Below are 72,089 nucleotides of genomic sequence, written 5' to 3' on the forward strand. Positions count from 1 at the left end.
ACTTTAACATCATTGAATTTGGCTCCCTGAAATGTATCTAAATTATGTAATAAGTCAGTATAAACACATTTATTGACATTATAATGGCAGTCATCCCAGCAAGTTGGTGGAGATACATAGTAGGTGGAGATCAGATGTTGTGTGTTGTTACGGTTCACAGGGTCACCTTTCTGTCAGGCCCATTTGATGTTTCAAGCTCTGGTGTGATAGTCATTACTGGGTGACTGGCTGTCAACAAAAGGAGAGAAGAGAGCCATTCAAGACCCTGAAATTAACTCCAGTCAGGACGAGGCTGCCGTTCTCTGGGACTCTGATATTCGGACTACTTTGCACAGCTATATGAAGGGCGTGTTTCTTTGTTTTTGGAAATAGGAGCTGCTTTTAAAATGTTCTCTTGATTAGCCAATGCTTCATGCAAGTATGAGTTGAGGTTTCTGGAAATAGGACAGTGAAATTTTCTGGAAAGAAAAAAATTATTGCTCAGAATTTAGTCTTTTTTTTAGTCCTCTAAAAATACCAATGCTTGGTTTATTTTACAACCACACTGAGAAGGTTAGCATGCCCTCATGCAACACATTTTGGAAAATCACTCCACACCTGTCAATACTAATAATTCAATATATATCCTCATGGAACTCGAAGGCAAATTTGAAGTTTGCACACTTGGTACAGAACATCTCCCACATCTGTGAGTCGCATCTCTCTTTGATTATCGCTAAAGATGAATGTCGCAATCTTTTCTCTTTAAAAAGCAACAGTCCATGTTATCACTTTCAGATCTCTGTCAACTTTCCAGAGAGGACGAAGACTCTCAGGAGCTGTTGATCAGATAGACTGCTAACTTATCACTGATTTTGGCTACAATGGACAATGGTCACGAAGCAGGAAATTCAAATAGGCTTGTTGTAGATTGATCTTCAGTTGTGGCGGCAGTGGACAGATTCCAAATTAGAAACGGATGTTTATGCAAGCGACCGCACAGTGTGGCACTCTGGTTATCTTGACCACCTGCGTCGGAGGAATCTAGCAGGAAGTCGCTGGTTGACATGACACGAGACATAGTAAATTGCATAACTGCAGTGCAATTCACCATAATCGCATTAATATTGATAAAAATACAAAATAAACAAATAGTTTGGGAGTGACAAAATTTGGCAATACAAGTTGTCCACAGAATATGTGTTACAAAAAGTGAAATAAAAAATACTAAAAACTAGTGTATAAAATGTTGGTTTTCGTGCTGATGCCATTTATCATTGGTTAAATGTCAGTTGAAGTAGTTTGAAGCAGGGAGACTGAGTTCGCATTGAGGGTGGAGGTGGATGATGGAGGGGGATTGGAAGAGAGTCTGTATGTTAGCAGGAGAGAGAAAACAATTAATAATGGGAGCTATTAGGGGGAGATCGTCATCGCAAAGAGCGAGGTCGGATTTCAGGCCCTTTTGGGGGACTTTGATGGTACAAAACAGGCCTCATTACGGAGATATTATCTCCATTCATACACTTCCAGAGTTGATGGGAGCCCTGCTGGGAAAGATTAGGTTCCTTTCGCAAGTGAACATCCCACAAGGCCGCACAGATTTTCTCAGCTCAGGGCGCAGCCGACATAGCATGGCATCATGGGAGTTAAGCACAGGCCTATTGATGGCCAACGATGTGTGGAATTAGAGACAGTTACATTTTCTGCAAGGTCATGTCAAACAAGATTAAGTCACATATGTTTTTCATTTGTTTGTTTGTTTTCTGGTACTTTGAATATGCGGTTTTTCATAATCTGTGTCGGGTGGGGTGGGGGGTGGGGATTGGTGACATGATGTTGGGAAATTGAGCGGATGTGGAAAGCTGAGCATTTGTGCTGCTGGCTCCTGAGTGAAATAACTGCGTTGTGGACATGCATTTAGCAGAGGTCATCCATACCTTAGCCTGAGCAAGTTTATCATCACATCTCATATTCAGATGTAGACAGAATTTTGTTCAGAACTTCTAAGTGCAACATCTTACATTTTCCCCTAAAAGAATGTAATTACCATCAATTTCCAAGGAAGCGGTGGCTGATGTTATGGACTTCCGGGGTCTTTGAGTGTGCTTGATGGGCACAAGATTGCTCATACCGTATCTTCATGGAAGGGTACATCTGTAAATTAGACAGCAAGCAAGTCAAAAAGGAAGGACAATGCACTTATTTAGGTTAAGTGCATCATTTTTAGCTACAAAATTTTGGCTATATTGTGTGTGTCAACATTGCCTTGGAATGCAGAAAAGTAATACTACCTCTCCTGAATAAGCCATGATTTGAAGTATTATTCTTGTCTGTAGCATTATTCAGAGCAGGATAAGCTCAAAGTTTTTGTTTTTTGTTCAAATCCCTAACTTTAGGTATGAGTAATAGTGATATAGTACCTTAGAAAGCTTCGCTAATTAAAACTGCATCCACTTTTACAGCTTTTTCTCAGACTGTAGCCAGCTGTTGAAGTGCACAGCATGACAGTGATGGGTACTTTTCTGTGCCATCCATTTTTGTGAGGAGCATAAAGGTTGACGGGGAGGAGAGAAATTAAAGGTAGGGGTCCACTTCAGTTAGGTTTAATTGGGGATGAAGGACTAAGATGTACGAGACTAGAAAAAACTAGGCTTTGAAGTACATTAGAAAGAAACCCAAAGGCTGATATGCCCAAGCAGACGGGAATGACTGCGGGGAGCTGAAAAAGACTGCAGACTGCTGTCTCCGTAGGATTTTATAGGCTAAAGCTTCAGAGGCTTGTTAGTTAACTAGCTACAAAGTGTGAAGTGAATGACTCTTCTAGGTAAAACACACTTTTCAAGATCATTTTCACCCTCTGCCCCTGGGCAGCATACTTCATTGAAACCAGGAGGCTTTGAAAAGGATGTCAGTGCTTCAGAGCAGAGGTTCGCTTAGACAAATGTTCTGCCAAGTGCCACTCATTTTAGTAGAGCTCACAACATGTTGAGCAGCAATAAAGAAGGATTTTGTAAATATTTGACTTGGTGTCCTTTCGGAAAATGTTGCACTTTTTGGCTCCCAGCTGTTCATGAATAAAATTCCAGAGTGATATTCACTAGGTCAGAAGCTGTCTCAAATGTCCATTGAGACTGTCAACATACAAGTGCCATTACAAGTAAGGGAGACCCATTCTTGCTGCTCAAGTTTTTCCACTTTTAAAGTAGTTATAAAACCCTTCACTCCAGTTGTATTTACTGATTAAATTGAGTGTATTTATCACCTGTTATTTACCTGATGATTAACTTCCACAGACACTGCAGTATATCACATGTCATGGCAACAGTTTATTTTGGTAGGAAGGGATGTAAACTGATACGGCACATCTGAGGATGAACAATTTCCTGAAGGGAAATGAATGACAGTATGGTAAAAGGTAAACAATATTAAAAGTGACATTCACTTGAAATGATTATGAATAATCCAGGCCCCACCCATCTCCTAAGTCCCCCAGATGCAAGCCCTGCCCTGAATAAAATGCAGGAAAGAACTGAGCCACCCCACCAAAGAGCAGGCAGACAGCAAGGCACAGAGAGTGAGAGAGAGAAAGACACCCATTTACAGCTTTACTGCCTTGTTCAGTCCGTCAGACTTGCTCTCACTGCCACCTCTATCTTATCCTCTCTTTCTCCTAGTAGTCTATTTGAATCTTTCTCTCTCTCTCGCACACATACTCATTCAAATACATTCATTCAACTCAGCTCATTCGCAGGCACGGGTCAGGCAGCCTCACGTTTCACCTTGCTCTGCCTCTGGCTGAGAGGAGAGAGTCCTGCAAGGTGCAGCCATCACACAGGACACAGGCTCTCAGGACCTGGATGCTCTAGGACAGTCTAACAAGATCGAGACGTTTCTTCAGGATGGAAATGCAGAGTTTTCATTCATCATTCTGAAGAGCAAACCAGCAGAGCACTAGTTACAAGACCAAAGAGAAACACTCAAATTTGAAGTTGGTCACTTTTTCTTTTTTTTTTAAAGATCTTTTACCTTCTCTTCCCATGTTCCTGCTAACGGGGTCTGTGTGAGGCAGAGCGCCCAGCGAAGACCAGCATCATGCCGACTACTTGTGCAAGGTGCACCTTGGGAGTCTGACCCATCATGTGCAAATGGACACCTACTACCGCTGGTCTCCACTTCGACCTCAGCTTCTCTGGCTCAGCCCTCCCTTCTTATCCTTATTCCCTGGTATGCCTATCCTTGCTCTTTCTGGTTTGCTCTGCTCTTGGAGGTTGCCCACCTGCACTGGGGCATGACCCCCTTCATGTGCTGGCACAGGGCACAAACTGCTCTTGGACTCTGGAGCGGCACACACGCAGCTACAACCACCTAGAGGGTGACGTTCGCCTGCGACGCCTCTATTCCGCCAACAAGTTCTTTCTCTGCATAGACAAGACGGGCAAGGTGGATGGCACCCGTCGGAAGAATTACGCTGACAGTGAGTAGACACCCAGTGTTTTTCTTTATTCATGTGTTCCTGCAGAAAGGGAGTGGGGCCCATTTGGTCTTTATGATCTTCCATCAACTTTCTTATCATTTGTGTTTTATGGCTCTTTTAGTCCGCTCCTTGAAGAGTCAGACTTTTTATTACAAGTATGTACAAAGGTGTTGCTAGGTAGGATTTGTAATATGCAAAACACTTAATGGGAACGTTAAGGCCCTTTACTGTTTTATTGGCCCACAAAATACTACGATTTGAAATATGGAACTCTGTCTCCATCTCAGAGTTAAAAAATAAATAAATAAATAAATAAAAAGGTAATTGTGACTTTATCTCTCATGATTGCAGATTTATATCTCCTAATTGCAACTTATCTTATCTTGTGACTTAATGTTTCACAATTTGACAATTTCTTGTTACTTGTGACTTCTTGTTATTGTGACTTTATATCTATATAGTATATCTTTATATTATTTTTTTATGTACCCTATGTCAGTTACCTGTTTTATTTTTTACTCTGAGGCAGAATCTGACTTCTGTATTTAAATAAGGGATCGGCTGAACAGGAGAGGATTTAACTTGTCAAAACTGAACAGCAAGTCCTTAATTTTTAAAGTGAAAATGTAATCACAACTGTATATTTTGTTTGCAGTTAAGTACAGTTTCATATTCGCATATAAGTTTAACATGTATTCAACATAACCTTTTTTTTTTTTTTTTTTTTCTAGAATCTTAAAACATTCTGCACACTGTCAGAAAAAATGTGCAAAATACTTTTAGGTGTACAGCAGCTTGTCACTGGTCCAGTACCCTTAAAGGGTGGACTTTGTACCCCTAAGGGGTGCATATTAGTACTTAAGAGCATGTATGAATATGTACAATTAAAGGATTAGTTCACTTTAAAATGATTTTACCTCATTATTTACTCACCCTCAAGTTATCCTAGGTGTATATGACTTTCTTCATTCAGAAGAATACAATCAGAGATATATTAATTAACACCCTGATGCTATTAATAAATGGCAGTGAGCGGGGGTCACAAGTCTGACGCTCAAATAAGTGCATCCATCCATCATAAACATACTCCACACAGCTCCGGGGGGTTAATAAAGGCCTTCTGAAGTGAAACGATGTGTTTTGCATAAGAAAAATATCCATATTTAACATGATATAAAGTAAAATAACTAGCTTCTGGCCAAACTGCCATATGGATTCTACTTGCGTCTAAAGCGTAACTTACGCGATGCCAGGACATATTACGCTACGCCATGATGTACTACGTGACGTCCTACGTTATACGTTGCATAGGTTATGCTTTAGACATAAGTAGAATCTGTATGGCCTTTGGCAGGATAATTTTCTTTATAACGTGTTAAATATGGATATTTTTCTTAAACAAAATGCATCACTTCACTTCAAAAGGCCTTTATTAACCTCCCGGAGCCCTGTGGAGTACGTTTAGGATGGATGGATGCATCTATTTGAGCTTCAAATTTGTGGCCCCCACTCAGTGCCATTATAAAGCTTGATAGCGTCAGGGTGTTTATTAATATAACTCTGATTGTATTTGTCTGAAAGAAGAAAGTCATATACATCTAGGATGGGTGAGTAAATCATGGGGTAATTTTCAATTTAAAGCAAAGTAATCATTTAAGGTTCTACTATTAATATTTAAGGTACAGTAAATAAGTTGCAACGATGTCCCTTTAAGGGTAATGCTCCAGTGAAGGTACAATTTTAGCATATCTTTTCTGAGAGTGTATATACAATACTTTGTCATATTTTAGCCCCACTGAGAAATTGTGGGTGTTTGCACATATTAAAAAAGCAGGTGCAGTTGGTAGAAAGCCTACACTGATAAATCAGCCAGATGTGCCTGTCATCAGGGTTATCCCATGCTCCTTACAAATCACTTCTCCCGTACCATCCAATTTGGTTCCATTATCTTTACATTTTATCAGCTGGAGTTTTACTTTATGTCATCCTGTGTCAGGGTTTAGCAGTGGCTTTTCATTCATTTGAATTTGGGATTTAACTGGTCTGGGTCATGGAGGGTTGACCCTAGATGTTGTGTATGTGTGTTGTTGCAAAACAGAGTGAGTCAGACTTTTTTCCAGGAAAGTTGCTTTAACTTCTCTTCCACTGAGCAGATCTTAACTGTTGCATGACATTTGTTTATGAGTTTCTGCTCTCCATGGCTGTCTCAGATCAGCTTAGATGCTTGTGCTTAATACAAGCTGAGTGAAATTGTACAGCCCTCAAAAGCAATTTACTTGCACGTTTACTTAGCATCCTCTCATTTCCTGTCCCTGAATTAAGGACTTTTTTGGCAAAGAGGGTCCCCTTCACAGAAAGGTATCCTGCATTTACTAGCGTCACAGAAATTCTCAATATTGTCTTTCCTTGATTTCCCTTTCCTTTCAGGGTTCACAGTAGAGGAAATTTTAGATTTTCACAAAAAGGGCTTTGAAAAATACAGGTATCATGACTTAATTTAGCAAATTCAGAATCAAAACTGCATTTTGCATTGATCTTGTTAGTGTTGCTTTGCTACTGTCCACCTTGTCCTCTGCTTAGCCCTCAGCGTCCGTCAACACTACTGCGTTGCCCAAACAGCCCCGCAGTGACTCTCCCTCTCACTTTTTCCAACTCCCGCTCCCAAACTCTCAGGTGCAAAAACAGTTGGAATTAGTCAACGGGCCCTTGGCTAATTGAGGTAGGAAAATATTGTATCAGTCCCAGTGAACTGCTAACTGGAACAGCTGAGGGAAGAGGCTTCGATGCAAAGGACTGAAAGAGAGATTGAGAGGTAAAAGGATGGAGGGTATATTATTGCATTTGTGCATTTGCATTGAATAATAGACATTTATAGTACTTTTGAGAGCTTTCATACTTAATTCGCTAATTTCCCTGCTGGGGATTCCTTTAAAGGGTTGTAAATGTGCAAATAACAGCATGGTTGGAATATATACAAGTTTAATTGGTTAACAAAATAATTTTAGATGGCACTGCTTGAGCCAGGACAAAATTAAGCGCCATGACCTGGAGGAAATGGCTTGCATAATTGTGCAAATGATTTCAGAGCTTAACGGCCACAAACTAGCCTTGCTTTGGCTCCAATTCCTGAAACTTGTTTTTTTCCCAGGTGCTGAATAGAACAAGCACTTTGAAGTTTCAGGATTCAAAGTAGATCGATGTCAATCAACTGCAGCAAGATTCTCATCGTTAGCAGTTAATGGCCACATAATGCAAACTTATTATTTCACAGTTGGGAGTGAGTGCAAATGAAGGCTGGTAGTAGTGCTTAGTGTCGTAACAGTGCTTATTGGCTGTTGGCAGTATTTGAACTATACAGTGGACTTTAGGGGAGCCCACTTGATTTTTTTATATATATATATATATATATATATATATATATATATATATATATATATATATATATATATATATATATAGGGGGTGGTCGTGCGCTTGCGCGTGCCTCAAAAGAGGACTTACAATGAGTTACAAAGATACATAACAGCTACGACTGTACACTACTTGTTTTATGCAAGCATTATATAGGATTTACCCTATTATACACAAATCACAAATTGATAGGTGAAACGACAAACAGCCACCCATAAATAGTCTATAAACAAAGCATCAGGCTGTCTTTGAGTTCACATGAACAACGGTTAAAGTTACTCGTCAGGCTACAGAAGAATACCAAAATTCCTCCGTTCAATTAGGTCTAATATATGAAGAGTCAGACAGAGCTATAACAACTCAGCCACAACACATAATTGCGAATAACATGCCTTACCTTAACAAAGGCCTGGGGTCAGCTTCCTTTGCTGTTCGAGTTAACATGTACAAAACATGAAATCGCCGTCATGCATGAATGATTGATATTTTTGCAATTTTACACATAATAATCCACGACGATCACATTACACAAAACTGAAATTGCACGTCAAAGTAACACATTGTCAATATTTTTTGAGACCTCCAAAATTCACAAATCAGGTTTTCAGGGGAGCCCATGTCTTATTAAGGGGAGCCTAGCTCCCCCGTAGTTCGCACCCTGGCTGCTGGCAGTACAAAAACTTACACAGTCCCAATCCCTTTGCTAGCAACTATTTTGCAGATGTGTAAGCTTGACATTAAAGGCAGCAGACGAGAAAAAAATTGTCAATTTCATGGTTTTACAAGCCCTCAAAAAATTGGTTAGTGTTAAATCGTCTACGACAGTATAATGAAATATTTACAGTTTAGATTATGCATTTTGCACACAATGGTGTAGTTTTACTATCTACCAGTGAGGGCTAACCAGCCAAATTTTGTGGAGACCCATGCACTAGTGTGAGATCCACCTGCTACTCTATCAAAAATGGCCTTCAGTTTAGCAACTTAGACCATTTTGCTCAAGGCAAGTTATCCATGAAATTAATGTTGTAAGTTTCTTCAGATATCATGTTTTTCTAACAAGTAACAAACGTAGTAATGTAGTTTTAACAAGTGGAATGGAAAAGAAAGGAGATGTCAATCAGACTTCAAAGGTAACCATCAACCACCACTTGATAACTAAAGTGAGCTGGTGAGTAAGAAAGTAGATTAATCTTAATCCAGTGTTTCCTGTCCATTCTGTTAAAGTATATTGTATTAGCCAAAGTTGTTTTCTTTTGCACTTTTCATGTCGCAGGTGCTTCAAAAATATCGCAGGCTGACAAAACCATCTTAGCTATTTTTTTCCCCTTAACATTTGGCTTTAAAAAGAACACTGTTGAAGTCTAGGGCGTATGTGGTTGAGGACATCAAATGCTTGACTTGAGTCCAGGCAACAACACTGTGCTTAAGGAAATAAAGTCATCCGACAGGCATAATCAGAAAAGTCACTTTTGCTAAAATATGGCCACTTTGCAGTTTGCCAGGCCTTTCCCTTCGTCTCTCATTTTCTCTTGCTCTCCTTCTTCCATTTCAGCTGTATTTACAAGAGTTGTGTCATGTTTACCAAGTTTCCCTTCACTTTTCTGCATCTTGCTTTAGATGTTACAGTTTTCCCTTGCCGTGATTTCATAGGTGTGTTGAGCTTGGACCCGAGTCACGGGAAGAAAATCATCCACCCGTTCTGAATATATTGTGGAATTATTTAAAACATATTTCAAAAAGAGAGACTGTCAGTTCATGGACGGCTAGAGACCACAGAGGAGAGATTGTGCACGACTGAATTCTGGGGAATTCATGGGAGGTGAAAATAAATTCACAATATTATATTATGTTACCGTATCAGGTCCGTATATGTGTTTTCTTAGAATTCCGAAGAATTAAAAAAATGTTCTTTGATTATAAACCACTGAATTCAGAAATGGAATTAACGACGTATCGAAATATGATGATGAGACCGTAAAGTACTTGGCTGCTGTGTTAAGGAGTGTGAGGGGGCATATGTACTCTACTAAGGACCTTTCATAAGTATAGTAGTGAAGCTCCTGGTCTGTGACAGTTTAAGTGGTAAGGGCACCTGGGTGCTAGGTGATTCCAGACGCTTTTGGAAAGTCTGGGAATTTTGCTTACATTTAGCCTGTGGGGGCCTCTTTGAGATTTTGGTGCCAGGAAAAAAAAAGAAAATCCTACAAATCCAGCCTTTTTAATCCTTCCGATGGACAGTGGTCCAGAGTAGTGAGAAAATGCTTGAAATTCATCTTATGCCAGGTGTTTTTGACACTGGGAAAGTGAAAAAGACAGAAACTGACACACACTCTGAGAGTGGCAGAGCTAAAATGTCCTATTTTCTCTAACCTCGTCTCTTTCCAAAGGCCAGTTTTGATGTCATGAATGGATAAAAAGACTGCTAGGTGCAAAAAGGCTGAGTAAAACTACTGAATCGGCAGTGGACTCTAGGAACGTGCAAGCAGTAATCCTACTATGGCTAATAGGAATCCACACAATCTGGAATTTCACATGAAGGCGAATGATTTCCCTATGCAGATTTTGCAATGAGTTCAAGTTGGTAGATTTTGCCACACTGACCAACAGAAAGATGCTTGGTTTGAAAGTGACCTCTGTGTGAGCCATGCTTCATTCATAGCAAGAATATTGACAATAGACACAACTTTTTTTGTTGTTCGTAACATTTCACTAAGTGTGCATGTCTGTCTCTGTCTTTTCATGCGCACAACCCCAAGACATTAATCTAGGCCTATTAGTCCAACTTTGCAAAAATCCAACTGGCATGATTTCAGACAGACTGAAATGCTTATGTGACATTTTAAAATGACAAATTATTTCTTTAGCCTGACTGAAATCAAACTTTTAAATGTACTTATTGAGTCACAGAGTGTCAGTTTGAATCTTGTAATCTCTGACGAGATCACAAAAACAGCCAACGATAACAAAATAAAACTGTGCCTAGTCTTGTGATGACTCAACTAATGCGATATATATTTACATTTAAAGGTTAAGCACTCTATATACCCAGCAGTGCAATTACTGACAGGCAGTCTTATGGTTCAGAAGGTATTGCTCAGCTTCTCTCATCTTCGCAAGCCAAACGGTAATGTTTGCAGAAAATTGACCCGAGACCATTTTTTCCTGAATGAGAAGTCATTAGCACTGTTATTATTATTATAACTTTTTGTGAGGGATGTAAAACAAGTATTAATTAGATCAGTTGGGAACCCACAGCTTGGCTAAATCATGCAGTGCCATATGCTGACTAACATCTGCCAAAGCCAACACAGTCCACCTCTCTTGGCTCTGAGGCGAAATTAAACAGACAGACAGACTCAGTCTCATTGTGACTAGGTTCAGGCACTAGGCAGCGGCAAATTGGAGCACCCTCTTGGGATTGTAGTCGCTCTGAATTGACCTTTTGATTAAAGCTGTTCAACTTCAAGCTTAGGTTAGCCCAGACGGTGTATCTTGGAGACTCTGAGCGACTACTGTGGGATTCCCATGCATCCATTTATAACAATTTGAGATTAAAACATACTTTGCCAGTCACATTATATCGTTTTATATAACTGCCATTTTGGGATAAATATCAGAAGTTGAAATGCAGGCTTATTAAACTGATTTCTCTTAGTCAGAAATATTGATTTCTGCTGTAAGTCTCCCACTGGGTTTCCTTGCAAGTCAAAAGTATTTATTAGTGGTTCATCTCATGTTCCGGTGACCTAAATTGATGCTATTTATCATTTGTCTATTTATAATGACACATCAATAATTGAAGTGAAAAGAATAGCTAATAGGATAGTCTCTAGGGTGTTGCAAGCTCAAGTTTCTAATCAGACCTAAAATCTAAGGAAACTCCTTATAAAATATGTCACGATAAGAATGTGACACACCCAGTACATGTCTTTACACTCTTATACAGCTGATTGAGTTGTAAAAAAACAGCAATAAAATGAGTCACTAAAAACAGGCCCACCCTTCATCTGCTTGAGGATTCCTATGGCTACCACTGAAAGACTTTGATCACATAATCTAAACTACTTTCTTCCGTCGATATTTTAATTCATTAATATTGTGCTTTGCAGGAAGAAATGTGACAGTGGATTTTGGCAGCTTTTAACTGCTAAAATCCCAATATATAAAAAACTTAATTAGTATGAAATTACAAGTTTGTGAATGACGCACATACGTGTATGTTTGGAAAGGTGTTGCTCAATTTGCTTCCGACATATAATCATAGTTATAAAACAACTTATGTATATAGAACAACATGACGACAAACAACAACAAATCAAACAGCCATATCACCATGGTAACACAGTTTACTCCGAGTATATTGCTACCGTTTTTGAAAAAAATTAATACTGTTCAGAAAGGATGCATTAAATTGATCAAAAGTGACAGTAAAGACATTTATAATGTTACAAAAGATTTCTTTGTGTTCTTTTGAACTTTTTATTCATTTAAGAGTCCTGAAAAACCACCTTGGTTTCCAAAAATGTTTAGCAGCACAACCATTTTCAACACTGATAATAACAAGAATTGTTTCTTGAGCACCAGATTAACATATTAGAATGATTTCTAAAAAAAAAAAAAAAAAAAAAATTCAGCTTTTCCATTACAGGAATAACTTACATTTAATACATATATGCATATGTGAAAATAGATTATTTTAAATTGTATTAATATTTCACAATATTACTATTTTTAATGTATTTTGATCAAATAAATGCAGCCTTGGTGATTATAAGTGATTATAATCTTACCGACCCTATACTTTTGAACAGTAGTGTATTTTATAGTTTCAAAGTTTTATCAGCCTTGTTTTATGTGATAAGAATACAATTCTCTTGCCAGCTTTTGATCCTAACCAGATGTTGAACAGTTAGAAACTCTTTCCATACCTTATCATAATCACCTTGTTTGCATGAAATCAGACATAGGACAACAACTAAAGGTGGGCCACTATGAAGGCCAGCTATACATGCACTAAATGTTTCAACAGCTTTATCTCGCCCCCTAAAGTAATAACATAATTATGATGTGCTGAAATGTGCTGTCCTGAAATGACATATAAGGGAATTGTCATTGAGTCCATTCAACACAGTAAGTCATAAGCACACATAGGAATTGCCTCATGGTGTAAACGGAATTTGCGTGTGTTTGCTCACTCAGACAGTTTATATAGCCTCTATGATTTGATTTGGCTATTAAAACGTGAATCAGTTTTCAGCAGCGATTGGAGTGATAATAATGATTTACTGTACCTCACAGTTGGCTTCTTCATTGCTAGTTCACACTACTTTCCAACAACCTTTTGGCAAGCAGACTACATCTGTAAACTCTATGCTACTGCCATCAAGAAGCTGTCAAGACTGATACATTATCTCAATTTCCTGACGCGTTTTCTTTTTGTCTTGCCCCATCATCATCCAATTGTGATTCAAAAACACTTAACTTTAAAAGAATTGCATTTTTTTTCTCACACACTCTGAAATATCTGTTTAATTTCCTGTGTGGTCAATTAGCTGAATCAACATTTTCAGGATGTATGCTGTTTGTCAATTATGTGATCCTTCATCTGCAAGTTAACACATAGCAGAGCACACTGTATGTTTATGTATTTATTCTTCTTTCTGCATGCCTAATCATGGCCAGACCACATTTTACAAATGAGACGGTTCTTTTTAGTAAAATAAAGGCATACAGTACAACCAATGTAGTCCAATTCATGAACAAATGACTCTTACGAACTGGAACTTTGTTTGTTTTTGAGTTTATCAGAGCAGTTACTGAATCAATATTTGAGCCACTTCTGAACTGCAAATTATTATTGTTATTAGTTGTTGTCAGTATATTTATATGACTTTCAGTCACTTTCACTCAATGTCTGAATTTCTATGCAATAGATACAAAATATCAAATCAAGTGGCATCTGCAAACAATTTATGATAGAGCTTTCTCTTTACTTTTCTGAGCCTTTTTGAATTATTTTATAACCAGTTGGTCTTGAGGTAATTTTTATAATATAAAGTCTCAAGTTCACACAGGTCTTCTAGCACAAAAATACCCATGTAGTTCATTATATTAAAGGAATAGTTCACCCAAAAATGAGTGCCTGAGTTTGGAAGCTCCAAAAAGCACATCCATCCATCATAAAAGTAATCCAATCGACTCAATAAGCAATGGGTTTTAGTTAGAAAAATATCCATATTTAAAACAACAGCTGTACGCACATTCACGAGAGCAGAACATAGCTCCTCTTATTCAAAATCCTCCTAAATTTTTCTTTAAAACTTCTAATTTGTGACTGGCATTTTGTTTTGCTTTATCCTCTGTGCTTATGCATTCATCAGTTCTCACCTAAGCTTATGCTACTCCTACATCATACGTCCTACATCGGGTCAGAGTTACGTCATACGTCGGCTTTCTTGTGAATGTGCGTATGGCTATTGCCGGAAGACAGTGATTATAGTTTATAAATTTTAAATATGGATATTTTTCTTACAAAAGCCCATCGCTTCACTTCAAAAGGCATTTATTAACCCACTGGAGTCATATGGATTAATTTTATGATGGATGGATGCGATTTTTGGAGCTTCAAAAACTCACAACTAATTGCCATTGCAAAGCTGGGAAGAGCTAGGATTTTATTTAATGGGGTAGTTCATTGCGATTTCACTTTTTTAACTTTAGTTACTATGTAATGTTGTTGCTTGAGCATAAACAGTATCTGCAAAGTTACAGCGCTGAAAGTTGAATGCAAAGGGAGATATTGTCTTTTAAAGTTATGGCAGTTACAAAAACAACCAGTTTGGACTACAACAAGCTTCTTCCTGGGTTTTTGACATCATAAACCCTGCAATTAACATAAACACTGCCCCTAGGAACATGCAACAAATTGGGCGAGGCCATGTCGCGCAGCAATATGGAAATGGAAGAGTTGTCTACACTGGACGTGTGCGTCAAAAGATAATAGAACACATTATAATCAGTGATATTTTCTACACTGATGCGGCATGGAAGATAGCTTCCAGAATCTACACGAATGCTGGATTTGCACCAAGCCTATTACTGAAAGATGAAGCAGTTCCCACTTTAAAAGCAGAAGCTGCTGTTTATCGGCTCCTAACTGTAAGTACGTTTTATTGTTTGTACATGTCTTTTACATGTATTATGCTGCTCTTTTTTGGTTGCATCAATGACGTAAACAAAGACCAACGCGTTTTTGCTTCTCTTGCCAGTTAGCTAAATTCTGTTGCATACTTCTCCAACAAACACCAACAAACTTCTCTGTTCATAGACAGACAGTTGTTCATGCTATAAATTAAACGATACCTTTACAAAAATGCTACTACTCAATCATGTTTTCGACTACAGTAAAGCTTTAGTCAGGATAAAACCGTATATTGAAAGCTAACAAACAGCAGTAACATTTACAAGTGACAGCATATATAAACACTTTGACACAAGTACAAAATGAAATATCTGCCATTCAGAAAACCGTACTTGCAGAGGTTCTGCTTGACCCTCTTCATCATTACTGCTATCTGGGTCTGATTTGGGCTCAGTTTGATACAGCAATATAGATGCCATTATTTACATTTCCACTGAAGCACATGTATCAACTAATGGTAAGGGGCGTGGTGTTTCCGGACGCTTCAGCGAATCAGAATACACTGGGCCAGCTACCCAATCTGAGCACATTGCGTATTTTGGAGGGAGTGGTATCATAGAATTGAATGACAGCGGAAACAGCAGTGTAGAATAAAGGTAAAATATATGAAAAATAGAGCATTTTTTTTAATAACGAAGCATTAAGACATGTTAAACTGCGCCCATAAACACAATCAAGCCTAGAAAAAAAAAAAAAACACTGAACCACCCCTTTAACATAACTATGATTGTGTTCGGCTGAAAGTCATATACACCTAGGATGGCTTTAGGGTGAATAAATTATGGGATAATTTTAATTTTTGGGTGAACTGTTCCTTTAAAAATAAACATATTCCACAAAGTCTGATAACCAGATAGACTTTTTATCTTATTCTGTGAAATGATGAAAAAATGAAAAAATCTAGTGCATGTTCTATTTAAAATAAATGCCCCTTTTTGATATTTTATTATATGTAGAGAGCTCAACGCCAACTGATGCTAATTCTGATGTTGAAGCTCTTTGAAACGAGGGGAGACGTTGTCTTAACTCTCTGTGCTGCTGATATCAGTTGCGAAGTTTCAGGTGTGCTCCGATCAGAAAGTTCCAGACCAAGGTTGAGTGGACAAGGGCCAGAAATCCCCCATGGAGGATAGTGTTAAGGTCAAGGCCTCTCTCACTAGCTGAGTGATTTGACAGATCTGACAAGAAGCTGATTGCCCCTTTGTGCTGCCTGTCAACTTCCTTTTCGGTCCGTCTCATTTCAGTGCTTTGAAACACAGAGTGAGCTCCAGCCATGGAAAACATCATGCTTCAGATTGACCAAGTGGAACTCCTTGTCTACGCTCAGTCAGCCCTGTTTCAAATACTACCTTCTCTTCTGTTGTCACCGCAACACAACCTTTGTAATTCCGTTGCTATTTTTAGGTTAAGTGCTTTGTCTAATGAGAGCAGAACGGATGATGTAATTGATTTGTGTGCTAGATTATGGTAATTGTTCTGTGTGACTACAAGTGTTAAGCCCTCTAGACTCATACAGGTTCTGGAGAAGTTCAACCACAGCTTTGTTTGAATGAGCCCTACATTTATTTGCAACGGTGAGGTAGTATGCTCTCGTCTCCAAGCCTGTTTTTAGTCAGGACGACTACATCTGCATTTTGGCAGGTGAACGGTTCTTCTCTCTGCAGCTTGGTGCAATTAACCACATTTCAACAATGACCTCAGCCTTAATCCTGGGCCTTTTGATAGCACTGAGTGCAGAAAACAACAGAAGCCTTGAGTCACAAAATAGCCCTTGAATCTGCTTGTAACTATCCGTACAGGCCATTGATGTCTACCCGCTTGCTGGCACAGGAAGTGATGCGTAATTTGAAGGCATTGCTGCATACCCTCTCCTTGATTAAAGAAAAGCCCATTTATGGGGGTCTGCTTTCTTTCTGTGCCACCTCACACCTTTTAGTACCTCATAAGACCAGACACACCAGACCATGTCTTCATTAACCTCTTGCGCTTTCACAGTCCTCATGACAGAGGCACCGCTTGCCCTCCGGCATGCTAAAACTCTTAGTGGGTGGGTGATTGTCTGCTAGCTTTTTCAATAAGAAAAAATGCTAGCAAGGGAACCATCCTGAGGGTTCAGTTTCACATGCGAAAGAAGCCAGATATGTTCTATTCAGCCTTTAGGAGCAATAGAAATTGGTCTTGTTGAAGGTCTGGCCACTAGTTTGCGACCACCAGTGCAGTTATAGCAAACTTACATTGAAACAAGATACATTTCTTTGAGAACAACACTGCATAATATGTTAAGACATATTTCTGAGAATTTGCTTTAATATGAATCCATTTAAACTTATTGCACTGGCAATTTTTTTTGTGAGAAAATTTGGTGGGATAAACATTTTATTTTGAACGGCTGTTAGTGTGTCTGCTCAAACATTCACATGTTGTCAGAGTGACAGATTTGTTTACGGAGAGATATTCTAATTTATTTTCCGTCGCACTGCGGAAAAAACAAACAAACTGGCTAACCAATAAGATTTCCTCAAAAATCTGAAGAGCTGTTTGAAAACATATAATTATTGTTTGACTTAAGGGAAAGTTGTGCAGCGCTTCGTGTACTGGGGTAACCGCAGTATTTCTGCCTTTCTACACCTCTTTGAGAGAGAGTGAATTTGCATTTTCATTCAGCCTGTGTTCTGTTTTTTTATGCATTAGTCTGAACAGACAAATCACATTTGAAAATGGGACTGAACCTTTGTGCCAAATGTTTGTGCTGATGCAAACAGACCTTTACCACACGACTAAAAATGCAGTATTATGCATGCCAGGTCAGAAGTTGGCGATGACACTTTGTAAAGAAAGACAACGCGACTGCACACATACGCATTCTTTTACCGAGCACTCGTGCCAAATGTGCATGCCTATAGACCAAATGCATAATATGCATGTGCATGCCGTCACCGTTTTCACAGATTTGCGTTTTTTGTAGTTTACATGGAGACAATAACTGTATCGTTTTCAAAAACATGCACTTTCAAACCCATTTTCAAAAGTTTGCGTTTTAAGGCAACCAAAACGCCGTTGTCGTGTAAATGAATGGCCAAAACGCATAAAAAATTTTCAGTTTTTAGTTGAAAACAGAGTTGTGTAAACAGCCCCTTAAAGTACAGTAAATGATTTTGTTCTAAGGACCTTTAGATATTTTTACTGAACACATCGAGTCAAATGATTTTAATAAAAAACCCTTTGTACAGTGAGTAAATCAGTCATTCTGGGATTTTGTTTTAGGGGTTGATGATGTAATTTGGCCTCTGACCCTGGATCCATTGACTCTGGAATTGGCCTTGTTATCTGGGACAGTAATTGAGTAATGAAAGACTTCCTGTGCCTTGTCAGAATCTCTTATCTCAGTTGAAAGCAAGGCCTCATTTCTAAATCTCAATATCAGTGTTTTAAACACATTTCATACACGCATGTAACAATGTGAAAAAAAGTTACTTAGCTAGTTCGTCCTAGACAGATCAGTCAATGAACCAATACATTTGCAGGGATTTGTGCTGTAATTAGTTGAATATGTGTAAATGATGCCACACAATTTAATATAAATACAAATCCCAGATTAAAGTCCACCAATTTTTTTTAAATGTTTAAGTGTCTTTCAACCTTTCAGTCACAAACTTCACACATTTACAAAAATGAAAAACTTCTACAGCATCAGTGACAGAAAGAGCCATCTGTACATTTAGAAAAGGCAGACAAACTGACAGAAAGAGACATGGGGCCCTAGCTGAGTCTTGCTTTGTCCCCGTCTGACCCCTACTCTCCTTCCTGGCCTCTGTGCCTCTCACCTGGGCCGTCTCTCTGTGTGCGGGGGGTAATGGGATACCTGTCACTGGCTCTTATGGCCTTTGAAGGACCTGGCTAATCCCCAGAGCTTGCATTCAGCGAGCCATAAAAGCAAAACGAGGCCAAGGGCAGGCCCCTGAAACTGTAAAAGCTCTGAATTGTGTGAGAGGGAACATCACCCAAGTGTGCAACCCTGGCAAATGAGTGTGATAATGGACTCTCAACTGAGTTAAAGTGCCTTGATGCTTGTGGTTCAAATTTGCACAACCTCACTTGCCGACACAATAGCAACTGTATAAGCACCGTCTGGGGATGCACACTTTCGGTACCATATTGGTTATCGGTCGATATTGGATGTTTAAATGTACATATTTATAACTCATAATTGAACATTTTGTTTACCTTTACAGTCATCTTTAAATACAATAACAATTTAATAACACTGCATTAATCTTTAATCTGCATTGTAATTATTAGCAGATCTCATAATGAATATCCATTGTATTTTCATATCTTTCATATAATATTAATTTTCTTACTATATGATGTTGTATTAAAAGTAGCTTCACGGCTAAGCATTTTTCTAGGATTATTTGGGGTTTCAGTATTAAGGATAAATGTCGTTTTCCAATGACCCTTTGGGTTTTTTTTATTATTATTTTTTATTTTATTCAGTACAGCTTGAGTGAAAATGACATGCACTTTATTATACTGGAACCCTATGAAACACTTGACAAGAAGTAAAGACCAAGTCTGAAACAGATGTTTCACATTACAGCCAATGGACATTTATGAGACTGGACAGTAAATGCTTGGCAGAGTTATTTAACTTCAATGTGTGACATGGTCAAAAATCTTTTTATTTGATTTTATTTTTAAAACATGGTGCAGATTTCATCACCTTTTATATGAGCTATGGCAATAGTTTCTATTTTTGCTTTTTGCTTTTGTTCATGTTGTCTGAAACATGCCAATATTACTCCATATTATATCTCAGTAAAGAAGTGCATGTGTGCTGCATTAGTGCCATCCAGTAGAAGTATTGCTGGTGGTTCTCTACTCTTGTATAGAAACTGTACCAAGACCACAGCGCATCTTATTCAGGTCTTATTATTGCTGAAAAATCTATTTAACGACCAATTTAATTGTGAAAAAGAGCATGTTTACCTCACACGCAGGCCTCTGGTGCAATGGATAGCAGACTAATAGGATGAGAAAGACTGATGTTATCAAAGCCAGCGTAGTTTAACACACACCACCCCACCCCCTGGAGATGGCAAGAATGTGGGAACGAAGAGAGAAATCAGGCCAGGCAAAGAATCGCCTCAGCCACGTCTTTTCTTTGCACTCTCGTTGTTCCTTTCATCCCTTTCCTTTTACCATTTTCACTGTCAGAACAGACCCAAATGCAAGCGAGTACATCTGAACAAACCATTGTCCTGCTTCTAAATAGCAAAAATCATTATGCATTTCTTCAGCCCCCCAAAAAATATTATTATATTATTTTACCCAAATGCACTTTCCAGGCAAAACGTTTCAAACAATTTGGATATTCGGTAACTAATATTTTAACATTTGGACATTTTTAAGTGTGACAAAGACTGTATATATTTGAAGAGCCACGGTATATATTACATATTGCTAAGTTATCTAGAGGGCCAGATTTTTCTCAAACTATTTGAACTTAGAAGCGATTTATCTTGGGAATTAATAACTTCTCATTCATTCCGTTTCAAACTGAAAATCAATTGCAGTTGAAACAGCTTCAGTTTATTTAGTGTCGAAATGTCAAGAAATGTCTAGCTTTTTTCCACACATTCATCTTAGAGGGAGCTTGGAAACTGTTATTATAAACAGCTTAGCTGTACACATTTATTACATCAATAACAACCATAAGTTATGTTTATGGCTGTGTAGGGTGTCATGGGATCTAAATAAGACATGGGAATCATTACTATAGACTTTAACGCCTAGAAAGACTTACGTAATTTGAATAATATATAGTAATACGAAGCCAAGGTGGAAAATTGCACTAAATACTGGAGCATAGAGAAGTTATTTTAGTATATAGGACAGTTCCAGGGTCATTTTGACAGTCTGCCATTGTATGTACTGTACGTGTGTGGTGTGTGTAGGTATGGATGGAGAGTCTTCCAGAAATGAAAAAGCAGCAGTGTAGATTTGTGAATGTAGAAGAGACTTGTGTCATAGACTTACTAGTTATGATTCATGTCTGTAAACACAGTCTGGAGCTTCTCAGCTGCTTTCACTGTACATCCAGGATCATTCAGCTGTTAATTGGCTCATAAATTTAACAACCCCGAAGCCATTTCTGCATACAAGTGAAGTCGTTTGACCACACCTGTGGTCAGTGTGGAGCTTCAGCTCAGTCATGCCAGAACAAGTTGGTAGTTTATACCTAATTTTTGGATTAAAACCATTATAAAATTACCTGAACCCAACTGAAAACATAAAATAATCATTAAACTTGCATCCAAGGAGGGCCCCCAAAAAATAGAGACTGGCATATTAAAACCATTATGAAATTACCTATTTAATGTTTTTGGTCTCTTATATTCACCAAGGTTGCATTCATTTGATCAAAAATACAGTAAAAAGTGAATTTCATAAATTTTTAGTCAAATTCAGTACAGAAAACGTGTGATAAAAAAGCATGCACATTCCATCTAGGACTAGTAATAGCATCAGATGGTAACCTCTTTCCCCAGGGCACCAGTGTTAGGTGAAAAATTCAATTTTGAATGAAACACGGTCCAAAAGTAGGGCAGAGCGGTTACCCGCACACTTGAAACTCAAGCCGTTTAAAGCAGCGGTGACTAGGGTGGGCTCACGGCCTGAACGTTCATCCCACACACATAGGCCTAGAGTTCATTCGGCTCAAGAGCACCTAGGAGGAGGCTGATCTGATCAAAGGTGCTGGTCACGGCCATTAGGCAGAGCAATAAGGACCCAGCATGAAAAGGTTGTGATCTGAAAAGGGTTAGGAAAGAAAAGGAGAAAAAACAACATCAGGACCCTCTAAAGGAAGAAAGCAAACTGTGAAAAAATTGAAAAGGTACGTCAATCAACTACAAGCACCCAGTTGGACACAAGAGATTCCCAGGCTTTCACCCGAAGGGGCGACAGGCCAGAGAGGGCTGCTGGAGGGGGCAACCTGGGAAATTAAAGACCCTCTTTAAAAAGCACGTAAGGGAGGGAGTTCGCAGAAGAAACTTAGCTCCATCTTTCACCCTGTCGACCCCCTCCTTCTCTTTTAATTGATGTGGGTGGAACTTTGCTCTGTGTGACAAAAGCCGGGTCATTAATGAGACCTTGTCAGCTTCCAAATCTCAGGTAGGTAACAAAAGCCTTTTGGGAGCAAAGGGGCAGTTGAAGGAAACATAATTTTAGGAACCTCCTGACCTCCGCCCTGGCTTTCCTTATTACCAGCATCTACATCCCGCGTTCTCCACCGACTCCTCCTTCTGCTCCTCTCACCCGACGATAATTCTGACAAAGGAATCGCTTTGAGAGCTCCTTCCTGCTTTTTTTTTTTTAAATGATTTGCTTTCAACGTCAAAAAAGGGCTGAATGATCTGAAGATGGGCTCACTTCCAGAAAGTAAAGGGTTGGAGATTAAGGCAAAAGTGAAAGAGTAAAAAGACTGTGCAAAGGGCTTTCAGAAGTTACATGTGAGATGGGAAGAATGGGTAGTCAACACTTGACTAAGTCTGTAGAAATGAGGATTTTGCTTGTAATAGTTCAAGCGGCTTATTGCCAACTCCGGTCAAAATATGTCAAAGGTCAAGAGAGTTTCCCGAAGGTGAGATGAAAACAAACTCGACGCTATTTAAATGAAATTATTCTCGCCTACAAAACTCACTGGCAATTTTTTTATTTTTTTTGCATCTTGCAAGTTCTTTCATTAAAATGTAAAAAAATACTACTGACAAAAAGCATACTGGTGTATATTTAACTACACAATATTACTCCATAGGTCTCACAGTTGTATGTGTTTGATTCACTATTTCTGTCGAGATTCAGACTTTGGTTTCACTGTAAAAAAATAACTTTTGCAGTACTTTACTTCTTTCAAGGTTTTTAGGTTGTATTGGACTGGCCATTTTCATGAAAAATGTAATTCCCTGAACACTCCATTCCAGAGACCATGAGCTTAGGACACAATAGAGGACATTTTCAAAGGGAATAAAGATTAATAAAGGTTCAACTTGGCTCTACAGGTGTTTGGCCATGCATCATGAGCTTTAATAGTTTCACCTAGACAAATCCGCACAGGATATTCATCGGATTTTCTCAACTGTGGTTCAACTGAGGTTGGTTCAAATAATGGTAAAGAATAAAATAAGGAAGAATATAAAGAGATTAAATAAAACAACTCTGAGTCAGTCCTTTTATTTAGGAGGTTTTCCGGAATTGGACTTGACTCACACCTTTGAGCAGCTAATAATGAAAATTAGAAGTATCTGCACTTCAGACACCGGTGCTTTTCATTTGACTCAACCGTTGCTCATAAACTCAATGTGAGCTCCAGTCATCTGGGGGACTTGCTGGATGTCTTATGAGCTGTTTGCACGCGTCCATCACCAAAGCTACCATGTTTGTAAACACGGCAAGGAAATAACATATTTGCCTTCAAAGCACAAACATTATTGAATACGGTTGCAGCTGTACACCTGAATAATCTATCAGCATGTCATAATGATGGACTGCATTACCCATATATGAAGAAAGATATTATTTGCTTTTCTGTTGTTACAAGGAAAATGATTTCATGTCACTTTCTGTTGCCTGTCAACTGTACTAGTCCTCTCATGCTTCCCAAGTGAATTTTGTTTTTTTTTTCTTTAAATTTTTAAATTTTATTATTTATTCTTTTTTATAGTTGTATTACATTTATTGCATTTGATTTTTATAGACGATTTTTATAGTTATAGATTTTAAGTTGCTTTGGATAAAGCATCTACCAAATTTCTAGATGTAATGTAAATGTAAATACGACCTATGCTATAAAAATCTAAAAAAAAAATCTAAAAAAAATATATATATAACATATATATATATATATAAATAAAATGTATTAAAAAATGGAGCATTTCAAGAATATCATGGAAAGCTAGTTAGACTTGAATGTTGTTTGATTTTTGCTTTTAGAGTTTACCACAAAAATACATATGAACAATCATGAAGGATAGATGGTTATTATATAGGGACATTAAATTGGTGTTGTCAGTGATTTCATTTCCAAACCCAGTGGAAATGACATACGGCCAAGGATATTACTCTGTCACTACATTCTCTATTCCATTTTTCAAGTTTTTCTGATTGAACAGAAAAATAATAAAACATGTATAATTCAACAAGTACATTCATCCCAGGAAGTGTCACAAAGTTGCGGATGATAATTAGTCAATGAGTTTAAACTGGAAGAAATGGCTGTTGAGAAATGACTACACCTGCTCAAACCTGACGGCGAGGGTTTATTCAGTCACAGCTGAAAAGCTTTAACCAGAATCCCAAACCCAAGTTCTTCGGTCTGCCACCTGCAACACATGTGTTCAACAGAACTGCCTTCCTGTGTTTTGTGTGTGTGTGTGTGTGTGTGTTAATTTCCCAACTGGCGCTAGGTCAACATCTCATTCAGCACCTCAATGTGTTACAGTGTTTACAGTCCTTGTCCAAAGTCAACAGCTGATTTGTCTGCGCCGCTTCCCCTTGCAGTATTATAGAGAGCTAGGCACCCAGCTGACACCAAATGGTTCGCAGAATTTTGTCTTTTTTTCCTTTTAAGCTGCTTTTTATGAGCTATAAAAGTTACGGATGCTCTCGACAGATAACATCAGACATTAAGAAGTATGTGATGTCATGGAGAGGAATGCTCTCATAAAGCGTTCAAATCTTTTTCACAGATTTTCAGGACAATCTCAGGTCATCACCAAAACAATCTGACCTATTGTCATGACAAAGGGCCAGCCACCATTTTAGAGCAAAAACAGCATTAGAAGAACTTTGCATGATGGACATCAAACCATAATCTGAATCTGAAACTAAACTGCGAGATGATTGCTTTAGATCAAGGGTGTCCAATCCTGCTCCTGGAGGGCCACTGTCCTGGAGAGTTTAGCTCCAACCCCAATTAAACACACCTGAACCAGATAGTCAAGGTTTTTAGGTGAAATGCATTTCTGACTTTCGGCTTAAAGGGTTAGTTCACCCAAAAATGAAAATTCTGTCATGTATTACTCACCCTCATGCCGTTCCAGACCCGTAAGACCTTCATTCATCTTTGGAACGCAAATTAAGATATTTTAGTTAAAATCCGATGGTTCAGTGAGGCCTTCATAGGGAGCAATGACACGTCCTCTCTCAAGATCCATAAAGGTACTAAAAACATTTAAATCAGTTCATGTGAGTACAGTGGTTCAATATTAATATTATAAAGCGACGAGAATATTTTTGGTGCGCCAAAAAAAACAAAATAATGACTTATTTAGTGATGGCCGATTTCAAAACACTGCTTCATGAAGCATCAGAGCAAAAATGAATCAGTGTATCAAATCATGATTCGGATCACGTGTCAAACTGCCAACGGCTGAAATCACGTGACTTTGGCGCTCCGAACCACTGATTCGACAAGCTGATTCATAACGCTCCAAAGCTTCATGAAGCAGTGTTTTGAAATCAGCCATCACTAAATAATATTATATTGATGGATATTATTTTGTTTTTTTGGCACTCCAAAAATGTTCTCGTCGCTTTATAATATTAATATTGAACCATTGTACTCACATGAACCGATTTAAATATGTTTTTAGTACCTTTATGGATCTTGAGAGAGGAAGTGTCATTGCTTCCTATGTAGGCCTCACTGAGCCATCGGATTTTAACTAAAATGTCTTAATTTGTGTTCTGAAGATTAATGAAGGTTTTACGGGTGTGGAACGGCATGAGGGTGAAGTAATAAATGACAGAATTTTCATTTTTGGGTGAACTAACCCTTTAATATCCTATTGATGATTCAAAGCTACATTCAAAGTCATGTTATTAATCAATGATAAAGAGCATGTGGCAACACCACATGTCATAAAAAGTGTTGGGAAACACTACTTTTCATAAATATTTAATAAAAACCTTGTCATAAGAGCAAACTCATTACATTAAATTGATTAAATAAATTTCCCTCGTTAGCTGGCTTAGGGGCCATTCACACAGAACGCATATTTTCATTTCATTATGTGAAAAGCGCAGAACAATGGAATGGAAAAAACAAAGTTTTTTTTTTAAGTTCAACTTAAAATGTTAACATTGTTAACATGGCAATGTTTTTCAGAACACCATGTTGTGGGAGATTTTGCAAAAGACGAGTGCAACAGTCAAAGATGTCCATCTAGCGCATGTTTAAAAATACACAGAAAACTGAAAAATATTGGAAAAACATGCATTCTATGAACTCGGTTTTAAATATGTTCTCAAACTTTTTTCTTTAGAATGTGCTATTTCCCTTTTCGTATAGATAAAAAAAAAAAAAAAAAAATGTCAAAAGAAAATCATGACAATTTGTTGCAAATTCTTAAAGGGTTAGCTACTCAAAAATGAAATTTCTGTCATTAATTACTAACCCTCATGTCATTCCAGACCTGTAAGACCTTCGTTCTTCAGAATACAAATTAAGATATTTTTGATGAAATCCAAGTTTGTTTGTTTTTAAAGATGAACAAAGGTCTTGAGGGTTTTGAACGACATGAGGGTGAGTAATTAATGACATAAATTTAATTTTAGGGTGAACTAACCCTTTAAATTCTTATAAAATCTAATTTGTATGTTTTTGTGCGATTTGCTTTCAACCATTTTGGGGTGGATTAGGGATGAAGCTTAATACTTGTTTTTGGAGAGAGATTAGAAAGGGTTTATTGCCATTCCAGCCATATACATGTATAGAGTGAAACAAAATGTCATACAAATCCTACATTTTCACAAAAATTCTCATGAAATTACACACTTATAAAATAGCTAAATTTTCTTGCGAGATGGTGTTGAAGATGTTTATCCACCTAACCTAGTTTGCATGTGTTAACATATTGGCAATACCAAGCAGAAATGTTTTTTTGTTGTTGTTGTTGTTGTTTCTTTGCAACATTAAATTTTGGAAACACTATCTTTGACCAAAATTGTTCATGCATCCCAGGTGGAAAAAAAAGTACAGAATTAGTGCATGAAAATAGAGCACTTTAAGTACATTACAGAAGTGTACTTTTTTTTTCCACCTGGGATTGATCACCATGAAAATCAAATTATTTTGTCAGCTACAAATGGCAGTTTGTCAGAAAATAAAATGTGTTAACTTACTTGCAACTGTATTCGTAACATTAAAGTGTTACCCCCAACACTGCCCATAACATCAGTCTTGTCCTTTTCTACACTTTCGTTCATTATGCCATAAGTGCCACATGTGTTTTAAAGAAAACCATGTCTGGAAATCTAGGTTGTTCTTGCTGGATTCACAAAGAGCATCATTCAAACTGACCTATTGTAGTGTGTCCTGTTTTTTCTTGCCCTGGGAAAAAGAAGGAAAAAAAAAAAAAAACATCCCTTGAGCATATGGATGCCTGGTTTTCTAATCAGTAATGATAGAGTGGCTTTAGATGGAGAAACTCGCCCTTTCTAAACCAGACTTCTGTTCCTTTTTCCCCTCCTCAGGTCTGATGGAAATCCGATCTGTCAGTGTGGGAGTTGTCGCCATCAAATCTGTCAGCACCGGCCTGTACTTAGCTATGTCCAAAAAGGGAACACTCTTCGGATCGGTAGGTACATTGAATGACAGTGTTTCAGCATCTTTTAGTATTAAAGGGTTAGTTCACCTAAAAATGAAAATTCTGTCATCATTTACTCACCCTCATGTCATTCCAAACCCGTAAGACTTTCATTCATCTTTGGAACACAAATGAATATATTTGTAATAAAATTTAATAAAGACTAAACTGCTCAATTCATTTTACGGTTTCTTTAAGAACTCAAATTGGTAGCTGTCAATGGAGGGACAGAAATCTCTCAGATTTTATAAAAAAAAAAAAAAAAACTTCATTTGTGTTCTGAAGAGTCTTACCGGTTTGGAGTAAATGATGCCAGAATTTAAATTTATGGATGAACTAACCATTTACTGTTTTTGCGCTTTTGAAACAAAAATGTGCGAAATAGGGTCATCCCGTGAATATCCTGGAACTGATATTTGGACTTTTAATATAGTAATTTAACTCAAACGTGGTCATTATAGGACGGTTCCGTATCTGCAGTGTCTTACTGTTTTTGTGAAGTTAGTGCGTGCCACCAGACAGTTGTTTGTGGCTTGTTTAATGAAGACGCCCCATTGCATAGTGCGTTTTAACTGCCCTCTGAGAAATCTCACCCTGGCAATCTGTCACCCAGCCATGATAAGATGGCTTACAGATGTCTATATCTATTCTCTGATCCCCAGAGTAAACAGGACAAACCTTGGGAATCACTCGAGGCCTGAGCACCCTTCTTTTCTTACCCTTTTGAATGATTATTAGTCACATTCACTCATTCCACTGTGATCTTATCGGACTGTATAGGCTAAAGCTGCCTTGACCAGGACTCTAAGTGTTATTGTCATCATTCTTTTTGTCCTTTTCAAGTTAATAGCTTTATCCAGCTGTGGCAGAGCAGCAAAGCTCTTTTGGCTTCGTCAGGCAGCTTTTTGAGCCCATGCGAGACGGTGATGGTTGATTTACAATGACAGGCTGGTTGAGATAAATACAAATGCGTAATGGGTACACAATGGGATGTTTGGAACATTACTCACTCTCAGATTTCCCAGGACATTAGAACATATTCTGGATTTGGGGATCCAAATGTAGAGCCATTGACAGTGGAAATATTGAAAATGGCTGACCTGAAAATTGGGGTGTGGGGTAATTACAGAAGTGGAAAGCTCAAAAATTGTTGTTGTTTTTTTGCCATTTGGTACTGCCCTCTTAAAAAGGACCTAAACTACTGTAAATGTTTGCAGGTCAGATACAACCCCAGCTGCAAGTTCAAAGAACGCATCGAAGAGAACGGCTATAACACCTACGCCTCCCTGCGCTGGAAGCACAAGGGGAGGCAGATGTTCGTGTCGCTGAACGGCCGAGGGAAACCACGCAGAGGCCACAAAGCTAGACGGAGACACCCATCTACTCATTTCCTCCCTATGCTGCCCACATAGCTGGACTTTTCCGCATGAGCAATGCTATGCCATCTGCATTTGATGGGGACTTATTAAATGTTATTAAGTTCTTGTTTGTCTGTTTTTGTTTTGTTTTGTTTTTCTGAGTACTGTCGCACAGTACATTAACTTATTACTCTGTCTTCTGGCTCAACTTAAGACCCAGTAAAGTTTAAAACAAGGCTGTTAATATGATGTACAGGTTATGTATTAATGTTATTGTTGAGTTAACTAGGCATTTACTGCATCTATTTGTACTCCTATATGGTAGATTTCTAAGAGACATCACCAACCCAGTCTCACTGGAAAAACGTGCCTCTACCTACGTTTTTACAAAACTCCAAAACCTATACATACAATTCATCGCAGTTTCCAGCTGGAACGAACACTAGTGGCAGCTTTTATTCCTTTTCATAGAAATTTGTATCTATAATAAAGTACTTTCCACACTAGAAATGCCTTTTACTTAAGACAAAGAAGACAAAAAAAAAAAACTTTTACCATATTGCATGATTTGTTGGCTAATTAATTTTAATGTTTACATCACATACCATATGAGGTCAGTCAATTCATTTTTTTTTTTTAAAGATATTAATAATTTTATTCAGCAACGACACATTAAATTGATCAAAAGTGACAGTAAAGGCATAATGTAAGAAAAGATTTCTGTTTGAAATGAACTTTCATTCATTAAAAACCTGGAAAAAAAAAATGTATCACGTTTTCCACAAGAAACACAATGGTGTTCAACATTGATAATAATAAGAATAAATGTTTCTCGAGCACCAAATCAGCGTATTAGAATGATTTCTTAATAATTATGTGACACTGCAGTGTTGACACTCCAGTTACGGTGAACAAGAATCGGCCCAGTGCTTTACAGCCGTAACAAATATACATGTGCCAGAATGATCTACCGGCCACAATCGGCCCGGATAACACACGCCGATGCCGAGTCTGAGCTGCAGGCGCTGCGGGGCAGCCGAGCTTAATTGGTCCAATAACTACATGCTATCTGGGTGATGACTGCAATGATACTGAAAATTCAGCTTTTCCAATACAGGAATAAATTACATTTTAAAATATATTACAATAGAAAACTTGCCTTTGCTTACACTGTCAGTAGGATTTAGTGTATGTTTTATTCGTTTCAAAATCGACAGAGAATTAACCTTTTAGTGCCTCACCTGACAATTTATTTCCGAACTGCCGTGATACGCGCAAGCAGCAACTAATGTTTCCACAGTCACATTTGTTTGTTCCGACTAAAACTCGAAGCGCTATTAGTGCTATTTCAATTGGGAAATGCCGCGATACGTGCAAAAAGCAATGTAATATCATTTTGCAAAAATATGGCCACAGGCTAATTTCTTTCATGAGACTGGGTTGGACATCACATCACGATTGGTGACTGCATTTTGGAAAAGGAAGCGGTTGTTTGAAAATTAAAAAAAAAAAAAAAAAAAAAAAAAAAAGGTCCACAACACACTGTTGCATCTTAAAACATGAACTTGGAAACTACAGTTAAATCTCAAATATATTTCTTGTGATTGGAATGATTAAACAAAAAGAAACATATTTCTTTTACATGCAGTGTGAAGGGAACATAACTAATTGGTTACTCCACAGATAGACAAAAAGTCAGGTAAATGCAAACAGATTCAGTACTCAGATCAACTTTTAGCATAACAGACTTCCTGTAACACTCTGAAAAGATGTTTTTATATCCATGTGTTCTTCTGTCACATTAACATTTTTTCACAACTTGTCGCAAATTAGAACATTTAATATATTTCGACCTTTTGAACTCCAGTGTTGGGTTGTGATGTTATTGTCTATGTTTTGTCCTTCATAATTTCAGTCTGCTCCATTCTCGGTGAGAATCTGGCTCCCTCCACGTGCCATTGACCACAACTGCATGTTCTGCCTACTAATGATCAGCATCAGCTGCTGAGTGGTTAGCCGTGGCAGAAAGTCCAAAGATGCCTTCCAAAAAGGCGGAATTCTAGCCGCGCTAATGGAAGCTTCATCTGTTTGAGTCAAAACAGGGGTCTGCTTTCACCTGTTGCTGGCAGTCGCTAAAAAGCTCCGGAGAATTCTATGCCCATCTCGCCTGTTAGTCAAAAAGTAAAAGGATTTTATTCACTGTGTGAAATGTTGGTTGACATTTTGTATAGTTATATGTGTTTGAACAAGGAGATGAAACTAATGGGGTATGCTGAGGTATTTGCGTTTATACTGCGTTACAAGAGTGCTGTGGTTTATTAGCCTCATTGATTCTCGACTTATTTGCAGGTTTAATGACAACAAAAATCCTTAATGCTACTACTACTGACAAAATGATCCAACAAAACCTCATGAATCTTGGAAGTCCATAAAAAGCTCTATTCATAAGGAAAGTCATGCAATGTAGAAGGCAAAAGGATCTTAGAGGGGTTTTCTACCTGATAATAATTGCACAAAGAATATTTATTTGGTATCTTGTAAAAACATCTATGTTCTTGTGGTCAGAGTTCAGAAACCAGTATGCTAATCTGAAGAACCTATAATGCAACAACAAGAAAAACATGTCGCTCAATTCAAAGTCTCAAACAGCCAAAAAAAAGGTTCTTGATATAGGATTCTTTGTTGGATCTAGAATGTCAAAATGAAAGGATAATTGACCGCCACATAGAGGAACATGTTGAAGAACATCTAAGATCTAACACTTTGAAGGTCTCTTAAATCTCAAATATCCTATTTTTGTGCTCAAGTTTCTTCAAAATATATTTCAAGTACCTTGAAGCCTTTCCCTTCTGATAGGTTCTTGGGAAAAGACATTGATGTTACCAAAAGTCTTGCAGGAATCTATGAGTTTCTCTTTATTTTAAGCCTTGTAGATATTTCATAGTAAAAATAATCTTGCAGATACATTTTCAGAACATGCTTAAAAACTAAAAAAAAGAGGGTATTTGCTTTAAGATACCATTTAGTATGAATATAAATGTGAGCAAAGCTTCATAGAGACACCAACTTTCTATCATGCAGGAACATTATATCCACCTTTAATCTAGTCTCTCCATCATCTAAAGAGTAAAAGCACTTTACCTTTCTTCCTTTCTCTCTCCCCGAGCTACAGCCCAGGAATTCAGGCTGTAGTGCAGAGTGTCTGTTTATGCCAGTTTTTTGCTTGAAAGACACAGAAAGAAACATAAAGAGGAGCCTGTAATTATCATTGTTGGTCCACTGTCCTGTCAGTTCGCTAGCCAGAGAGACCGGAGTGATCTTTTGGCAGCACTAGGACGAAAGATCAAAGCTGTGGACCTTTGATCAATGCTAAAACAGCCCGCAAAACGTCTCTGTGGAAAATCAGGATGGAATGCCTGAGAAAAAAAAAAGAGACAAGACCCTGGAAAGCTTGGCGAAGACATCTTCTGTCTTCTTCCATTTTTAGACAGTGGTGGCAGTTTGATTGTTCATATTTTGTGTCTTTAAAGATGGTCAAATAGTGATGAATAATGTTTTGATATAATAGATTAGAGAATTTCAAAGACAGTGAGCTTTCCAATTATATTGTTTTAAATATATATATATATATATATATACACACACACACACACACACACACACACACACACACACACACACACACACACAGTGATCAGTCATAACACTGATTATCTCTTCATCACAGCACCTGATAGTGGGTGGGATATATTAGGCAGCAAGTGAACATTTTGTCCTCAAAGTTGATATTTTAGAAGCAGGAAAAATGTAAGGATTTGAGCGAGTTTGACAAGGGCCAAATTGTGATGGCTAGGGTCTCCAAAAAAAAAGAGCATCTCCAAAACTGCAGCTCTTGTGGGGTGTTCCCAGTCTGCAGCAGTCAGTATCTATCAAAATTGATCCAATGAAGGAACAGTGGTGAACTGGCGACAGAGTCATGGGCGGCTAAGGCTGATTGATGCACGTGGGGAGTGAAGGCTGACCCGTGTGGTCCGATCCAACAGATGAGCTACTGTCAATTTGCTCAAGAAGTTAATGCTGGTTCTGATAGAAAGGTGTCAGAATAATCAGTGCATCGCAGTTTGTTGCGAATGGGGCTGCATAGCCGCAGACCGGTCAGGGTGCCGATGCTGACCCCTGTCCACTGCCGAAAGCGCCAACAGTGGGCATATGAGCATCACAACTGGACCACGGAGCAATGGAAAAAGGTGGCCTGGTCTGAGGAATCGTGTTTTCTTTTACATCACATGAATGGCCAGGTGCGTGTGCTTCAATTTCCTGGGGAACACATGGCACCAGGGTGCACTATGGGAAGAAGGCAAGCCAGTAAAGGCAGTGTGATGCTTTGGGCAATGTTCAGCTGGGAAACCTTGGGTCCTGCCATCCATGTGGATGTTACTTTGACACGTACCACCTATCTAAGCATAGTTGCAGACCATGTACACCTTTTCATGGAAACAGTATTCCCTGGTGTCTGTGGGCTCTTTCAGCATTAGAATGCGCCCTGCCACAAAGCCAAAATGGTTCATATATATGTATCAGGCATAACATTATGACCAACATCTAATATTGTGTTGGTCATTTTTGCTGCCAAAACAGCCCTGACCCATCGAGGCATGGACTCCACTAGACCCCTGAAGATGTGCTGTGGTATCCGGCACCAAGATGTTAGCAGAAGATCCTTTAAGTCCTGTAAGTTGTGAGGTGGGGCCTCCCTGGATCGGACTTTTGTTCAGCACATCCCACAGATTGGATTGAGATCTAGCGGATTTGGAGGCCAAGCCAACACCTCAAACTTGTTGTTGTGCACCTCAAACCATTCCTGAACCAGTTTTGCTTTGTGTCAGTGCAAATTATCCTGCTGAAAGAGACAACAGACACAAGGGAATACCGTTTCCATGAAAGGGTGTACATGGTCTGCAACAATGCTTAGGTGGTACGTGTCAAAGTAGCATCCACATGGATGGCAGGACCCAAGGTTTCTCAGCAGAACATTGCCCAAAGCATCACACTGCCTCCGCCAACTTGCCTTCTTCCCATAGTGCATCCTGGTGCCATGTGTTCCTCAGGTAAGCAACGCACACACACCTGGCCATCCACGTGATGTAAAAGAAAACGTGATTCATCAGACCAGGCCACCTTCTTCCACTTCTCCGTGGTCCAGTTCTGGTGCTGACATACCCACTGTTGGCCCTTTCGGCGATGGACAGGGGTCAGCATGGACACCCTGACTGGGTGCCCCATACACAACAAACTACGATGCACTGTGTATTCTGACACCTTTCTATCAGAACCAGCATTAACTTCTTATCAATGAGCCTTGGCTGCCCATGACCCTGTCACCAGTTTACCACTGTTCCTTCCTTGGACCACTTTTGATAGATACTGACCACTGCAGACCGGGAACACCCCTAACTTTGAAGACAAAATGTTCACTTGTTGCCTAATATATCCCACCCACTAACAGGTGCTGTGATAAAGAGATAATCAGTGTTATTCACTTCACCTGTCAGTGGTCATAATGGTATGCCTGATCAATGTATAATCATATTATATCATAGCAGGGGGTAACTAGACCCTGATAATCAATCCCTTGTAATCAATAACCATCTGCCACTACTTTTTTATTCAAATTGTACCATTATAGTCTTGTAAAACCGATTAAGCAGCCTTATTCTCATTCTTCTCTCCTCTTTTCTTACTACTTGAAAGAATAATGTATTTTCCATCTGTTCCATTTATAATTGATATAAAGGCCAGAAGAAAAACATATCTGCAAGATCAACATTTGCAACTAATAACCAATGTCAATCACAAAGAGCTTGCTGATTTAGAGACAAGAATATATAGAATCTAAATTCTCCTCAATTTGTAGAGGCAACTTATAGAGTTGCTTTGAAATTGATACAGTTTCATTGGCTATTCAATATTTCTTTACCTCCAAACTTCTTCTGCATTTGATTTTGGCCATCCTCTATACTTACTTTGAGGCCAATATGTTTATTACATATAGCATGATGGTTTTTTCAAGTCTGTCAGAGACCCTGGCATTACAGCATTGCATCTGTGCGAGACAGTTTAGGATGGCAGTTAAAATGAGTTGTTGCATGACTCTCGGGCTGAAAAAACACAGCTTTCAGAAACTCCTTGTCCTTTTCCTCTTGCGGTCGCTCTCTTTCTCTCAACCTTGGCAGTCACGACAAGATTCATCATAGCCTCGATTGTCATCACATTGAGGATTAGGGTGTGTTGTCTGAAACGACTGGATGTACATGAATCCTGGAGTGGTGTGCGCGCCATGTGGCCCTCGTGAACCCCACCATGCCACTGTCGCGGTATGTGCCGCCAACACAAAGTCTTTCCTGACTTCTGCGCCATTTTGGCATTCCCAGAATGCCTGTGGGCAAGCCAAACGCTGGTGAGTGGGTTGAGCAGGCTGCCATGAGGAGGGGTTGCTGTCCATTGTTTTAGTTTTTGGGCAGTTGAAGCAGACCGTATATTGGCTGCCATCCCAGTCAGCATCTTGAGGTTGTCTTTGGCTTTTGAGTGGCTGGAAAAGGTGTAAGATGGGTTGGGGTTCTTACAGTGTTAAATTTTACTTCTTATTTTTAGTAATAGTTTTTGTCTTTTGATGAAAATATCCTTTAAATTTAGTCAGTATTTTGGCTTGTGATAGTCCTGAATTTTAGCCAATTTGACTAAAATGGCATCCAGTTTTAGTTATTGAGAATAGTATTTTAGTGCATAGGCTAATTAGTCTAAAATTGAACCACATTTCAAACATTTTACATATTAGTTTAAACGTCATGTCAAACATGTCAACGTTTTAAAAAATATTAAAAACTGTGCTTGTAAAAAAAACAACAAAAAAAAAAAACTATGCTCCCAAAATAACTTTATAATGAGTAGCCTACATTATTTAAGTAGTACATTATTGCAATTTTCAATTCCTTATTCATTGTCCGTATTCTAGCGCGTTGTTAGGCTACTGAAAGAGCGTATTCGTGACATGACTTACACATTCTCGGTGCGTTCACGGCATATATCGCCCTCCGAAGGGCACTTCGGAGTGAAAACAATTATGGCCGCCATATTGAAGGGTCGTTCTGAACCGAAGTGCTCAAAACTGGTCACTTCAAATGGCCCTCGGAATGAAGGATTTCAAAGGGAACAACTGATGGACACTTTGGGCCCCCATGATCCTTTGCACAGGAAAGTTGTTTGGCGTCAAGGAATGGGTACAGGAGGTTAGGAGTTCGATTTTACCTATAAATGTGTGTATAGTATTTTTCTATACTATTGTAATATTTATAGAGTTAGATTTGGCACATTATTATGGTCAAAATGACATTGTACTTCAACAAAAATACTTTACAGCTCCCTTTATTATTCCATTCAAATGTTTTAAATACATAGAGAGAATATGGTGCGATAAACCAAAAATAAATAAATAAACAAACGTTAAACAAAAGGCACAGCTTGCACAATCTACTTCTCCTTGATTGTCTCATTAAGATGATGCAGAAGTGTGTTTTTGACCCCTACACCCTTCATCCCTTCGAAGCTCTCACTCCGGAGGGTAAACCCTTTGAAGGGATTAGGGCATAGGGATGAGCCCTTCCGAATGGAAAGCAGGGTCTGTCTGGCACGTAATTTAGTTCAAGAAAGGTTCTGTACGCATTTGCGTCATAGAAGTAAGTTATGTTACATTTATGTTTACTGATGTTCATTCACTCTTTACGCAGAGAACGCAGCTCAAACGAGTCGATTACTTGTAATGTCTTTGATAATATTAATTTACCTGTTAACAGCGGGCGTTAAAGTCCCCGTAAACCGGAAGTTGCAACCGACTTTTCTCCAGTGTTGTGATGTATTTCCAAGTGAAATGGAATATTGAATAGAGGGCAGGGTTTTATTTTAGCGCTCATCCTCTCCATCTCTCGCTCATAGCAGATTAACCGTTGGAGGGTAGTGGTTTAAAGGGGTGGTTTTTTTTTAAAAAAGCCGTATTTTTCATATATTTTACCTTTATTCTACACCTCTGTTTCCACTGTCATATTAAAGGCTCGTTTGATTTCCTGGTTCTATGATACTACTCCCTCCGAAGTATGCAATGTGCTCAGATTGGTTAGCTGGCCCACTGTATCCAGAGCCATCGTGATTCGCTGAAGCATCCGGAAACACCACGCCCCTTACCATTTGTTGTAGATTCTGGAAGCTGTCTTCCGCGCCACATACAGTGTAGAAAATATCACAGATGGGTTCTATTATCTTTTGACGCGCCGCGCCGCTCGCGTCCAGTGTACACAACTCTTCCGCTTCCACATGCTGCACCACATGGCATCGCCCACTTTGTAATCATGTTCCCAGGGGTGTGTTTTGCAGGGTTTATGATGTCACCAACCCGGGAAGAAGCTTGTTGTAGTCCAAACCGGACGTTTTTGTAGGCATTAAACTGCCATAATTTTAAAAGACAATATCTCAGTTTGCATTGAACTTTCAGCGCTGTAACTTTGCAGATACTGTTTATGCTCAAGTAGCAACATTACACACTAACTAAAGTTAAAAAAGTGAGATCTCTTTGAACCACCCCTTTAAGCGTTTAACCAAGCCGTCAAACTGAAGTCATTAGAGAAGGGGCACCGTTGCAGAGGGAAGGAGCATTTTCAGATTTTGATTAAATATTACGAAGCCATTTTTCTGTGTGGATTGACTTGCACGGATGAATTGTTCACCACAAAACTAGCAATTTGAGCTAACAAAATATATAAGGTCAATTTTGATTTCATGTGTACTTTAAGAGTTATCGTTGGGTAAATAATAATTAAAACACCTCATTAACGAACATTTTAGTCCGTAATTCCGTTGACAGGATTAACACTGGTGGGAATCCTCAACCATGCCAAGCTGCTGTTTGCGATTGTGTATGAGAAAGGTAGGCCTAAATATTCTGTCTTCTCTCACCGCGGTCTGGACTGCATATTTCTCAAAAGCTCAAACGTTGTATTTTCCCTCACTGAATGTTTAAAGTTAGGTTTTAATCAGTTTCTTTTGCTTCAATCCAACACATTTTTAAAATAAGCAATAATCATTTATTTTGGACTCTTTCCAATAGGTTAGTAGCCTAAGTATCAGACTCGCTGAGAGCACTAGCCAATACAGCTTCAATGCTCTGTCATCATTTTCTCTGACAATGAAGATAACTTGATACTAATAATGGCTGTATCAGACGCACATGGTGGTTCCATCTGGTTTGTCTGAACTTCTTTCTTCTTCTTTTAATGTTATTGAGTGTACTAATAGCATATAAAAATAAATCATATTCACCAGACATTTGTGCACAATAATACGGAATCGGCATCAAAGAAGCATTCCGTATGAAAGGCATGCTGAACGCAGTTTGTCCCGTATTCTCAGGCATGCGTTCTAATTTGAGAATGAATCATTCCTTTAATTGAGACAAATTTGGACTCCTCTGCCAGCTTCACAGCGAGCGGGTATCACGTTAACGGCAAATCCCTTTCACTGTTCGCGTTTTGATTTCAACTACGCAAGAAAACGTGGAATCTCTAAGGGAAGACGTGATCAAAAGGGAAGACGTCTTTCACTATTGCTAAGATTGTTAAAGCTGCTGTCCGCGATTTTTGGCCCTCTAGCGATTAATAAACAGAACTGCACGCGTCTTGCGGAGGAACATTCTAGCCGGAGCTACTTTTCTCCGTGTATGTCTATGGCGAGTCATGCAGTTACTGTGATACTCTGCGGCGGGTCCTACCAGTCCGGTCTGAAATAATCTGAATATAAACACTTATTATAAGTGTACCATAATGATTCAGGATAAGACAAAAACATTTTGTCTTTCATGTTGTATATTCTCATTATATAATTTTTGTAAATTTTTAACACAAAAAAAGTTGGCTCCAGACCCGCCATGGCCGCCTGAACTCTTGGACCCACCCTGGAGACCTCCGTTCCTGTCCGCTCCTCTCCCTGCACCTGCGTGAGGTCTCCAGGGCACCCACCCCCCCCTCCCCGGTTGTTCCATCTACAGCGCGAGGCCACGCCTACCAGGAGGGGGAGGTAATGTCACAGTTCCCTCTGTTCCTGGACTCCATTACCCATAATCCTCCGTATTTCATCACCTGCACTCACTTCCTCGTCATCTCCCCATCAGCACTCATCACCTGCACCTGGACTTGATCATCTGCACTCCCTTTATAATGGACTCACTCCCTTCACTCCTTGCCTGTTCTTGTTGTTGTGTAAACGTGTGTTGGTTGTATCTATTCTCCTTCATATGATTAAATACCCTGTTTTGTAGAAGTTCGTGTTTGCAACCTCAACTTAACACCCTGTAATCTGACTCCAATTCTCAGGTGAAAATTGTAATTCTGACCCCCTCCCCCTTTCTACAAAATATTGGATTACTTAGTAAATATACATCCATTACATTTAATATTTTGGCTTTCTTCTTGATTTATGTTTGTCTTTCTTCAGAAAAAAATTTGAGCAGGGAAAGTTTCTGAAATTTGGTTGATTTTGACATGAAATTACTCAAATGTGTTTATGTCTGAGAAACTTTTATACATCTTTTATACACATACTTAACTGCAGATCCTGAAATGACATGCACTGTATGGTATAATACAAATATTTTGAGTGTCCCTTTTTCTGTCCCTTTTCTGTTTTTCCTTTCCTGAAGTTTCTATCTTTTTAAGTTTCTAAGTCTCTATGTCACTACTAGTATAAAACCTTTCATGCGTGAATTATGACAACCTCAGTCAGGGTTTTTTTTTTTCCCCTGTGTGTTTTTATATCTCTTAGGACATGAAAAACAAACATTTTTTTTTTGACATTTTTTTCAGATGTCCACTTGAGTAGTAGGTGTTTTATGTTTACACTGAAGAGATACTGTATAGAGATACATTAGAGTAATAAAACATTAATACTGTCTGTATTTAACAAACCAACGAATAAAATACAAAATCATGTGAAAAGTATAATATATACAGTGGGTACGGAAAGTATTCAGACCCCCTTAAATTTTTCACTCTTTGTTATATTGCAGCCATTTGCTAAAATCATTTTTTTCCTCATTAATGTACACACAGCACCCCATATTGACAGAAAAACACAGAATTGTTGACATTTCTGCAGATTTATTAAAAAAGAAAAACTGAAATATCACATGGTCCTAAGTATTCAGACCCTTTGCTGTGACACTCATATATTTAACTCAGGTGCTGTCCATTTCTTCTGATCATCCTTGAGATGGTTCTACACCTTCATTTGAGTCTAGCTGTGTTTGATTATACTGATTGGACTTGATTAGGAAAGCCACACACCTGTCTATATAAGACCTTACAGCTCACAGTGCATGTCAGAGCAAATGAGAATCATGAGGTCAAAGGAACTGCCTGAAGAGCTCAGAGACAGAATTGTGGCAAGGCACAGATCTGGCCAAGGTTACAAAAAAATTTCTGCTGCACCTAAGGTTCCTAAGAGCACCGTGGCCTCCATAATCCTTAAATGGAAGACCTTTGGGACGACCAGAACCCTTCCCCATCCGCTTGATGACGCCAAGTTTTAGAGCAGAATCTTGGGACATGTGGTCTCCACCTCAACGCACGGTGCAAAAGAATAGGGATTGGAGTCGGGAAGAACTCGTGTTCATGGATGTGATTATTAATGTTACTGTAGTATGAACCAGAGCAGGACCGAGTGTTGTGGGAGCTGAACGAGGCCGCTGGAGCGATTGCGCAACACACGCCTCACAAGCAGCGGAACTTTTATTATGCCACAGTTGCCGGCGCTGCTTCTGATTTTCTGGTCATGAGTATGAGGTAACACAGCTCTGTTTATTATATTAGATGAGAGTGTTGAAAATTATGTTATAACGTTACTCTGTGCGGTTGTTCGGTTTTAGAATATCATATTAAATGCTAGATGGCTTGTGTTGATAAATGGTATGCAATTCATTTTAAAATATATTGTATGATGGAGAAAATGCTGTATAACTGTTACTAAAAATAAAGCTGCATCTGATTATGCTATGTTAGCTATTGACAAAATAGTATTTTTCTCTGAGGCATGGTAAACCATGGTACTCTCAAAAAATCAAGAAAATTAGATTTAAACAATAAGACCAAACGTGTTGAGCTATATAACAATTAGTTTTCTGTCTATAAATGTAGGCCTATCAAAACAATTGTTCCCTTGTCTATTAAAACATGTAAATATAAAAGTGTCTTTGGTGTTTCCATGGTTTCTACAAAATAAAACCGGAAACCAAGGGTAACGCGGGTATGACGCAATTGACAGGTCACTCCTCACACGTCCCGGAGCTTTCGTTAAAATGGCAAATTTCTCACGATTTACAAATAGTTGGAAACATTTGGGATATTGTAAGTACTGAAGTGAACAAAATATATAACACTGGCCTAGTGGTTTTTTTTATATTTTACTGCAAAATATTACATATTGCACCTTTAAACCATATAAAAGACACAGTATGCTGTCCACTTATATATCAGATACTTCAAACTTATACTACACTAGTAATGAAATACAGTATATTAGTATAATGAATATATTATTGCATCCATAATGACGTTTTTGTAACTTTTTAAGGCATTTTCATGGGTTGGCAAAGCCAAAACTCACATCAGATGTGTTTATAGAGGCCTCTTCTGACAGAAAGTGTGTATTACAACATAAAGACCACGCTATGAAATTGTGCCCCCTGTAGGATTATGTGTGGAAATTAAACTTGTGCTGCATCCTAATCAGGGGTCCATCAGGCAACTGGATATGAATATCTCTGCAATTCAAAGCATCCTAATGTGTAATGTGAAGCAAAACCTCACTCCAGACCTTACATGGTTTCTGTCCAAGCAAAGGAGCAACATATCTGTGGTGGAGCATCCAAACTATACCAATAAACTGTAATTACTACATGAAATTCACTTGTGAATGAAATTCACAATAAATATGTACGGAAGAGGATTAGGGCCAAGCAATAATAAAAAATTAAAACCATCTCGAGATTAAAGTTGTTAAATTTCGAGAAAAAAGTCGAAATAAAATGTTGAGAATAAACTCATTAAATTACGAGAAAAATGTCGTTAAATTTAGAGAAAAATGTCGAGATAAAATGTTGAGAATAAACTCATTAAATTACAAGAAAAAAGTCGTTAAATTTGAGAGAAAAGTCGAGATAAAATGTTGAGAATAAAGTCATAATTTAATGAGTTTATTCTCAACATTTTATCTCAACTTTTTTCTCAAAATTTAATGAGTTTTTTTATCGTAATTTAACGAGTGACACCAGTGACATTATTGGTGCTTGACAGAAGAGGTGCTTACTGAGTTTTGGACACAAGACCACAAGGATTAGCAAGAAATGACTCAAGGTGTTACTGACATCGCAAAGTGAGAAACAGAGTCTCCACCCACTCAAACATTTATACTCTGCTTCTTCTGAAGACACTCAGTGTTCGTCGTCTTCATCATGACCATCATCATATCTCTGCTCCTGCTGGCCTCTCTGCTGCCACACCTGAACTTCACTGGTGAGACTGATTATATAACAGCATGTTATACTGGTTTCTAAGAAAAATGAATTGGTATGTGCTGAATAAGTTACTGATATCACCTCTTTCAGCTCATGTGGATATAGTGAATGGCAAGGAAGCCAAACCCCACTCTAGACCTTATATGGTTTCTCTTCAGAAAAACTCTCAACACATCTGCGGTGGATTCCTCATTTCTGATGAGTTTGTGTTGACTGCCGCACATTGCAGAAACAAGTAAGACTGTACTTTTGTCTGTGCTACAATCATGAATTTTCAATTTAAATTGCATTTATTTGTATAGTGCTTTTCACAATACATATGGTTTCAAAGGCGTTTACAGAAAAAAAATCACATTTCTACATTACAATTTAGAGTAATCTGTTATCAGCAGTGACTGTGTCCAAGTAATGTCCATATGTCTTAAAATGTGCTAAAATAATACAAATAATGCAGTTAGCTAACATCATGTATTCAGTTAGGCAGAAACAATGATCTCATTAAAGCAATTATTACAAGTTGTGATCATGATTACAATATATAGAATACAATAGAATACATCTAAAATCTTCGTAAGAAGATTAAAACTAAAATCTTATTTAAATGGTTTCATCATTCCTTCACAATCTTTCCTGAAAGAATAAAGAAACCTAAAAGCTGAAGTTAAGATTAATGTTTCTGTAAACAGAACAGAAGAGCTGACAGTTGTGGTTGGTGCACATGACTTACGAAAAAGGAATGAAGGAGCTGTCCGTATTGAAGTCCTACTACAGACATCTGGATTACAGTGAATAACCTTTTTGAAATGACACCATGCATTTGAGGGTAACGGACTGCATACCAGTTCTTCAAAATGATACCCAATCATTTAAACACATGCCTATTAACACTAATTTTGTTTTTGGATTGCAGCTAGAGAAAAAAGTCGAAAATAATAAAAATGTCAAATGGATTTCCATACCAAAGACAAAAGGAGACATTGATGCAGATTCTGATTGCAGTGTTGCAGGCTGGGGACGTTTATCAACTAATGGCACTTCAAGCCCAGTTCTAATGGAAACGAACGTGAAGATCATGAATAACAAAATATGTGAAAATATTTGGAAATGGACTTTCTCAGCTGCACAAATGATGTGTGTATATGGCAAAGGAGGAACCTGTAAGGTATGTAAAAAAAATTAACAATTGAATAATGATAATATTAGTAATTAACACAACAGAACAATAAATAAACAAATTATTATTTCAGTTTATATAACACTTTACAATGAATGAAGTCGTCTAAATGTGCTGAAGAGAGAAAGGTGATAACTGGCATTTTAGTGACGCACTGATTCTTGACTTTTAACAGGGGGATTCAGGAGGTCCTTTGGTTTGTGGAGACGCTGCCGTTGGGATCACGTCTTTTGAATATGAATATCTCTGCAATTCACCTGACTATCCTAATGTGTATACTAAGATTTCAGCATTTCTTCAATGGATCGAAAATATAATTGAAAAATAATAATTGACTTTATAATAATAAAAAAGATGTGTAGTACTAGTGCTTAATCAAAAATGTTTCCAAATGTTTCAGATTTTTCCCACATCTTGTTCTAATAAAGTATCATGTTTTAAGAACAATAAGTCAAATGGTCCTCAATGTTACAACCTCATAAAATTGCAGTAACATCCTGTCTAGATGCATTATGCAAACAAAATATAATTTTTCTTCCACACATTTATTTCCTGAGCTCCCATAAAGTTAATCGAGAGGGAAGGTATTTGTACTGCACTTGTGCACACCTTACTTCTGCAGTTTGAGAACAATATCACAGACCTTAACATACGTTTTGTAGCCATTATACATTTTATTTTTGATCTGGAGTTTCAATGATTAATAATAACCCTTGTGAAAAAAAAGTGCACTTTAGTATACTTTTATAAAGTGTACTTATTGCAAAAATAATATACTTTAAAAGAACACACTTAAGTGTGAATTAAATGTAATGTTTTCATCGCTTAAGTGCATTATATCTGTACTTAATTTCAAATATATCACATATTAAGTTCATATTAAATGCAATAAGTTGAACTTAAGAGTGATTTTTTTGAACAACTTAAGTGGTACTTTAATACAACTTTATGACAACCTTCGTAATTGCTTCTAGTACCTTTAAAATATAGTTGAAGTGCACTGCCCAATGCACTAACAAGCAATTAATGTGAACTAAAATATATTTTAATATCAGATATCAATACACTTAAGTGTGAATTAAATGTAATGTTTCATCCGCTTAAGTGCAATCTATTTGTAATCAATTTCAAATATATCACAGATTAAGTTAATATTAAATGCAATAAGTTGAACTTTTGAGTGATTTTTTTGAACAACTTAAGTGGTACTTTAATACAACTTTATGACAACCTTCGTAATTGCTTCTAGTACCTTTAAAATATAGTTAAAGTGCACTGCCCAATGTACTAACAAGCAATTAATGTGAACTAAAATATATTTTAATATCAGTTATCAATACACTTAAGTGTGAATTAAATGTAATGTTTTCAGTGCATTCTATTTGTAATTAATTTCAAATATATCACAGATTAAGTTCATATTAAATGCAATAAGTTGAACTTCTGAGTGATTTTTTTTAAAGCACTTAAGTAGGACTTTAATACAATTTTTTATGTACTTCAAAATATGGTAAAAGTATACTTCCGAATGTACTGACAAGCAATTAATGCGAACTTAAATATACTTTAATGTAATTTACATGTACACTATTATATAATTTAATACATTTGTAATTACATTTTTTGTACATATAATAATGAAGTTACAATTTAGTATATTTCAAAATATTACAATCAACACAAATGCAAATTGAAACCCTCTACATTTACTGACAAAATAATCTCTAAAACAAATGCACAAAAACCTTTTTGTTGATGCACAAGAAAAACCCAAGAAACACTATACACAATCACAAACAATTACAACACTTTAACTCTCATTTAGAAAGAGTCTGGAGGACAGTGAGGCTTATATGCACTATAATTTTCTCCATCACATACAAAGGTACCTAAACCTACCATCACAATCTTTCTGCATTTTTACATTTTCAGATAAAATCATTCTGTATAAGATGATAAATAAGATAACACCCATGAATTAATACAAACAAAATGTAAAGAAAAGAAAAGATTCAAAACTTTGGGTAACACTGTACAATAATTTTCTATTAGTTAACTACTTTAGTTAACATGAACTATGAATGAAAAATACTTTAAGCATTTATAAATCCTAGTTAATATTACGTATGCATTATTAAAATCAAAAGTTGCACATGTTAATAGATAATGCACTGTAAACTAACATGAACAATAACTATACATTTTATTAACTTGAGAAAATTTTTTTTTTATTGCCTAATGTTAACAAATATTGATAAATACTGTAAAAAAAAGTCAATGCACATAGTTAGATAATGTTATCTAATATATTAATTGATGTTAACAAGCGAGACCTTTTGTATAGTGTTACCTTTTGTAAACCTTGTTACTTATAAGCTCTGCAACCCTTACTAGCACAAACATTAAACAGGACAAAAAGGTTTCTTCTAAAATCTTACTCCAGCATTACAGTGAATGTAATTTTGAAAAGAAAAAACAAAACAAACAAAAAAACAATGAATTCCAAAGGCACAAAAACAAGAAAACCAAAATTGTCTGTCACCACCTTTTTTTAAGTTGTATGAAAAAGTGCTGTTTATGTCAATGTCCCAGAAGCTCTTCATCGGCAGAAAACCTCAAATGTCCATGAAGCTGCGAACCACCTCTACACAGTATGCATAAATGAACATGTTCCAAAGAGGCAAGAAAGTAAAAAAAATAAATACCTGGAGGAAAAAACAAAACAAAAAAGAAGTAAGAGTCAGTCCATTATTATAATTGGTTCAATCGAATGAAATCAATAGATATAGATATATATACAGAACTCCAAAGTTTATATCCACCTTTGTAGGTTTGAAAATAATAAAAACCCATTTGGTATTCCCTAAAGGCAAAGAGTTGCTGATAGTGATTGAAGCCTGTGGCCAAGATGTTTACTGTGTACTGATAATTTCCTCCACTTTAATACCAGTTGCAGTGTGAAATAAATATGAATGAACATCTGAAGGTGTGTTACAACATACAGTACAACTGACCCATAAGTTGTCACATTTAATCGCTCAATCAGTGTTTCAACGCGTGGAAAGACGTCAATGAAACAGCTTGTAAACAATGTCATGTAACGTCACATTTACTTCAGAAAAATCATATTCAGCATAAACTCATTAGTCAGCTATAGAGAGGAGCATTCTGCTAATTATATGCACCACGTTACATATTCATTATAATTTTATTTTAAATATTTTTTTTTATAATTAATTTATGTATTTAATGTTTGAATACATAATTTATGACAGCTACAATTTAAATTTTTATATTTCAAAAAACAATTTAGAGTAGAAATATGATTATGTAATTCTAAAGTTTACATAATCATAACTTTATTATAAAACAAACAAATCATACAAATTAGCATTGTATTTGTTTCTTTATTTAGTACTTCCCTGATGAAGCAGTTTATTCTGCAAGGTGTAAGTAAACTTTTGACCGCAACTGCATCACCCAAGATGAATTACCTCAGTCATCAGGACAACACTGTTGTAGAATCCTGGGAGAAGCTCCTTCACATTTCCCACAAACACCAGGATTCCAGTGACCACACCATCTTCACTGACACTGGCCTTTCAAAATAGAGAACATTTTTATAAACATTTTTATTCCTACTTTACAAGGAATTAAACATAACTTTATCAATTACACAAATATAGATAAATAACCCAAGGCCCAAGCAAATTGAGGGGTTTTGCTTTGAAAATAATTATATAATAATATCATTATATGTAAATATAAATATATAATGATTAGATGGGGATTTGTAAGTGCACAGGTGAGAATTTATTACTTGCAAACAGAAAAGATTCAAAGCATTTAAAAGCTATAAGGACAGTTGATGGCAGTGTTTTAGCTTGTAGTGTGTGATCAGGGTGGCTGAATTAATGGAAAAACATGGAACATCACCTCATCAATACAGGTCTTTGATTCCACACAGCTTGCACTGTATCTCCAATAACAAATCTGTACTGATCCTACAAAATTAATATATAAAACAACAGATAAGCACAAAAATATTACATATTACAAACACAAACAGTAATTGAACAAATAACTTTTCAAATGCAAAAAGAAAAATAGATTATAAGCATTACTGGTGGTTATAATAGCGATTAAATGTATATAATTGTCTTTAAATGTTACAAGATCAGATCTTTGAATTTAGTTCTGCAAATTTAACTTAAAGTCATTTAAAATGATTTAAAAAGTCAGAGTTCAATTAAAATATTATATTTTCAGCAGCCAAATTCTTTGAACACGCCCACACACGCGACCACGTTCATATTGTATAAGAAATTACTATAATGCAATCATAAATAAATTACAGGAAACATGATTAATTCACCTCCATATTGCGATTAAACTAAATAAGTTACACTCATAAGAACTGCTAGGCTATGTTCCGGTGAAAAAATAAAAATGAAGAGAGCATATATCAATATCAAGATACTTACTTATTTGTAATCCATAACGTCTCATCTGTAGTCATCCAAACGTGCGCTCCTTTGTTTTCTTCTTTGATCAGCAAAGTTTCCTCACGCATCGCGATCACAGAAAGATGGCTGAAGGTGCATTTTTCAAACTCTGGTGAAGTAATGCGCCGTCATGACGTAGTATTTTGGCGCATGCGCATGATTAAATTTGTTCAAGTTGGAAGTTTTTCTAATTCATTGTTGTAGTTAGATTGTAAGTTTACAGAACTTGACTCATTCACCTAACTGAAATTCATTTTATAGTTTAGTCTGATTAAAATTAAATGTATTTTAACTGAATATGAATTCAAATTATTTTTTAGATCTGTTAAACTTTTGCTTGCAATTAAATAGGTTTAATCAACTTAGAACAACAATGATATTATAAGTATTATACAGATATGTAAAGTACAGCACTGTTGCATTAAGTATCACAAATACAGCACTCCGTAAAAAAAAAAAAAAAAAAAAAAAAAAAAAAACATTTTATGTCAAATATTATGTAGAAAACTGACACTAGTCGAGTTTAGAGCAGGAGCTGGTGATAAAAATTTCAACAATAAGTTGTACAGGATTATACACTGTATAAGCAAGTGTTTTGAAATTCAGAAAAATAAATTTCAAGTGTATTAATGCACACAGTATTTATTAAAGACTAAGCACATTTAAAATACATTAACAAATGTCATCTTGGACAACACACTTAAGTTGAAATTAAAATAAATTATTTTTCATGTGCTTTAATATATAAGTCAATACATCAGAATAAGTTTACTTATTTAAAACACTATAAAGTCATAATTAGGTAAAAATTAAGTGCATTTTTAAAAAGTGCTCTTAAGCATGTTTAGAAATATTGTCATGAAAGTGTACTTTCTTCAAGTACAACTTAATAAGTCATTATTACAAAGTGCATTTTTAAAAAAGTGTTAATAAATATTGTCATTTAAGTGTACTTTCTTTAAGTACAACTTAATAAGTCATTATTACAAAGTGCATTTTTAAAAAAGTGTTAATAAATATTGTCATTTAAGTGTACTTTCTTTAAGTACAACTTAATAAGTCATTATTACAAAGTGCATTTTTAAAAAGTGCACTCAAGCGTGTTAGTAAATATTGTCATTTAAGTGTACTTTCTTTAAGTACAGCTTAATTTGACATTATTACAAAGGGCATTTTTAAAAAGTGCACTCGAGCATATTAATAAATATTGTCATTAAAGTGTACTTTCTTTAAGTAAAACTTAATTTGACATTATTACAAAGTGCATTTTTAAAAAGTGCACTTAAGCATGATAATAAATATTGTCATTAAAGTGTACTTTTTTAAAGTACAACTTAATAAATCATTATTACAAAGTGCATTTTTAAAAAGTGCACTCAAGTGTGTTAATAAACATTGTCATTAAAGTTTACTTTCTGTAAGTACAATTAATAAGTCATTATTACAAAGTGTATTTTTCATGTGCTTTAATATATAAGTCACTGATGTTAATAAGCAGAATCATTGAAGGAAAGAGAGAAAAAAAGGTGTTAATTAATGTTTTATAGAATGTTTCATTTCAAGCCACCATGAAAGAGGTCAGTGTTTGCTTTAGTTGGGCTCTTGACTCTTTACCTTTTATTATTATTAATTATTCTCTGGCTGCTCTTTGTGTTTGTAAAGCACATTTGTTATGGTCAGAAAAAATATGATCTGTTCACAATATAATTTGATGATGATATAATCATCATGTGATGGCCTGATGTCGTTTAGAGTCTAAATCTCTGACCGTGTGCTTGATGTGTAGCTTTAGTATTAATGATTGTAGTCCTGTGATGTTACAGCTGGAGATCCAACAATAGTATGACCTTTTTTTCTTTTTTAAGAATAATACATTATGCACTGAAGCTTCAGTGTTTAAATACACACAGACATCAAGAATCAGCAGGGACGTGCACAGGGGGGTTGCTCAGGTTGCCCGGGCAACTGCCCATATGCCCTTCTCGACTCACGTTGCCCTTCCGAGGTGGGAAAAAATAAATAAAAATATCTTACAATGGATACAGAATTTCACGTAGGCCTAGATTAAAAAAAACAAATCGCAAAGCCTCGTTCACTTCCATATTCGGGCACCCGTCCGAAAGTGAAAGTCAGTAGGGGAAGGGCAAACTCTGTTTATGTGGCTGCAGCGCTGCACGCGACCGGCACCTGAGCTGAGCCTGCATGAACGGCACTAGAAGGAGATTGTCGGGTGAGACGACTTAACGTTGTCGGAAAGGTGAGTAAGGTTATAATCTTTAACGAAAACGAACGAAAAAAACGAAAAATAGGTGGGAAAAAACTTCGTCGTTAACTGAAATAAAAATAAAAACGAGGCATTACAAAAAAAAAAAAAAAAAAAAAAACGATAACTAACCAAAACTGTAATGTGTGTTTGGCAAAACTAACTAAAATAAAATTATAGATTAAATGTCCTTAGTTTTCGTCTTTGTCAGTGTCTTTCATAGAGCAAAAGTTCAGCTGCATTTCATTTCCCTGCGTCTCTCACTCACGCGTCTCTCTCACATACTCGCGCGCGCACAGCCCCTCCCCTCCGTGCACACCGCTCGCGCCTCCGTGAGAACGAGTGTTGGAAGCAAGTTCGCGAAAGGTTGGTATCTCGTGAAAACCTTTACACAAATACACATTAAAAAGTGGTATAAAAATATTTTTAATTCTGAATATAATTTTGTCAGTGCGTTAATGTCGACCCGAGAAGCGATTGCTACTTTAGAAAGTTAACTAGACGCAAGTTTGAGGTAAAATGCACTTGGGTTGTCGATGTCAAAACACTATTTAAGCTGTGATTCAAGTAAGGAATAATTGACGACGGGCCGTTGAATTATTAGAAAAATAATGCACACCTGAAGTGGTGATTCGGTCACGACTCGAAGCGGAGTCAATTATTCCGCTTATACCACAGTTACCACACCTCAAAACATCGATCCGATGATATATTTAAAGGGATTCGTTCGGTTTCTGTACTTAATCGCTATTGTGGGTAGGACTATTTCTTCCTCATCTCATGTTATTCTCAGTCCTTCATATAGCCCGTGATTTTTTTTTTTTTTGGGGGGGGGGGGGGGGGGGTGTTGCCCTTTTTTTTTAGGTCAGAGCAACTGCCCCTCAAAATTCCTGTGCATGTCCCTGAGAATCAGCATATGATTCTCAAGAACGGTGAAAATAAATAAATACAAAATACTGACAAACAGATCAACTCTGAACATCACAAAACAAGCTACTGTCACAACAAAACAACAGAAAAATAAAAGCAAACATGATCAATCTACGAAAATTACAGGACAATTCAGCTGCATAATTTATTCATGCAGCAATGCATGATGGGAGCCATGGATGAGTTTTGATTGGTGGCTCCCATCATGCACTGCAACATGAAGCACTTTGTTTGATTGTCACCATTGTTGAGGGACATATGCTGATTCTTGATGTCTGTGTGTTTAAAAAAAAAACCTTCAGATTATAAAAGCTCTGCTGGATCTCAAGCGGTAACAGATTTACTATAAAGAAATAATGTAATATCTATATCATCAGTTAATACTGGATATCACCAATGAATCTGGCCATTTCACAACGATAAAACACAACTATTATGACCATGCTTCCCAAAGCATTGTGAACCTAAATTGATCAACTTTGGCTCACTGCACTTTTGGGAAACACAGTTCAGATCATAGTTTCTCTGACCATAACAAATGTACTCTACAAACACAAAGTTGGAGCAGCCAGAGATAAACTAACGTGAATAAATAAGTCAAGAGCCCAACTAAAGGAAATGCTTTTCACCATCATGGTGACTTCAAACTAAACTTTCATTATAACATTAACATCTAAACATCTGTTAATTCTCAGTAAGAACTTTTGTCGATGTATTACAGAAATAAAATCAAACTGGTTAATAATAAGTGTAATAATGTTTAATAGCTGGAAGTCAGTTGTAGTTGTTGTGTCTCTCTCTTTTTCTGTTTCTTCAGCGATTCTGCTTATTAACATCAGTTGTCACCACTAATTGTCAATCATCACTCAATCATCAATCAATTATCTCATTAACTTTAAAGGTGCCCTCGAATGAAAAATTGAATTTATCTTGGCATAGTCAAATAACAAGAGTTCAGTACATGGAAATGACATACAGTGAGTCTCAAACTCCATTGTTTCCCCCTTCTTATATAAATCTCATTTGTTTAAAAGACCTCAGAAGAACAGGCGAATCTCAACATAACACCGACTGTTACGTAACAGTCAGGATCATTAATATGTACGCCCCCAATATTTGCATATGCCAGCCCATGTTCCCAACATTATGAAAGGCATTAGACAAGGGCAGCCAGTATTAATGTCTGGATCTGCACAGGTGAATCAACAGACTAGGTAAGCAAGCAAGAACAATAGCGAAAAATGGCAGATGGAGCAATAATAACTGACATGATTCATGATATCATGATATTTTTAGTGATATTTGTAAATTGTCTTTCTAAATGTTTCGTTAGCATGTTGCTAATGTACTGTTAAATGTGGTTAAAGTTACCATCGTTTCTTACTGTATTCACGGAGACAAGAGCCGTCGCTATTTTCATTTTTAAACACTTGCAGTCTGTATAATTAATAAACACAACTTCATTCTTTATAAATCTCTCCAACAGTGTAGCATTAGCCGTTAGCCACGGAGCACAGCCTCAAATTCATTCAGAATCAATGTAAACAATATAACAATATACAATACTCACATAATCCGACACATGCATGACGAACACTTTGTAAAGATCCATTTGAGGGTTATTTTAGCTGTGTGAACTTTGTTTATGCACTGTTCAAGGCAAGCGCGAGCTCCGTGGGCGTGGAGCAGGAGAATTAAAGGGCCAGTAGCCCTGAATCGGCTCATTTGTAATGATGCCCCAAAATAGGCAGTTAAAAAAATGAATTTAAAAAAATCTATGGGGTATTTTGAGCTGAAACTTCACAGACACATTCAGGGGACACCTTAGACTTATATTACATCTTTTTAAAAAAAGTTCTAGGGCACCTTTAACACTGCTTCAGTGTTACTTTTTAACACCCGGCAAGATGGACTCATATGGAATGTTTAAAAATGTGTTTAAAATGTTGTAAAATTTGAAAATGAAAAGGATTTAATAAATTCTGGTTTTAATTCAGCGTGTGTGTAAAATATATATATCTCATTATAGTCAACGATTGTACGCTGTCAAAGCCAATTTTGTACCCTTTTTGAAGGGTCAATTTTTGTACTGTTAAATAAAGGTACAAATCACAAGGGTACAAATTTGTACCTTTGTACCATTGTACCCCTAAAGGTATAATTATGTACTTTGTTTTCTGAGAGTGAAAGGCAATCCAGTTTACTTGTTAAAACCATGCAAACCGATTGCCTTAAAAAACAAGTACGTGTTACTCATTTGAGTAACGCTTACTTGGTTTTTTTTAAGGCAATCAGTTTGCATGGTTTTAACAAGTAAACTGGATTGCCTTTGAAGTAAAGTAAACTCGGTAATTCCAAGTTGTATGCAGAAAACATCACCTCAGCACAACTTGCATAAATGAGTTAGGAATACTCACAAAGTGTATTTTACTTGAAATGATTTAGTTGTTTAAAATAATAATTCTGAGTAGTTTATACTTAGACAAGTAGGCTACATCTAATCTTAATCATCTCTGATTAAGTATACGATACAAATTTGTTTTAAAGTAATTTAAACCTTGTGTTTATTGTCTGTGTTTGTGCTTTTAGACAAGCATCATTCCAATCTGTCCCATCTATGTCTTCTTGTACATCCATTTTCCAAGGATTTAATTGAATAATCGAATGTTGATTCAGAAATATATTTAATCATTATGTAATATTACATAGATACACGCCCATTCCCTTCTAAATTTCCTTATTTCCTCTAATTTTGATAAAGGTATCTATTAAAGTCTATCAGAACAACTGAATATTATTTCGTTTGACATCCATTCAACCTTCATCTACATCTGCAGTTCCCTCAACTCAACACCAGAGGCCAACATCCCCACTTTTCTAAATCAGACTTCTAAATGGACAATTTTACACTTCCATTGTTCTCAGAAGCAAAAGTTGTCATGGGTCAACTTATATACTATAGTTGTGAAAAGAAGATGACAGCAACTATAATTTTTGTACTGCCATTTGCTCTAATAGCAAAAGAAAATAGCCATGTTAGTGAAAACAGCCATGATAGTGTTTCCATGACTTTTCAAAGTGAGTTGCATTAGAAAAACACACTCACAACAGCGTTCATTTGTAATTTACTGCCAAGGAAATATAACAGCGAGTAAAGCGTTATAGATCTATATTCATTAAAAAAAAAAAAAAAAAAAGAAAAAAAAGAAAATATGAAAAACTTTACTAGATTTGTAATGTTGATAACTGTGGAAACATGTAATCACAGTCTGTTAAAAGGAACCATGGACTCTCTCTCTCTCTCTCTCTCTCCCTTAACTACTATGTAGGCTACTTACATCAAAAAAATAAGCACAATGTTCAAATTGTATTGAAAAACACTTTTTCTGGTATTGAGGTGGGATGCGGATAAGGTTAGGGACAGGTTTGGTGGCATGGGTAGGTTTAAATACAATGTAAAACATGTACACAAAGAGTGCATTGTATCAAATGATTAATTTAAATGTAAGTACATAGTACTTAAAGGTGCCCTCGAATGAAAAATTTAATTTATCTTGGCATAGTTAAATAACAAGAGTTCAGTACATGGAAATGACATACAGTGAGTCTCAAACTCCATTGTTTCCTCCTTTTTATATAAATCTCATTTGTTTAAAAGACCTCCGAAGAACAGGCGAATCTCAACATAACACATAACAGTCGGGGTGTACGCCCCCAATATTTGCATATGCCAGCCCACATTTCCAACATTATAAAAGGCATTAGACAAGGGCAGCCAGTAATAACGTCTGGATGTGCACAACCAAATCATCAGACTAGGTAAGCAAGCAAGAACAATAGCGAAAAATGGCAGAAGGAGCAATAATAACTGACATGATCCATGATAACGTACTCGGTTACTAACGTAACCTTGGTTCCCTGAGATACGGAACGAGTACTGCGTATGGGGAAAGGTCTCCTTTTTCCCCGTTACTGAAGCCTTTTTCAATAACGCAGTGTAACTGTATCGTCATTGGTTCACTCATAGACAAGTTGTTGAACCAATGACGGCGCGGCATAGCTGCGCGACCTATGGCGACAGAGCGCGCGAATATTCCCGCCGAAATGGGCGGGGTTTAGGGCTATATAAGCGGGCGTTTCGCCATAGGATTTCAGGTCATTCGACTGAAGCGACGACACTGAAGCCGCAGCCTCGTGGCCGGTATGTAACGCAGTACTCGTTCCGTATCTCAGGGAACCGAGGTTACGTTAGTAACCGAGTACGTTCCCTTTCGATACTTCACTCGTACTGCGTATGGGGAACGAATTCAACCGCGCCGTGCCACGGCAGGGAACGACTGGACTTGTCTTGGGCACCGTGAGGGAACCAGAGGACAAGTGAGAAGGCCAGAGCCGTCAAACCCTCGTTACACTACAAAAAGGGAGTTAACTCCCAGAGTGGCATGAAGCGGAGCTCGATAGAGGCCGCTGGATCATACCGAGAGGACCCGAGCTTGTAAGGTCGGGACGTCCAAATGATAAAATCTGACAAAAGTGGACGGCGAGGACCAGCCGGCCGCCTCACAGATGTCTTTAATCAAAACTCCACTAGACCAGGCCCAAGAGGAAGCCATTCCTCTAGTAGAGTGAGCTCTAACTCCTATGGGGCAGTCGAGGCCCATAGAGGAGTAACAAAGAGCAATAGCGTCGACTATCCAACGCGAAAGACGTTGCTTTGAGACCGAAGACCCCTTGGTGCGGCCACCAAAGCAGATAAAGAGCTGATCAGATTGCCGAAAAGGCTGTGATCGATCAACGTAGGTCCTTAATGCCCTGACAGGGCAGAGTAGTTCCAACTCTCGCTCGTCCGACGAGGGAGGAAGCGCTGAGAGGGAAATAACCTGTGCTCTGAATGGAGTCGAGAGCACCTTAGGGACGTAGCCATGCCTAGGTTTCAAAACGACTTTGGAGTCGTTGGGCCCGAACTCAAAGCATGCAGGGCTCACGGAGAGGGCCTGCAAGTCACCAACTCGCTTAACTGATGCTAGTGCAAGTAGCAGAGCGGTTTTGAGTGTCAGGGGCCTGAGGTCAGCTGAATGCAGTGGCTCAAAGGGAGGCCCTTTAAGAGCTCTGAGGACCAAAGAGAGGTCCCAGGTGGGAACAGTGAGAGGACGAGGAGGATTTAATCGCCTAGAACCTCTCAAGAAACGCACCACAAGGTTGTTTCGTCCCACTGACTGGCCAGCGATAGGAGCGTGAAACGCTGCAATGGCTGCTACGTAAACTTTGAGTGTTGAAGGGGTGCGACCCAGATTCAAACGCTCCTGGAGAAAAGACAGTATCGGAGATACGTCACACTCCACTGGGTCTATGTTGCATGTAGAACACCAGTCAACAAAGACCGACCATTTCTGGGCGTAGAGGCGTCTCGTGGACGGAGCTCTTGCCTGAGAAATGGTATTCAGCACGTCCCCGGGGAGGTTAGCAGGCTCCCGTCGAGGGACCAGAGGTGCAGAGCCCAGAGTTCTGGCTGGGGATGCCAAATTGTCCTGTTCGCCTGAGAGAGGAGGTCCCGTCTCAGGGGGATCGACCACGGAGCTTTTGTGGAAAGCCTGAACAGCTCTGAGGACCAAACTTGGCTCCTCCAGAGCGGGGCCACCAGGAGGACTCTGTGCTTGTCTTCCCTGATTCGTCTGATGACCTGTGGGATCAGAGCGATCGGGGGAAAAGCGTAAAGGAGGGTGCTGGGCCAGACATGGGCCAGCGCATCTTTCTCCTTCGAGAAATAAATTGGGCAGTGAGAGTTGCCTTCTGAAGCGAAGAGGTCTACCTCTGCCTTTCCGAAGAACTCCCAGATCATCAGAACCGTCTGGGGGTGGAGCATCCACTCGTCTGAGGGGACATTGCTCCGAGATAGCATGTCTGTTCCCAAGTTTGTTCTCCCGGGTATGTGAGTCGCCCTGAGCGACTGAAACCTCGGTGATGCCCATTCCAGAAGACGCTTCGCCAGAGCGCATAAGCGGCTGGACGAAAGACCGCCCTGGTGATTTATGTATGACACCACTGTCATGCTGTCCGACTGGACTAAGACGTGGCGCCCTGTCAGGTGTGCCTGGAACGCATGAAGGGCTCGAATCACTGCCAACATCTCGAGGCAGTTGATGTGCAGATGGCATTCCTCGTGAGACCACGAGCCGAAGGCCGGTCTGCCCTCGCAAAGAGCGCCCCAACCTGTGTTGGACGCATCCGTTGAGAGCACCGTCCTTCTGGACACCGCCTGTAGGGGTACCCCTTGGCTGAACCATACAGGGTTCATCCAGGGTCTCAGAGCTGCCAAACAGGCCTGATTGACCCTGAGATGTAGGCGGCCGTGCCGCCAGGCGTGAGGAGGGACCCGGAACTTCAACCAGTACTGCAGAGGCCGCATCCGAAGAAGGCCGAGCTGCAGAACCGGGGAGGCGGAAGCCATCAGCCCTAGCATCCTCTGGAAAAACTTCAGAGGGAAATAGGCTCTGTTCCTGACCGATGCCGCGAGCTGCTGAATGGCCAGAGCGCGCTCTGGAGATACTACAGCCGTCATACGGACTGAGTCGAAAACTGCACCCAGGAACGTTATACGCTGGCTGGGGAGCAGTGAGCTCTTGGCAAAGTTGACCCTGAGACCCAGGCACTCCAAGTGGCTGAGTAACACGGATCTGTGATGCTCCAGCTCGGCTCGTGACTGGGCTAGGATGAGCCAGTCGTCGAGGTAATTGAGAACCCGGATTCCCATCTGTCTCAGTGGGGAAAGCGCCGCGTTCATGCACTTGGTAAAAGTGCGAGGAGCTAGGGACAGTCCGAATGGAAGGACCGTATATTGGTAAGCCACACCCTCGAACGCGAATCTCAAGAATCGCCTGTGATGGGGGGCTATCTGGATATGAAAGTATGCATCTTTCAGGTCCAGCGAGCAGAACCAGTCCCCGGGGCAAACCTGCGCGAGGATCTGCTTCAGCGTTAGCATCTTGAACTTCCGTCTCATGAGGGAGAGGTTCAAGAGCCTGAGATCTAAGATGGGTCTGAGACCACCATCTTTTTTGGGAACTAGAAAATAACGGCTGTAGAACCCCAAATTGCTCTCTGAGGGGGAGACTACTTCTATAGCTCCTTTCCTCAGAAGAGACGTGACTTCGGCTCGGAGGACATGAACGTCGTCCGTGTTGACTGAAGTCTGAAGCACCCCGCTGAAGCGCGGGGGCCTTCGGGCGAACTGAAGCGAGTAGCCTCGACTTATGGTTCCCAGAACCCAGCTTGACACTCCGGGGATGGCCCGCCAGGCCTCGGCCCGCGTGACAAGGGGCTGAATGGTATCGGCTGACGGGCCGCCAATCGGGGGCCCGTGCACCGGAGAGAGTGGAAGAGGAACTTCGCTCTTTCTTAGAGAAGGTAGAATATTCATAGTGTTCGCCATAAGAATAGCGTTTTCCATGGACGCAGCACTGGGCCCAGTTAGTACAACACTGAACATATCTCCCACGCCCGGAGCTGAACGAGGCGGAGGGGGGGTGGAACGAAAGAGCTTTTGGGGTGGTCCGGCCGTGGCGAGACTTTGCCCCATCCTCTTCCTTCCTGAAATATCAGGAGGGCTTAGGAGGCGTCGGGTCCAGCGTAATCTTAGGCCGGGGTCCCTGACGTTGCCTCGGGAAGGAGGAGCGCTTACGATGGCGCTGTTCCTTGGGTGGTGCTGCCTGAGAGGTAGAGGGGGCAGTTTTGTTCTGCTGAGCCAGCGCAGACTTGGTGTGGCTGGAAGCAGACGTGGAGCTAGGGCGTTTAGGCAGGAAGTGTCGCATAGCCTGAGACGACTTTTGTGCTGCAGTAAAACGCTCCGTAAAGCCCTCTACTGCTGGCCCGAAGAGACCAGAAGGAGAGACCGGGGCATCCAAAAAGGCCGTCTTGTCCATCTCCTTAATCTCGGTCAGGTTGAGCCACAAATGGCGCTCAAGCACGACCAGGCTGGCCATGGATCGTCCAATGGCCTGAGCTGTGGCCTTTGTGGCACGCAGGGCTAAGTCAGTGACGCTGCGGAGGTCACGGAAGGCAGGTGCATCGACGCCGGACTCATCCAAAGAACGGAGGAGCTTCGCTTGAAACACCTGGAGAATAGCCATGGCGTGCAGCGCTGAGGCAGCCTGGCCCGCGGACGTATATGCTCTGCCAGCCAGGGCAGAAGTGGTCCTGCAGGGCTTGGATGGAAGGGCCCTCTTAGTTTTCCAACCCACAGCCGTGGGGGGACAGAGGTGAGCCGCCACCGCTTCGTCCAGGGGCGGTAGATGCTCGTAACCCTTCTCTTCAGAGCCATCCACAGAGGTGAGAGCTGAATAATGCGTAGTACATAGGCGGGCAGAATACGGGGCGCGCCATGACTTCGTCAGCTCGTTGTGAACCTCTGGGAAAAACGGTGCAGCGCGTTGACAAGGGGCCTGGCGGGAACCCGGCAGGAACCACTCATCGAGCCTGCTCCATGATGGCTCCTCTGGCGGAGCCCATTCGAGGTCCAAAAACTCTACTGCTTTCGAAAGGATGCGGAAGAGCTCGGCATCCATACCCGGCTTGCAGTCAATGGGCTCCAGCGAGGGAAGGCGGGCGGGGTCAGAATCACCGGCCCAACCTTCGGATTCAGAGGCCGCGAGAGACATGACGTCATCAAGCGGCTCGTCCTCAGAACCGCCAAAAGAGATGAGGTCGCTCGCATCTGCCGAGGGACGCAGCTCAGGGCGGGAGAACAGGACGGGGGACTGCTCTCTCGGGGGAGAGGGTGAGGCACGCGGGGAAGCCGGCGTGACGTCATCCAACTCCGTGCGCTGGGCCGCTCTACCCCGCCGTCTCTTCCTAGCCGGCTCGCGGGAGGAAGAAGACGGGAGGGCGCGAGCGGCGAGATCGCCTTCACTGAAGAAGGCGATCCGCGAGCGCAGAGAGGCGAGACTCATGTTCTCACAGTGAGAACACGAGGTCCCGGTGAGCGCGGCCTCTGCATGGGGTCTGCCCAGGCAGCTGACGCACTCACCGTGACCATCGTCGTCATGCAGAGGGGCTCTGCATGTGCCACACGAGTGGCGCGGCATTTGTAACAGCGCCGCCGCCGTGAAAACGGCGTTTGAGGGGCTCTTTTAGAGCGGCGAGGGCCGCTAGAGCAGTGAAAACCGCTGTTGGAAAGCTCTTTTAGAGCGGCAATAAACCGTGGGAAATCGCTCTTTTAGGCGCGCCGGATGGCGGCAGGAGACGGGCTGGCAGGCGGCCGGAAGCGGGCGGCTCGAGACGGCGCTCGAGGCAGCAGTCGACGAGGGCGCCGGCGCTTCTTCCTCGGCGAGCTCAGCAGTCCGCTGCGGGAGCCTCTTCGACGGCGGCGAGAGCTTCTTTCCAGGCGAGCTTCTTCCAGGCGGCGAAGGCTTCAGCCGGAGATCAGCGAGGAGCGATGTGAAGTCGTCGCTGAAGGAGAGAGAACTGAAATCCTATGGCGAAACGCCCACTTATATAGCCCTAAACCCCGCCCATTTCGGCGGGAATATTCGCGCGCTCTGTCGCAATAGGTCGCGCAGCTATGCCGCGGCGTCATTGGTTCAACAACTTGTCTATGAGTGAACCAATGACGATGCAGTTACACTGCGTTATTGAAAAAGGCTTCAGTAACGGGGAAAAAGGAGACCTTTCCCCATACGCAGTACGAGTGAAGTATCGAAAGGGAACATGATATTTTTAGTGATATTTGTAAACTGTCTTTCTAAATGTTTCGTTAACATGTTGCTAATGTACTGTTAAATGTGGTTAAAGTTACCATCGGTTATTACTGTATTCACGTAGACAAGAGAGCCGTCGCTATTTTCATTTTTAAACACTTGCAGTCTGTATAATGCATAAACACAACTTCATTCTTTATAAATCTCTCCAATAGAGTAGCATTAGCCGTTAGCCACGGAGCACTATCAAACTCATTCAAAATCAGAAGTAAACAATATAACAGTATACAATACTCACATAATCCGACGCATGCATGCCGCATGCATGACAAACACTTTGTAAAGATCCATTTTGAGGGTTATATTAGCTGTGTAAACTTTGTTAAGGCACTGTTCAAGGCAACCGCGAGCTCTGTGGGCGTGGACCACAGGATTTAAAGGGGCCACAGCATAAAATCTGCGCGTTTATAATGATGCCCCAAAACAGGCAGTTAAAAAATTAATAAAAAAAAATCTATGGGGTATTTTGATCTGAAACTTCACAGACACATTCAGGGGACACCTTAGACTTATATTACATCTTTTAAAAACATAATCTAGGGCACCTTTAAGGCCATAAAGTTGGACCGAAAACAGTGTTGTAAATGGCTCCTAAAAGATGTCAGTATGGTCTCAGCTGATGCTTCATAAAGATGTTTCTTGTGTGCTGAATAAGTTGACTAACAGCACTCTCTCTCTCTCTCTCTCTCTCTCTCTCAGCTCATGTGGATGTAGATATAGTGATGGTTTCTTTTCAGGAGGACAACAATCATATCTGTGCTAGATTCCTCATTTCTGATCAGTTTGTCTTGACTACCGCACATTGCCAAAAGATGTAAGACTTTTGTTTGGTCTAAACTGCGATAATGATTGATTATTAATATTTAGATGAAGATTTTAGATTAAATGACAGTAGTATATAGTTTAAAGAGTTTTGTCATTAAATCATATGCTCAATAGGCTTTTATAAAAGAACGCATACATCTGTGAGAAATAATACTAATAATACTTTCTTTCAAAAGAAATGAAATACTTCCAGTTGTGGTTGGTGCACATGAGCTAAAAAATGGGAATGAGGGTTCAGTCCGCATCGGAGTAAAGTCGTACCAGTGTCTGGGCACGATGAATGACATTATGCTTTTGCAGGTAAATATTTACACTTGTTCCAGGTGCAGAAAAAAAATCAAATAAAATGTAACTTTCAGGGTTTTCCTGCACTAACTTCATATTAAAGTGGTAAAATTGTGAAAAAACTGTGGTTTAATCTTATGGAAGGTAGATACAGTGGGTACGGAAAGTATTCAGACCCCCTTAAATTTTTCACTCTTTGTTATATTGCAGCCATTTGCTAAAATCATTTAAGTTCATTTCTTTTCCTCATTAATTTACACACATCACCCCATATTGACAGAAAAACACAGAATTGTTGACATTTTTGCAGATTTATTAAAAAAGAAAAACTGAAATATCACATGGTCCAAAGCCTGGAAGACAGACGGACTGTTGACCAGCCCTAACAGCATGACAAGATATTCATAGTGTCCGGTAGCAGTAGAGAAAGCAGTTTTCCAGTCATCTCCCTCTTGTATGCGGATGAGGTTGTAGGCACTGCGGAGATCGAGTTTGGTGAAGTACTTAGTGGTGCGTAGTTGTTCTGGTGCAGCGGGTACAAGGGGAAGTGAGTATCTAAACTTGATGGTTATACCATTCAGACCTTGATAGTCGATGCAGGGCCGTAGACCACCATCCTTCTTGTGCACGAAGAAGAAACCAGCAGTAGATTGTGTAATTTGAGCCTCTCCAAGAGATTTGCAGGTTATGACTGTGTAGCCAGGGTAATCCCAAGATGACAGATGTTGTAGATGTGGGCAGGATGAAGAAATGGATGGTTTCAGTGTGTAGCACACCTGTCTTCATGATGAGTGGTTGGGTGAGAGCAGTGATGTGTCTGGTGCCCAGTGGTTAGAGAGGAAGAGCATTCAGTTAAAGCAATGAGGTGGAGTTGAGCAAAACCTTGAGCGAGCGTGCGAAAAGTGAGTGCATATTCCGCACTCATTGTGCAGCGAGCATGTGAAAAGTGAGTGTGTATTCTGCCGCCGTCTTCCTCCCCTGGGTAAGTTCCAGAAACGCCTCCCCTTTAAACAACCTCTCTGAAATTCCGCATGAAAGCCTCAAATGACGGAAAGGCTGATCCATCCTCTCTCCATACCACCGTAATCCACTCCAGAGCTTTGCCAGTAAACAGTGAACAGACAAAAGCAATCTTCCCTGCCCCAGTGTATATAAAGCGGGTTGCTGACTGATAAAGAAAGAGCAGATGAACCGCCTTCGATAATGAACGCGATATTGCGTAGCTTATCAGTGAACTACGGCTCTGTTTATTAAATGCCGGTCCATTTGAAAGCAGGTGATGGCGATTTAGCAGTAATCAGGGAACCGGCTTTACTGACGAAATGCGCGTGACAATCGCATGCGATATATCGCCCAGCCCTAATTGCAATATAAATCCCTTACATTTAGCTGGATCACCGTCAAACTTCTCGGGAAGCGACAGACAGGGATTCCCCAGAGATGGCGTCTCTGCCGCGTGTGTTATGGCAGCCGCAGCCGGAGGTGGTGGTGCCACAGGAGCGGTGGTGTGGAGATTTTGCAAGGTTTTCACCAGCTCCTCCGTGAGAGAGGTAAGACTATTCAACTGGTGCTGATGGGTGAAGAGTTGGCTGGCCTGAGCTGACATCATAGCACACAGATGAGAGAAAGCCGCTGGATCTTGGTTTGGTGAAGTCTTCTGTAACGGGTCGTCACACGAAGTGGGATACATAAGCAGGCTTTTATTAACAGATCTCATGGTCATACAGGCAATGGTTAAACAGGGGCAAACAGGTATAGCAGAGGTGAGACAGAATCGTGGTCTTACAACAGGCAGTGGATCAGGGCAGGCGGATATCAATCACAAGTCCAATAAACAGCAAACATTCCAAGGGCAGGCGGCAGAAGAATCGTAAACTAGGATCAATCAGGTTCAACAACAGGCAGACAGTCAGAATAACAAACGCTCAGAAATGTACACCGTGGCAATGATTGTCAATGAAAAATGAAGCAGCATAGGCCTAATGACTAATATATTTAATTCAAATGAATATGTTCATTCTGATCTCTTTCATCAGGTCTCACACACACTGCAGCATTGTAGTTACTAGTTAAGTGATGAAATAATCATGTATGTTTACAAGCCATGGCTTTCTCAGATTAATTCTGTACACAGCAATCATTAGAATATCTATTCTCCTGTCTCCGGAAAGGTTCGGATTTTGAAATTATCCTGCGAATGCTTATTTTAACAGGCGTTTATTGTGTTAACAGCACATTGAAAATATACATAACCGGAAGAATCGATGCACTGCTTCTACGATAAAGGTCTATTTGCATACCCATCCTAAACAGTAGGCTATGCGAAATTAGAATTAGACTTTTCTTCATATTTTAGTGTTGATGAATGTCATGGAACCTTTAAATCAGTCTAATGAACTATTTTAATAATATTTTGTACTGTAGCGTATATAAATTATATACATAGAAAAGTGTCTCAGGGTAATACAAAAGTGAGTGGCCACAAGGATTATATAAGAACACAAGGATTAGCAAGAATTGCTGCCACCTGACAGCTACTTTACATTCAAGGCTCCATGCAGCATAATCGTCAAGCCACAAAGATTATCAAATTTTATTATCAGAGTTACTGACGCAACAAACTGAAAGAAAACAAACTTACTAGAAGCTCGGTGTTTCCACCCACTTTTTTTATATTTATACTGTGTTTAGCCAGCAAGAGCTCATCGATCGTCATCATCATGACCATCATCATCTTTCTGCTCCTGCACCTGACCTTCAATGGTGAGACAGTTAAAACAAAATTCTAATAACCCAAGTTAATATAAATCAGTTAGGAGGAAACATAATAACTAACAATATCTCTTTCTCAGTTCGTGTGAGTGTGGGTATAGTGAACGGCAGAGAAGCAAAACCTCACTCCAGACCTTACATGGTTTCTGTCCAAGCGAACAAGCAACACATCTGCAGTGGATTCCTAATTTCTGATAGATTTGTCATGACTGCTGCACACTGCAGATACATGTAAGACCTTGTTTCATCTGCAATCTTGAGTTATTTAATTATATTATTGTTATTAACTTAAATTAGCTTAAAATTAATAAATGAAACCTACATTATTATTAATTATTGTGCATACAATTCTTATATAATTAATCATTTAATAATAATACGGCAGCTAATTATATAATTAATAAATAATTAATCAAATTATTTAAAATAAATGATTCAAGATAAGCTAATTAAATAGTATTGATAATAATTAATAATAATTCATTCATATTAATCACATATAATATACATTTTTACACACACATATACATATATGTATATGTGAGTGTATATATACAGTCAAACCAAACATTATTCAGACACTATATATCATTTTTGATATATTTTTTACTAGTGGGTGCAGGACACTATAGTTTATTTATGTAAATGAGGATAGCAAAATAAAGTAAACTGTGACATACCCAAAATTCTTCATACAGTGGACTACCAGTAAAATTGATTTAAAAAAAATAGTCTTTCAAAATTTTTTATACGTTCACTTAAGTCATAACCGACTATGTTAAGATGCTCGCCAAGACGGGCATGTTGATATAACTCTTTTTGTAAAAAATTGTCCGTTCAGCGCAGGACTTGAAAGAGAACTCAGTATTTGCACGCTGTCTGAAATAAGCGTGTGCGCGCTTCGGTTGAGTGCACACAAATCTTTTCACAGCGCACAAGTTCTCTTTCGCGTCTTGCTATTGAATGTTTAAATTAGCAAGGCTTAAATGAGTTTAGTTAAACACAGATAGCAACGTGTGTTGTTCAGGTCTCACCTGCGCTCGCGCGCTAGCTGTCAACACTCAGGCGATGACGGCGTAACGTAACTACTCATATTCGAGCATATGGAACTCGCAGTGAACCAAGTTTACAAAGAGTGACCGTTTTGTCCACCCTTTTTGATAATCGCAGTTGTAACGTATTAGGGAGCCAGAATGCGCATTGACTGAAACATATAGATTATCCGAACTCTGTCTGTCTGTTTTACACGTTGCTTTCATAAAAAAAAAAAAAAAAAAAAAAAAAAAAAAAAAATATATATATATATATATATATATATATATATATATATATATATATATATATATATATATATAGTCTTTATATAGTGTGCAGTGGTGTTCTGAAATGAGGAGGCACATTTTTTTTCATTTATTTATGAATCAATGTAAATTCATGTGCATTACTCTTAACGTTGACACATCTTCCTTGTTAAATGAACACAGGCTACTTTACATCAAAAAAGAAAAAAAGAAACCAAATACATTTTTTTTTTTTTTTTTTTGTAATTTTACATGTAGCCTACACTGTAAAAAATTACTGTGATTTTAACAGTAAAAGACTGTAAAAATGCTGCGGTGAAAAACTGTTAATTGGTTTACAGAAAGTTTCCGTACTATATACGGTGAATAACTGTAATAGATCTAACGGTACATTTAATGTAATTTTACGGTAAAATACCGTTAAATTCACAGTTTTTGAAAGTGAAAAATAACAATTCATTGTAAAATTTACAGTGAAAAACCGTAAATTGACATTCCCACAATTCCCTGCGTGACACTTCACATTTGATACATTTTTGTTGAAATAACTCTGTTTCTTCTTAGTTTTTCTCATTTTTTTCTAATCAGTTATGTACATTAGGGTTTTATGTTACATCTAATGTTGTTAAATTAATGTTTATTGCATTTTTAAAATTTCATGCATGTTACCATGATGGTGTTTAGTGTGTGTGTGAATGACACTGTGTGCACCTTCTATATATTAGTATTGTCCTCCTCAGCTTGTGATGAACTTTGATTCATCATGTGACTCTTATCACCATTGTGTTTGGTGACTGTCAGTGTATTATAAAGATACAAAACAGATATTAGTACTTCATTAGGTTGGTAAATTAACATTATATCAGTTAATGAAATATGTTATTTTACCGTAAATTTTACTGGGATTTTTTTTACAGTGTACTGAAATCCAATGTTAAATATACATATTTAAAATGTAAAATTCACATGTAACTCCGTAAGTATGTTTACGGTTTGATGTCATTTTTACAGTATTGTTCTGGTAACCACAGCTGCCGGTATTTTTCCGTAGAAACAACAGGATTTTTTTTACTGTGTAGTAATTCTGTAGCTATCAAAACCAAGTCAGTCTCATCAAGTTAGTGTTTTAAGCATTTCTACATTCATTCCAAAATAATAAGTAAGGGCAATAATAATTTAAACAATATATTTTATTTGTGTATTGATGTTTTTCTTTTTAATTGTCATCTAGGCTATTTCGGATCATCAGTTATGCTCCCAAACACCGTCTGTCACAGACACAAAGATGTAGGCTATTTTTAATTTCATCAACTGATTGCACTAAAAAAAAAAAAAAACCCCGCAGTCATCATGCTTTCAGTCCATTTTAAGTTTGATTTTGACATGACATAAAGCGGTGATATCTAACTGGGTGATTTGTTTACTTACTTTTAAATTAGTCTTCCCACTGACGCCATTATTTGTCCATTCAACGTGCATGTCAGCAAGAGGCAGGATTTATCGCACAAACCAATCACACACACACACACACACACACACACACACACACACACACACACACACACACACACACACTTTTGTGGGGGGTGATCAAAGCGTATAGAACCCAAGAACCCCGGTAGCGCGGCCGCCATTATGGGCTGAAAATACTAACTTACATCTTAAGCACCCAAAATCGGCGATTTTCACTGCCAAATCAGAAGCGCAATAGAACAGTTTTTTAAATTAAGTCACCAGTAAACTGTATGGCTCCAACAGTAAATGTTGTATTGTCTATATGTTTTATTTTACCAGTTGTGGAATCTAACCATTCAACCATCTCTGAGGTAATGTAGTTAGTCTACTTTATTGAGTATTTCCATTTTATGCAACTTTACACATTATTAATAGTAAATTAATAATTAATACATTTAAGATCATCATGTTTGCAGTGAACAATATATTTAAGACCTAGTGGAGTACAGTAATAAACAGTAATAAACAAAAACGTGACGGGGTGGTAAATTTCATCCCAAAATGTCCCTTGATAAAAATCACTTTCTGGGGGGGTAAAACTTCTTTTTTTTTTTTTTTTGGCAGGGTTCCCTTGATAAAATGTGCATTCCAAGGGCTAAAAATCATGTTATTTGGGCTCACTTCAACCCTTGGACATGAAAAACAACCCACTGCAACAGTGTAAAAGTAGCCTAGTCCAATTTCGCAGGAAAAACGCAGACTTGGCAACACTGTTTGGTTCATTAATTCACTCACTCACTATATCACTCACACACTTTTTACTCAATTTGAATGTCTCCCTCCCCCAGTTTTTAAAGCTTAAATCCAGCAGATCATATAGAGAAACACTTTGTCCATACCACCCCGTCACATTTACTACCCCGTCACAGGGTCATTATGTTAAAGGTTTATGGAAAGAAAATGAAATATTACATAAATTAATGTTGAATGATGTTCTTGTTGTGTGGACTGATCAGATGAATGGAACTTTATTTGTATTTTTTAAGTAAATTCATTTTTTCAGTACAAACAACGAGGCCATTGAAAGGTCAAAATGTTTCATGATTAAAAATATAAAAATAAAAAAATATATTAAATTACAGACTTTCTATTGATGGTTTCCAAAAAAGGGACATTTTTCTATTAGGAAAACATTAGATTTTAAAAATCTATATCTTGTTTTATTACTCCAGTGGCATACATATTGTCCGTGACGGGGTAGTACAAGAATGGCTTCCTTGCCTGAATAAAAAGATTTTGTGCCTGAGGTGGGAAAATATGTTTTTTGGAGAATTAACATATCTTTCAATTTGTAGGTTTGTTTAAAAAAAAAGTTTGTTCATAATGAAAATTTTGAAAAATGCAAAGTGGAAATGGTTTCATAGAATGACTCAAAACAATCATGGCCGCCATATTGAAGGGTCGTTCCAAACCAAAGTGCTCAAAACTGGCCACTTCAAAGGGCCCTTTGGAATGAAGGATTTCAAAGGGTACAACTGATGGACACTTCGGGCCCCCATGATCCTTTGCACAGGGAACACAGATAGCACATGTACGTCTGCAAGATGTCTGTTAAAGATCACTTCATCTGGAAAGCATCTGCTGTTTACAAACATCTGATAGATGTCTTTAAGATGTCAGTTTTACATACATTCTAAATCATAAACATCTTAAAGACGTCTTCTAAACGTCTATTTGACATCTGGAATGCACTTCTGCGTCATCAGGGCCAAAGTCCCCGTGAACCGGAAGTTGCAAACGTCTTTACTCCAGTGTTGTGACGTATTTCCAAGTGAATCGGACAAACAAATTTTTTTTGGTGTATTAACTTTCACGGATTCATTGTTCACCACAAGACTAGTAAATGCGCTAACAAAGTAAATAGGGTCAATTTTGATTTCATGCCGACTTTAAACACAAAGTGATTAAAAATACATCTTTGTGTCTGTGACAGACAGTGTTTATGGAGCATGACTGATGATCCGAAATAGTCTAAGCAGACTATTAAAAAGAAAAACATCAATACACAAATAAAATATTTTGTATAATTGTTACAGCCTTTAGTTATTATTTTGGAATGAATGTAGAAATGCTTAAAACACTAACTTGATGAGATTTTGATGAGACTTTGTTTTGATAAATAGAACATTACAATGCATTATTAATGTAAACTTACAAAACAGAATTGTATGTGGTTTCTTTTTTTTGATGTAATGTAAAGTAAATGTAATGTTTGTTTAACAAGGAAGATGTTTCAACATTATGAGTAATGCACATGAATTCACATTTGATTCATTAAAACGAAGTGCCTGTGTAACAATATATATATTGTTACATCCACGCTGTCCCGAACTGTCTTCAGTTCCCTCATCAGTCTTCCCGCCATCTCCCCGGATTCCCTGCACCTGTTGATCCTCGTCAGCACTCCCTTTAAGTTGGACACTTTCCCTGCACTCCTTGTCTGTTCTCTTGTTTACTTAGAAGTATATGTTGTTCATGTGTTCCTGGATTGTGAATAAACCCCGTTGTTATTGTGGATCTCCGTGCTCGCCTCATCTTTCAGCATACACATATAACAGAAGAACAGACCTAAACCGCTGGAGATCTTCAAGGAAAAGGATTGGACTATTTTACATTTCTGAAGTTCCTGCTTCTCCCGTGCCTCCTACGCCAACTTCTGTCACGGATCGCCTTGTGGGGCTCCTGCAGGACGGTCATTCGCTGGAGAGGAATGTGGAGGAGTTTGTCGAGTTGGCTTATCTGACGAATTGGCCAGATGCCTGTTTAAACGCCCTTTTCCTGGAGGGGCTGGACGAGAGCACGATCCGTTTTAAAGAACCTGCCGGTTATTTTTCCTTAGGCGATACAATTAATCTGATTTTGTCTTTAAATTGTTCTAAGTTTGTTATCGTAGAGGTTCTTGATAAATCGTGCGATCCTTGTCCAGTCCCCCCAGAAACACGGGCGGCCTCTCCATTTTCCTCCGTATGCCCCTCCAGGGAGCTTTTCCCCGGTGTCCTGCCGGACCCGAAAACCCCAATGGCCACAGAGAGTCCCTTCGTTAGACTAAGAAGGCAGAGGAGAAGGAAGAAAAAGGCTGTACAGCCCCAGTTTCCTGAGTTTTCTGCCTCCGTACAGCCCCAGTTTCCTGAGATTTCTGCCTCCGCGCAGCCCAAGTTTCCTGAGTTTTCTGCCTCCGGGCAGCCCAAGTTCCCTGAGTTTTCTGCCTCTGGGAAGCCCCAGTTACCTGAGTTTTCTGCCGCAAATCAGCCCAAAACACCAAGTTTTGAAGAAAGGAACTGGTTAATAGACTTTTGTGCTGAACCAGCTGCCAGTCTCCTCGAGCCTGCTCAAGCCTGCCACGAGCCTGCTCCAGCCGCCGCTGCCGAGCCAGCTCCAGCCTCTGCCGCCGAGCCCACCCCAGTCACCGCTGAACCCACTCCAGTAGCCCGTGAGCCCTTCGAACCCCTGAGTCTCCCAAATAATTTTTTGAGGGGGGGAAGGGTACCAGTGGGGGGGAAAGATGGGGGTGGGCTCAGAGATCCGCCATGGTCGCCCACGGCCTCTGACCCGCCATGGCCATCCCTGGCTTCAGATCCGCCATGGCCGCCCACGGCTCCTGACCCGCCATGGCCGCTCAAGGCCTCTGACCCGCTATGGCTGCCCAAGGCCTCCCGTCATGACGGCCGAGGACCTAGTACCGAGGACTAACACCCGCCATTTGGTGGGTAGATTTCAGCTGTGGCAGGTAAGACAGCCACTCCCACTAGCCACTTTGGCGGGTTGAATATAATTTCAGCCTACAGCCAAATGAAAGGTAGCCAAGCTCTTCGTATCACAATTCTCTATCGAACTCTATCTAACTTGCAGTCAAGGTGGATAGGCAGAATTGCGCTGAATGACACACAACAGAAGTGCTCTCTCGCGTGCGCACTCTCTCTGTCAGTTTTCCTTGTGCCTGAATAGTCAAATATCCGCACATACAGATGTCAAAATGTCCATCATGTGGAGTATCTCGCATTGAAATAGTCGGTTATGACTTAAGTGGACGTAACCAGGTGGGTAAAAAACTGAATATGTGTCAGTATATTACGTCCATG

General features: G+C 38.9%; 2 protein-coding genes and 1 pseudogene across 2 annotated transcripts in view; all 3 read left to right on the plus strand.

Moving 5' to 3' along the window:
- Positions 1-3,505: 3,505 nt before the first annotated feature.
- Positions 3,506-30,942, plus strand: fgf22 (fibroblast growth factor 22). The gene is made up of 3 exons (XM_048165658.1): positions 3,506-4,453; positions 27,606-27,709; positions 28,936-30,942. The coding sequence occupies exons 1-3, from the start codon at positions 4,117-4,119 to the stop codon at positions 29,128-29,130; spliced, it is 636 nt and encodes a 211-aa protein (XP_048021615.1). The 5' UTR covers positions 3,506-4,116; the 3' UTR covers positions 29,131-30,942.
- An 11,520-nt stretch (positions 30,943-42,462) lies between these two features.
- LOC125262654 lies at positions 42,463-44,190 on the plus strand (annotated as a pseudogene).
- A 20,610-nt stretch (positions 44,191-64,800) lies between these two features.
- LOC125252403 (granzyme B(G,H)-like) overlaps positions 64,801-72,089 on the plus strand; it is a 10,721-nt gene continuing 3,432 nt past the window's right edge. Inside the window, exons 1-2 of the mRNA XM_048165670.1 lie at positions 64,801-65,185; positions 65,275-65,425. Coding sequence (XP_048021627.1) covers positions 65,143-65,185; positions 65,275-65,425 — 194 coding nt within the window. The 5' untranslated portion in view covers positions 64,801-65,142. The remainder of the gene's footprint in view (positions 65,186-65,274; positions 65,426-72,089) is intronic.

Source organism: Megalobrama amblycephala, linkage group LG2, assembly GCF_018812025.1.
Source record: "Megalobrama amblycephala isolate DHTTF-2021 linkage group LG2, ASM1881202v1, whole genome shotgun sequence".
NCBI classification, from domain to species: domain Eukaryota; kingdom Metazoa; phylum Chordata; class Actinopteri; order Cypriniformes; family Xenocyprididae; genus Megalobrama; species Megalobrama amblycephala.

What these genes read in the sequence shown, in the direction of transcription:
- fgf22 (XM_048165658.1), top strand. Translation starts at nt 4,117, where the DNA reads ATGTGCAAATGGACACCTACTACCGCTGGTCTCCACTTCGACCTCAGC. An exon ending in TCGGAAGAATTACGCTGACA is followed by an intron (nt 4,454 to 27,605) that starts GTGAGTAGACAC and finishes TCCCCTCCTCAG; the next exon opens with GTCTGATGGAAATCCGATCT. An exon ending in AGGGAACACTCTTCGGATCG is followed by an intron (nt 27,710 to 28,935) that starts GTAGGTACATTG and finishes AAATGTTTGCAG; the next exon opens with GTCAGATACAACCCCAGCTG.